At 40.4% G+C, this 72,089-nt stretch overlaps 1 protein-coding gene and 1 pseudogene across 2 annotated transcripts; one reads left to right on the forward strand and one right to left on the reverse strand.

The window, feature by feature from the left end:
- Positions 1-23,835: 23,835 nt before the first annotated feature.
- SHCBP1 (SHC binding and spindle associated 1) lies at positions 23,836-51,386 on the forward strand (the record flags this gene model as incomplete). The annotated part of the gene is made up of 13 exons (XM_080703541.1): positions 23,836-24,007; positions 25,492-25,659; positions 25,830-25,945; positions 28,156-28,364; positions 34,249-34,341; positions 38,529-38,762; positions 38,849-39,017; positions 39,301-39,421; positions 44,359-44,490; positions 45,901-46,019; positions 47,454-47,540; positions 47,876-48,017; positions 51,061-51,386. 13 exons carry the CDS (start codon positions 23,836-23,838, stop codon positions 51,384-51,386), a joined length of 2,088 nt encoding a protein of 695 aa, XP_080559667.1.
- A 5,655-nt stretch (positions 51,387-57,041) lies between these two features.
- On the reverse strand, positions 57,042-57,669 carry LOC308267390 (DNA-directed RNA polymerase III subunit RPC7-like; annotated as a pseudogene). Its single transcript has one exon. The product of its transcript is annotated as a DNA-directed RNA polymerase III subunit RPC7-like (transcript).
- Positions 57,670-72,089: the final 14,420 nt, after the last annotated feature.

A 72,089-nucleotide genomic window follows, 5' to 3' on the forward strand; every position in this document is an offset into this window, starting at 1 on the left:
GTGAATGGTCAGATTCCCCCAAGACTCCAGGCTGAACTCCAGTCTCCTCCAGAATTCACACCCCAATTCCCCCAGTGAAAGTAGGAACTGATCTTAATCCTTCACTGAGCCGCTCTGCCCTTCCCTGCATTTGTTAGTTTTCTTTGATGATTGTACCTTAGTGATTTATGGTACCTTCCCTATCTCTAATATTCCTCATGATATTGTGGTGTCTGTTTTTTCCCATGAGAATGTGATACTTAACTTATTTGGAAAAAGGGTATAGAAAACCTAGTTTCAGCCAGGTGTGGTGGCGCACGCTTGTAATCCCCGCGCTTGGGAGGCAGAGACAGGAGGATCGCGCAGGTTCGAAGCTAGCCATGCGCGCTGGCTTAGGAGACCCTGTTTCCAAATAAAAATGTAAAAATAGGTCTGGGAGTGTAGCCCGGAGATAGAAGGGCTTCCAGGAACCCCAGTACCACCAAAAAAAAAAAAAAAAGAAAGAAAGAAAGAAAACCTAGTTTCAGAGAATAAAATTGTCAGTTGCACAAAAGGCAATTGTCCGGGTCCTTCATTTCAGGTGTCTCCCTTCCAAATCCAGGAGAGGAATCTTCACAATCACTGAGACATTTACATTTGAAAAAATTTTAAGGAAAATCCCTCTAATAATACCAGTGAAATGTAGGGACACTCACTTAGGGCGTGCACTTTACACTCATCCTTTTATTTTAATTTTATTTTTGTGGTACTGGAGATTGAACTGAAGAACATTCTGCCTTTGAGCTACACCCCAGCTTTATTTTACTTTTTTAGTTTGAAATAAGGCCTTTCTAAGTTGTTGAGACTGGCCATGAATATTTGATCCTCCTGTCTCAACATCCCAAGTACTAGGATTACAGGTAAGTGACACCATACCCAGGTTGCATCCTTGTTTTTAATTCCCCTAACAACCTAAGGGGGAGGTATAAATTCTATCCTCCATATTGCCATTGGGGAAACAGAACCTTAAAATATAAACAATGTGTGTAGGGTCGATAGTTAAATGGTAGACCCAGGATTTGAACCCAAGTCCTTCTGAGTAGTGAATATAAGCTCTTAACTATTGGTATTAAATGACTTATATTATGATAGTAAAATGGGATATTACTTTAATGTCTATGTACATATATTAAAATTATGTTAAAAATATATATGTAGTTCTGGGGTTCCTGGAAGCCCTTCTACCTCCGGGCTACACTCCCAGACCTATTTATTTTATTTTATTTTTTATTTGGAAACAGTGTCTCTTAAGCCAGCAAGGCTGGCTCCGAACCAGCGTTATCCTCCTGTTTCCACCTCCCAAGCACGGGGGTTACAAGCGTAAGCCACCATGCCCGGCTTGTTTTAAAATATTTTAATTGGTGCATTGTAGTCATACATCTTAATGGAGTACAAAATGGTAGAGGCATATGTGCACACATCATTCATTTAACCCTTCCCCAATTCCCACCCCATTCTCTTTATCCTCCCTCCTTCTCATGTTTGGCATAGTGGTTTGAATTTGATATGTTTGTAAATGTACATCATGCACATTTAGGAATTTTCCTCTTCCCACCTTTCATCTCTCTCAATTAGGTAGACTTATTTGCTCGTCTATGATTTCTCCTTCTTCATCTAAAGTTCCTCTTATCACTCTTTTTCTCCCTAGCTTCTGCATATTAGGAATATTATCTTATATTTTACTTTTTGTGACTGACTAATGTCCACTTAACATAATGTTCTCTAGTTCCATCCACTTCCCTGAAAATGATGTAGTTTTGTTCTTTATGGCTGAGTAAAATTTCTTTGTCTACATACCCCATAATTTTATAATCCATTCATCTGTTGCTGGACATCTTGGCTGGTTCCATAGCTTGACAATTGCGAGTTGTGCAGCTATGAACATAGATACCCATGCATTGATTTGGTAAGTTTGGTTTTCATTCTTTTGGGTAGATACACAGAAGTGGTATTGCTGGATTATATGGTAGGTTCTTTCCCATTCTTCTGAGGGTTGTACTAATTTACAATCCCACCAACAATGTATTAGAGTTACCACTTTTCCACATACTCACCAGCACTTATTGTTTGTGATTTTAGTGATTGCCATTCTAGTTGGAGTTAGATGAAATCTCAGAGTTGTTTTGATTTGCATCTCTCTGATTGCTAATAATGTTGAACATATTGTTTTTGGTTTTTGTTTTCTTTTTTCAGATCTGTGGATGGAACCCAGGGGCATTTGACCTCCGAGTTATACCCCTTGCTCTATTTTATTTTTTTCCCTTTATTTTGAAACAGGGTCTCACTAAGTAGCTGAGGCTGTCGGCGATCCTCTGGTCTCAGCCTCCCGAATGCTGGGATTACAAGTGTGTGCTGCCACTCCTGGCTGAACATATTTTCATATATTTATTGGCCACTTGAATTTTTTCTTTTATGAAGTGTTTATTTAGTTTACTTGCCCATTTTTTGATTCAGTTATTTGTCTTCTTAGTGGTGAGTTTCTTAAATTCTTTGTATATTCTAGATATTAGTCATCCATCAGAGGAATGTTCAGCAAAAATGTTCTCCCATTCTTTCAGCTCTCTTTTGAGGTTCTCTGGAGGCACAGTGCTAGCAATTTCAGCAGAGTGAGGCAAGATGGCTCTACCATGGCTCCCATGGCCACAGCTGTTGGAAGCAGATGGGGTACTTTTCTTCTCTCTCTTCTGCCTTCTAGTTTTGTTTCTGCTGCCTTTCAATGTCTCTGTGCTCTGTTCAAATTTATGCTGGGTTCTTTCTCTTGTCAATATGCTGTTTTCACAGCAACAGAAGTCCTAAAATTATGTTTTTAAAAAATTTTAGTGACACAGAGCAAATTTTTATAAGAAATGAAAACCAAGGTCACAAAATTTGCATATTGAATAATTTTAATTATATTGTGTTATCTTTATATATTTGAAAAACTTAAAAGAGAGGGAAGCTTGGTGTAGTGGCACATGTCTGTAATCTCAGTGCTTGGGTCACTGAGACAGGAGAATTTAAGGTTTGATTAATTCAGCAACTTAATAAGACTCTGTTTCAAAATAAATTAAAAGGACTAGGGTGTAGCCTGGAGGTAGAACGCCCATAGGTTCTAACACTCTCTCTCTCTCTCTCTCTCTCTCTCTCTCTCTCTCTCTCTCACACACACACACACACACACACACACACACACACACACACACGGAAGAGCATTGTAGATTCTAAAATATTCTGTCTGTTCCCCCCCCCCCACACACACACACAAACTGTTAGGATAATAAGACAGAACATTAAAAGTAAATACTTCCAAGTTGTTGGGCATGGTGGTGCATGCTTGTAATCTCGTACTTGGGAGGCTGAGATGGGAGGGTTGCAGGTTTGTGGCTAGCCTTGGCTACTTAGTGAGGTTATCAGCAACTTAGTGAGACCTTGTTTCAAAATAAAGAATAAAAAATAGGGTTGTGGGTATAGCTCAAAGATAGAATGCCCTTGAGTTCAACCCCAAGTACTAGACAGACAGACAGACAGACACACACACACACACACACACACACACATATAGACACACACACACACACACACACACACACACACACTTCACACACACACTTCCATAAATGTTTTGAACATTTTTTTCACTACTTGAGATTAAACACAGGGACATTTTACCATTGAACCATATCCCCAGCCCTATATTTTAATTCTTTATTTTGAAACAGGGCCTCACTAAGTAGCCAAGGCTGGCTATAAACTTGGGATCCTCCTGTCTCAGTCTCCCAAGTAATAGTATTACTAATTTTTACTACTATGCCGAGCTTTGTTTTGAATGACTTAAAATTTTATTAACTGTTAACACACACTTATGATTTCTTTAGGAACAAATTTTCCTAAAGTGCACTTTCTATTAGTTAATAACTTAATTTTTTCAGGTACTAGATACTTTATTTTTATCAAAGAGAATATAGATACAAGGATTAACAAAACAATGACTTTATTACTTGTTTAGATTATGTTTGTTTAAATATGTCTTCATTTCATATCAATCATTTTCTGTCTTACACTTTTATTGGTGCATTGTAATTATATATCATAGTGAGGTTTAGAAACACACATGCACACAGCATTTGTTGTGTTTCCCTCCAGGTCTCTTTCTGCTCCCCAGAGATAACATTGATACAGATAACTCCATGTCTAAACACAATATTATTGGAATTGCTTCCATCAACAGATCTCCCCTTTCTCATCCTCCCTAAATTCCCTTCCTTTATTTCACTAGTGCTTTCCCTCATTTATCTGAAATTCTCTTTGTTTTCCAGTTTCTCTCTAGCTTCCACATTTAAGTGAAGACATATGACCCTTTACTTTTTGTATTTGGCTAATGTCATTTAGCATAATATCCTCAAGTTCCATTCATTTTCCTGCAAATGACATAATTGTGTTCTTGTTATGGCTGAGTAAAATTTCATTGCATGTAAGGTCGGGCATGGTGGTGCATACTTGTAATCCCAGTATTTGGGAGGCAGAGACAGGAGGATCACAGTTTGTGGACAGCCTCAGCTACCTAGTGAGGCTCTCTGCAACTTAGTGAGACCCTGTTTCAAAATAAAGAATAAAAAATAGGGCAGGGGGTGTAGCTCAGAGGTCTTTTAGGTTGCTGAAAGTCTCACTACTTGCTGAGGCTATCCTTGAACCTGTGATCTTCCTGTCTCAGCTTCTCAAGTACTGGAATTACAAGCATGTGCCACCATGCTGGCTTGGATGAAATTTTGATGCTGAATAATGCATGTATACAGTAGTTACAAGTAATTAATTTTATTGTCTTTTAAAAAATCTTTAATGTGATTCAGTTGTTTTTCTGGCTTGGAGACCCATGGAAGAAGTGAAAACAACTACAGGAAAGTGAGAAATATATTATTAATTTTTTTTAGAGCATTGACAATGAAGTGAATTGGTAATGGTTAAAAAAGAATGAAGACTCAGCCACAAAGAACAAAATTATGTCATTTATAGGAAAATGGATGAAACTAAAGAATATTATGCTAAGTAAGATCAACCAGTCTCAGAAAGTCAAGGGTAATATGGTTTCTCTCAAATGTGAAAGCTAGAGAGAAGATAGAAAACAAAAGGGAGTCCAGATAAATGGAGACCAGTAGACTGGTGTAAGGGGACTTGGAGAGGGAGGTTGTTAGAGGAAAAGGAGATGTGATGAATGAAACAGTTCAAATAATGATATGCTAATATATAAAGTTATCAATACAAATCTCTATAATATGTATAGGGAGAGGGAGGGAGCAAGTGGGATCTGGAGGGAAACATACCAAGTGCTGTGTTCATGTATGTTTCTATACTCTGAAGCTCATTATGATGTATAATTATAATGCACCAATGAAAGTATATTTAAAAAAGTAATGGAGCTGGGCATGGTGGCTCATGCTGTAATTCCAGAATTCTAGAGGCGGAGACAGGAGGATCATGGTTCGTGGAAAGCATCAGCTACTTAGTGAGGCCCTTTTCAACTCAGTGAGACCCTGTTTCTAAATAAAGAATAAAAAATAGGGCTGGGGGCCTAGCTCAGAGGTAGAATGCCCCAAGTTCCATACTCAGTACTGTAAAAAAACAAAAACAAAAACAAAAACGTAATGAACCATTCTTGGTGTCTCACACCTGCCTGTACTTCTAGTACTTGAGAGGCTGAGACAGGAGGATCTCAAGTTTGAGGTCAGCCTCAAAAACTCAGTGAGACCCTTAGCAACTTTGTGAGACCCTGTTTCAAAATAAAAACAAAAAGAAGGTCTGGGGTGTACCTTGGAGGTAGAATGCTCCTGGGTCCAATCTTTAATACATGAAAAAAATTAGATAGAATTTTAGATACTTAGGCAATCTCTAATATGTATCCTACTGACATAACAAGTTAATGAACAAGTTGCCAAAGTTACATGTACTTAAAAAATTAAAAGAACTCAAACACATAAAAATAGTGCCTATTTCCCAGGAGTGTATACACACACACACACACACACACACACACACACACACACACACCATATATATATGTGATTATTCATATATCAATATATGTGAATAATTATTAAAAAGCTGCAAGGTAAAATCCTTCCAAACTAATAAATTTCCTCTGGGGATAAGGAGAGGAGAACTGAAATTAAGAGAGGTGACATATATTGCTGAAACAAACTTGCTCAGTCCTGGGGGGCAAATCTGGCACTGAGTCTATTTGGAACCGAGATCCTCAGAAAGATGGACAAGGGCTTAGGTTGCAGTTCTGTAGCCACTTATCTGCAGCGATTTTTTTCCCTTTTATGAAATAAACTCCTTCAAGTTCCTGTTCACGGTGCTAAAAGTGGAGATTCCTCTCCAGGGAAAAAATCTGAAATAATTATTGACATGGACAACCGCCTTCTGTGAAATTGACAATGTTTTAATTTCCATCACCAGTATTTATACCCTATACCCCATGTAAGCACCAAAGGACAATAGTGAGGCATTAAGTGTAAACAAGATAAACAGGATAAAAGAAGATCCAGGCATCACAGACAGATTCGTCTGGGACTAGGTGATTGAAGTCACTCCCCTTGGCCTTTGTCATTGGAATCAGGTTTCTGGCATTGGGTGAGCCTTAGGGGGCAAGGTCTGGAGTCCAGAAAGGCATCCGGAACAGGCAGACATCTGTAAAGGTGGGGGTTCACACCCAAAGTCCATTTTGGGGAAATTCAGTCTTCTAGGATCTCCTTTGATCCTTCCAGAGTCTTTTTGTCTCTAGGGCTTAGTCCAGACCCTCCTTTATCAAGATCCATGGGCTGCGTTGCAGATTTGTCCGGTCCTGTCTGCTCTGCCATTCCCTATGAGGCAATACTTATATTACAGTTAGTAAAACAGGGCAAAAACAGGTGATTGGATTTCTATAATTGTTCTTTAATGCATGATTTTGGGGCAGACTTTTGAGTTTTTTACTGTCCTGCTGCTGAGTTCTAATGATAGGCTTGTTAAGGCCAGATAAGAGCTTATTAGCATCTCTTAAGAGGAAAAACAAATGGCCCAGGTTCCAGAGACAGTTTTGCATCTCTTTGGGAAATGGGGCGGGTTTGCAGCTTCCCCTGCTGGTAGAGAGGTGCTGGGAGCTAATCTTTAGATCAAAGGACTTGCCTTAGGACTTTTGCAGCCCCTGAATTCTGGCTGCCCTTTACTAGAAAATATATCTTTCATGGACTCAATTTCTTCCACAGTCCTAATTCTTGGGATCCTGTTTTACATCATTGGAGCTTTTTAGTGTAGAAATCTAAGAGCAGGGAGTATTTCTGCCAGAAATGACGCCTCCTTCCTTGGGGCATGGCCTCCTCGTACCTTGCCGATTGATACAAGTGTTTATCACACTTGTATATGCCGAGGTGAGCTGTGGCAATATATTATAACAGGAATGCACTTATATGTTTCTGATGAAATTAAAAATAAAACTTAAAAGGCAAATAAAAGTGGGGATGCTCTGATTGCAAAACAAACAGGAGGGGCTTTGTATATGTGGAACCCTTCCCCTACTCCTGGAATTTCTCTGGAAGTCTCAGAGCTAAGTTTGAAAACACTCATTTAGTAAAAAAAAAAAATCAGTATTTTTTAATATCAGGAAAATTGAAGCAGAGAAAATCACCAGAATAATTTTCTTAAGACTTGCACTGTTCTTTCTTTTGTGTGTGTGGTACTGAAGATTGAATCCAGGGGCATTCTACCTCTTAGCTACACCCCAGCCCTATTTTATTTTGAAATAGGGTCTCACTAAGTTGCAGAGGGCCTGACAAGTTGCTGAAGCTGTCCACAAACCTTCGATCCTCCTGTCTCAGCCTCTCTCCTACAGATGTGCTCCAATAGCTTTTTTTTTCTATTTTCTATTTTCAAGACATGGTCTCCCTAGGTTGCTGAGGCTGGCCTCAAACTTGTGGTATTCTCCTGTCTCAGCCTCCTGAGTAGCTGGGGTTACAAATGTGTATGAATGCACCTGTCTGCACCTGGCTACTACTCTTTTTTTTTTTTTGTACTAGAGATTAAAACCCAGGGCTTAATTATACTTAATTATACTTCTGAGATATACCCCCAGACCTATTTTATTCTTTTATTTTGAAATAGGGTCTCATTAAGTTGTGGAGGTTCTCACAAAGTTTCTGAGGCTGGCTGTGAACATGTAATTTTCTTGTCTCAGCTTCCCAAGTACTAAGATTGTAGGCATGTGCCACCCCTGCTATTTTTTTTTTTTAATTTTGAAACAGGGCCTCTCTAAATTGCTGAGGAACTCAGTAAGTTGCTGAGGCTGGCTCTGAATCATCACTCTGTCCCAGCCTCTCAAGTACTGTAATTACAGGTGTGTACCACTGTGCCTGGCTGTTCTTTTTATTCAACAAATCTATGGAAACCCAGAAATGTCCAGGACCTCTCTCCTTTTTCCTGCACCATCTCTACTCTAGGAGATCTTTCCCAGGAGATGAGGAATTTTGACTGCCTTGGTAACGGACTTGTTTGAATTAAACATGAGCATATTATCCGGTGAAGGTTAGTGACCTAATGATTAACAGAGAATATTGATTAATTATATCCACAAGCTCAAAGTCTCCTATTGAAAACATTAATGTTTCATTTACCAGAAGCTTTTTTCTCAGGCTCATGTAGGTACCTCCAAATGTAGCTAAATCCTATTGGGTCCAATTAATGTCCTTCCTTATAAAGGCCTTTCCTGACCACCCCCATTACCCTGTCATTCTCTGTCACCACACCCAGGTAGTTTCCTTCAGAGCATTTTCATTGTTTAAAGGGGCAGCAGGAATATCAGAGAAGTGTGAGTGGTGGTAAGTGCTACAAATAAAAATAAAGGAGACCATGAGATAAGAAGATAAGAATAATCCAGGTGTGGTGGTGATGCACACTTGTAATCCCAGTACTTGGAAGCTGAGACAGGAGGATTGCAGGTTTGCAGCCAGCTTCAGCTAAGTAATGAGGCCCTCTGCATCTTAGTGAGACTCTGTTTCAAAATAAAGAATAAAATAGGGCTAGGGATATAGCTCAGAGGTAAAATGCCTCTGGGTTCAATTCCAAGTACTGAAAAAAAAAAAAAAAAAAAAAGAACAGCAGACTAGTTTCTTCAGGATGAGAAGCAATGCTAGCTGTGGTTATTGTATATTAAAGTGATAAAAACTGCTCAGGAAGGTTTAGTGGGACGGCATGCCAGGCAGAGGGCACAGTGTGCCCATGAAGATCCTGAGGGACAGAAACTTAGCATGGAGAAAAGCCAGTGTGACTTCTGGCTAAAAGTGAGCAAGGGCTAAGGTGGAGCTTGTGATAATGGGAATCACCTGGCTAAATGGTGGGTCCTAGGACTGCATTTTAAATCCAATGTACTTTTACAAATGGTGATTTTTCTAGAAAGGATGAATTAGTAGGAGAGGGAGAAGTAGAAGAAGAGAGACCAATAAGGAAGTAATTACTATTGCCCAGAAAAGAGATGCTCAAGGCTTGGACTAGGGTGATTAGTTGTGGGGACGTGAGAAGTGTAAGAATTCAGTATGTTAGATTAAGAAAACTTGCCAATGGATTCTGTGCAGAGAGGTACTCCACTCCTCTCTTTCTCTCTGGAGAAAGTGGATAGATGGTGGTATCACTTATTCAAGTGGAGAATCCTGAATAAAGGTTTGACACAGGGCTAGTGCTGAAATTAACAGTCCATACATCATGGAGTTGTAGTGAGACTGGATGAATCACCCAGTGACGAATAGAAACAAAGAAGTAGGCTTAGCCCTGCAGAACTCCAACATTTATAGGTTTGGGAGGTTCTGTTTTTCCTCCTTATACTAGTTGTCTTTGTCATTGTCCTCTCCCCGACCCCTTTTTTTGTTTTTGTTTTTGGTGGTACTGGGGTTCCTGGAAACCCTTCTAATTCCTAGCAGGTGGATACCCTCTTCCTTTCTCTGCTGTTTAGAACATTCACTGTCCCAGGCGTGATGGCGCATGCTTGTAATCCCCGCACTTGGGAGGCTGAGACAGGAGGATCGCACGGGTTCAAAGCCAGCCTCAGCTACTTAGTGAGGCTTTCAGCAACTTAGTGAGACCCTGTTTCCAAATAAATAAAATATCAAAAAGGTCTGGGAGTATAGTCCGGAGGTAGAAAGCCTCTGGGTTCCACCCCCAGTACCACCAAAAAAAAAAAAAAAAAAAAAGAACATTCACTGTCTTGGCCCATAGCTTCTCCCAGATAATCATTTAGATGAATGCTCAGCAAAAACTTCTAGTGGAACTCCCCTCCCTCAGGGTCCAAATTCCCTAACTATGCAAAGACTCATTATCATGTAGGGTATTTCTGTCTTAGAAAAGCTGGTAGGCTAGTTTGGGGGCCCAATACAGGCAAAATTTACTGATTCAGATAATCATGCCAACAAAGAATCTGTGGTTGTAGATAGACTTTGGGAGTAGCAACTTATATAAGGCCCATTACCCTGGCTGCTTGATTTGAAATGGAAGTCTTTTGGCTAATGGCATTTTATTTAAAATAAACAGGCTGTAGTTGTGGTGGCCCACACTTGTAGTCCCAGTACTTAAGAGGCTAAGATAGGAGGATTACAGATTTTAGGATAGCCTCAGCAATTTAGCAATACCCTTTTTCCAAATAAAAAATAAAATAGGACTGTGGGTATATCCCAGAAGTAGAAGGCTAACCCCAGTGAGGCAGGGCAGAAGACCTGGGAACAGGAAGAATTAAAGCAGCCATCTACACCTCCCTTTCTGTGAGGTTGGGGAGGTGAGCAGGAAGATGAGAGTCTGAGGGGCCATAGAGAATCAGAGCCCTGAGCAGCCCACAGAGAATCATTCAAATTATGGATTGAAACTGTACAAAAGCCATTGGTCCCCCAAACTCAATTCTGACCAATCCTAAAAGAACAGATAGAAAACATCAAGAAGATTTAGCCACTCCCCGAGGGCTTCAAGGCTTCTCTCTTTCCAAGACCACCTACCCCTTTGGGGGGTGGCTGCTTTGTCCTCTATCTTTCCCTAACTTAAAATAATATTTCTATATTCCCCAACTTAAAATCATATCTCTATACCCTTTGATAGTCTTTGGACTTCATTTGTCGAGATCCACTGGACAAGGACCCTAATAATAGGTCCCCTGTTTCAATTTTGGTGCATTGGATGGGAAGAATAGAAGGGTAGGTAGAAAAGGGTGGGGGAAACTTCTGTGGCTTCTGCCACATGTTCTTACAGGCTCAAATCAGGCACTTTAATCCCAAGTGGCTCATATTTAAAATTAATCTGTGTTGTGCCTCTTAAAATAAGACCAAGCAAGGCACAGTGGCTGGGGGGGGGGGAAAGGAAGGGGACAAATAATCAGAGAAAGAACCTCAAAAGGCAGGGCTGTGTCTAGCTGCTGCAGCCACAGACACTGGCTGCCCAGGGTGCAGAGGCTGCACGGGTCCAGATGCAGTCTCCTGGCTAGGGAGGGCCAGTGGCAGCTGTTCTGGGCTGGCTACTCTGCTGCCTCAGTGGGCCAGTGTCTGTGGTCTAGAAGAACAAGGCCAGCCTAGCAGGAACAGACAGGGGCCCTGGGGCAAGGACCTGTGCTGGTGTATGCTGGGGAGCCAAGTTTCCCCCAAAATGAGTATTGAAAGCCATCGGCCAGACTGCATGGCCTGCTCACTAGGTCCTCCAGGCCTCCAGCCCTGGCGATGGGGTGCCACCCTGGGCCACACTTCCTGGCTTCTGCACAGGACCACCAGCAGTGCCACCACTGCCACCACTAGTACAGTGGCTGCAACTAATTTCTTGTGTGAGGCGCCTATAGCTGAGACATGCACGCAAACACACACAGGGACGTAAAAATTCACAGTTCAGAGTACCACAAGAAAAGCAAGGAGGTTTCTTCATAGCTGGCTTGCAGATGCAGCTGTAAGGTGGGTAGATCAGGCATGTGTACCCCAGCCCTGAGTCTCAGGCTGCAGTCAGAAAGCTGTTTCTAACAGCTAAATTTATATATAAACAGACACTGCAGCCTAAGCACAGAAAATATAGAGAATTGTCAGAGCTGAGCTGCCTGGTTTACATGGACTCTCTAAATTTGGGGGAGCTCCCATTGGTCAGTTTCTGGCTATGGGGTGGGGTTAGGCCTCTATCCAACATGGTGTGGTCATAAAAAGAACAAAGAGAACAACAAAAACCACCATTCCAAATTTAGTATGTATGAAAAGGGAGGTGTCTGCTGCTGCCTCTGGAAAGGGCAAGTGCCTCCTCCCATGGACAAGCTCACATTTAAGCCTCTGAGGCTGCTGATCAAGCTCACAAAAGACAGGTGGATAGATGCTTAACTTTAAATGTTTCTTACAAAATCCTATAAAATAATTCTGTTTTCTAATGTTATTTGTTCTTTTACACACTAAAAGCTAATATTAAGACTATAGGAAAAAGAAAATAAACAAGTGTCTTTTTATGCGAGCATCTATACAAGTTTACAGCAAAAATAGCTTTTTATTATAGGAAATATGGCTGTATTTTTTTGAGCTCATGGAATTTTACAAAATCCCTCCTGGATTTGCACACATATATTTTCTGTTTTCATTTATTTTTGTTTTGTTCTTATTTTTGTTTTGCCTAGGCTTTATCTTTTTAAAATTTTTTCTCCTGCTTTCTTTACTCAGCAGCTATTCAAGGGTCAATTCTCTGATTATGTCATTTGTTGCATTCTGGGTGTAATGTGTCTGTCTATATGGTGTACCAGTGTTGGGAATGGCCTAGGAAGATTTGAGAAAGCTCTGATTATTAATAGATATATTTCAGAAATAATTGTGTCAAAATGGTGGCAGATCTGGAGAGAGAAAGGCTTGGCTTTGGTCAGGAAGCAAACAGCTATTGAAACTTAGATTGACTTAGCTAAAAGTAATTAGCAAGTCAGTAGGACAGGAGAACTTACTCTTTCTAAAGACAGATCTATATGATAGTCTAAGGAGGTTGGAGCAAGGGGTTGACCTTCACCCTTCATGAAAGGAGATACCTTGCCACATCTTGCAGGGGGAGGTACCTTACATCGTAAGGGGAGGTACCTTACAGGGACGTTCAGTACATCAAAATTACATAAACAAGATGGAGGTCAGGGGTATAAAAAGTCCAGTCCAAGTGCTGTATCTTGGGGTGGTGAATGGGCTTGGACCACGCCCCCCCCATGACATTCTGGCATGGGGCTGTAACTATCTTTTGTATTTCTATCTTTTTAATAAACTTCTTTAAATCTTCAGCAAGTGTCCGAGCTATGTATACTTATCCTTAGCTCAGGACAAGAACCTGCGGTTTTTCTGTTTTTCTGTTTTTGATTGTTTTGGGTTTTGTTGAGGGAAATTGTAACAGGGGTCCTCGGGGACAGTTTCCCCAAAACTATAACATTCTAAAACTGCAACCATATTCTCCCAAACCATAACATTCCCGTAACATATGGTACTACAAATTAACATATTAATAAAGTGAGCACTCATAAAATTAAAAAAAAACATAAAATCAAATGCCTTTGAGTTCACATGACTTAAATAAATCTAATAACTGAGTAAATTTAAGATTTGTTCATAAGAGTAAAATAAAAATGTCCTAAAATTATTAAGAACTGTCTTTTTCACTAGGTGAACAGCCAATCAAGACTATTTTTATCCTCTAAGATGTTTCCAAATACAATGTTCATTGCTTTTAAAGGTTTTTCTTTAGAAGAAATTGTGTGTGTGTGTGTGTGTGTGTGTGTGTGTGTGTGTGTGTGTGTGTTTTACTGGGGATGGAAACCAGAATTACACCCCCAGACCTATTTTATATTTTATTTTATTTTTTTTCACCTTTGAAATGTACAAATGTTGTTGCAGACTAATCTCAGTCGGGTCGTTATTGTCCGCTCCCGGTCAAATCCTCAGAAAGATGGGGCAAAAGGCAGGTGGAGTTCTGCAGAATCTTATCTGCAGCGATTCTTTCCCTTTAGGGACTAAATTTTCTTTAGGTCCCTAAATGACGACGCTTTGGAAAGAACCTGAGGTGGACAAAGGCTTCTTGAGCCAATGACACTTTATTACAAAAACTCCAAGAAATTTATACCCTTTACCAGTAAAGTTAAGAGAACAAGGGGGGTGGGTGTCTTTCAGCTGGCTGTTGGCCCTCGAAGAATTAACTCCTGTTCCTCTCCAAGGTCTTGCAGATAAGCAGTTCCAGGTGGCAGCCTCCCAGAATAGTCAAGGCTTGGGAGCTTCTCGGGGAATCTTGACTTTTCCTGGAACTTTTCATCTTTTGGGCTCAGTTCATATAGCAAGTGTGGGGAAATGTGGTGATTCAGGTGGATGTGATGAAGTTTCTTCAGGTGTTGGTACCTTATCTTCTAAGTCTGAAAGCTTAAGCATACTCACAACACAGTTTGGCAGACAAAATATCACAAACAACACCACAAGGTTCTTAGTTTTAATTGTCAGATGTATTTCCTTAACTGCTGAGCACTCTTCTTTAGACAACAAGCCTATTAAAAGCCTACTCATCTTTAATAATCCACTTCCCTGTCACAAACTCTCTGCAGCCTGCTTCTAACTTTCTAATTCCTTCCTTTCCCAGTTGGGACTTTCTTATGATAAGCTCTTCTTCACGCAAAAATGCTTTTCTTACTCTTACGGTATTTCCTTTCCTTCATACATATATATTTAGAACGTCTGTCCTTTATTTTGTCATATTCATTTCTAACTATGCGGTCAGTCAACAGTCTTTTTCTTTGGGTCTATTGTATTTGGGCAGCTAAGTTGTTTATCAACTAAATTGCTTTAAGGTCACACATAAGGTTTTTCTCTGTCTCTAGGCAGGATTTCAAGGGTAAACAGTTAACTTTGAACTGAGCTACTTTGTCGGAGTTAATGGATAGTGATGAAGGTTGGAGGCCATTTGTGATTGCTGCAGCTGGGGTGCTTATCACAGTACCTGAATTCTGGCCAGTCTTTTCATTATTGTTGAGCAGAGCCAAGGATGTTTAGACAAATTATTAGAGAGTTTATTTCCACGGACTCAGTTTCTTTTTATAGTCCTGATTTCATATCACTGGAGCAATTCGTGTAGAAAGTTAAAAGGAATGATAGTGAAGGGTATCTAAAAGTGGGGGGTACTTTGGCCAGAGACGATACCTCCTTCTCGGGGCTTTTTTGCCGATTAACTATGTGGAGTGGGGTCTCAACACATAGATGCCGAGGCAGCAGGATGTCTTGGCAAAACTTTATTATGCTTAATGCATTCCTCTATCCTTAGTGATATTTTGCTGCCAATACAAAAAATTAGATAGAAGTAAAAACTGCATAATATATTATTATTTAAATAGTATTTATCTGCAATATCTAATATCTATTTATTGTATCAAAGTTTTTTGATCCAGAGAAATAACTTTAAAAAAAATATTCATGAAGTAGATTTTATGATCCACTTCAGAGGAATGCTAAAACAAAATTAACAACTCCATCTTGCACACATACATTATGCTAAATAAAACATTATTTCTTCTTAAAATTCAAAGTAAAAAACAAAATAAACATTAACCTATTCATTTAATTACAATTCATAGGTTTATATTAAGCTACATAATTTATAAGCAATGAATTATAAACTATTTCCCATTTTTCAGTTCTTTCTACTACAATTTTCCTCAGAACACTTGCTAGTTTCTTATTTTCAGTGTTTCTTACATGTATCCAATATGTGATAAAATGTTTATAATTTATTTATTTTATTTTATTTTATTTTTTTATTAATTTATTTTTTAAATTGGTGCATTGTAGTCATATATCAATCACATTGGAGTACAAGACTTGAGAGGATATACAAGCACACATCATCCAATCAGCCCTCCTCCAGCCCCCATCCCATTCCCTCTCCCTTCCTCCATCCCACGCTTCTTTGGTGATTTACTTTGATACATTTGTTTATGTACCTCCTGCGTTTTAAAGAGGCTCCATCCTCCAGTATTACATACCCTCTGATTGGTCACATTAGTTGCTTCACTATAGGGCCCTTTCTATAGCTCAACCTCTTCCTGTTGCCCTTTTCCTCCTAGTTATTGCTGATTAAGAGAAGCATCTGATTTATATTTTCTGCGATATTTCTCTGTGCATGCTGCGTTGCAAGTACCGATCCCACTCTTGATGGTCCCAGTAGTGGCCTGGCTACTCAGTGGACTGATCCAGACCTCGCTGGCTCAAGCAGCGGCCTTGCCTCATGGAAGGCCCCAGTTCTGGTCTCACTGGCCCCTGCACTGGTCTAACCCCTAAGCTGGCTTCGGTCCTGGCCTTGGAGGCCGCAGGAGTGAACTTGCCTCACACCAGGCTCCGATGCTAGCCATTGGCCCCTGCACCAGCCTAACCCCTTGGCAGGATTCAAATCCTGGCCTCGGAGGCCCCAGCACCGGCCTAGGCTCACAGCAGGCTCCAATGCCGGCCTCGTTGGCCCCAGCACCGGCCTAACCCCTCAGCAGGTTCCGTTCCCGGCCTAAGAGGCCCCAGTACTGGCCATGTTTCACGGCAGGCTCCGATGCTGGCCTCACCTCACGGCAGGCTCCGATGCCAGCCTCGCTGGCCCCAGCACCAGTCTAGCCCTTCGGCAGGTTGTTATCCTGGCCTCGGAGGTCCCAGTACCGGCCTTGCCTCATGGCAGGCTCCGATGCCGGCCTCGCTGGCCCCAGCACCGGCCTAACCCCCCGGCAGGCTCTTATCCCGGCCTCGGAGGCCCCAGTACCGGCCTTGCCTCATGGCAGGCTCTGGTGCCGGCCTCGCTGGCCCCAGCACCGGCCTAACCCCTCGGCAGGCTCCGATCCTGGCCTCGGAGGCCCCAGCACTGGCCATGCCTCATGGCAGGCTCTGATGCCGGCCTCGCTGGCCCCAGCATCGGCCTAACCCCTCGGCAGGCTCTTATCCTGGCCTCGGAGGCCCCAGTACCGGCCTTGCCTTATGGCAGGCTCTGATGCCAACCTCGCTGGCCCCAGCACTGGCCTAACCCCTTGGCTGGCTCCGACACTGGCCTCGGAGGTCCCAGCACCGGCCATGCCTCACGGCAGGATGCGATGCCGGCCTCGCTGGCCCCAGAACTGGCATAACCCCTCGGCAGGCTCTTATCCTGGCCTCGGAGGGCCCAGTACCGGCCTTGCCTCAAGGCAGGCTCCGATGCCGGCCTCGCTGGCCCCAGCACCGGCCTAACCCCTCGGCAGGCTCTTATCCTGGCCTCGGAGGCCTCAGTACCGGCCTTGCCTCAAGTCAGGCTCTGATGCCGGCCTTGCTGGCCCCAGCACCGGCCTAACCCCTCGGCAGGCTCTTATCCTGGCCTCGGATGCCCCAGTACCGGCCTTGCCTCAAGGCAGGCTCCGATGCCGGCCTCGGAGGCCCCAGCACCGGCCTTGCCTTACGGCAGGCTCTGATGCCGGCCTCGCTGGCCCCAGCACCGGCCTAACCCCTCAGCAGGCTCTTATCCCGGCCTTGGAGGCCCCAGTACCGGCCTTGCCTCATGGCAGGCTCCGATGCCAGCCTCACTGGCCTCAGCACCGGCCTAACCCCTCGGCAGGCTCTTATCCCGGCCTTGGAGGCCCCAGTACCGGCCTTGCCTCACGGCAGGCTCCGATGCCAGCCTCGCTGGCCCCAGAACCGGCCTAACCCTCGGCAGGCTCTGATCCCGGCCTCGGAGGCCCCAGTACCGGCCTTGCCTCACGGCAGGCTCCGATGCCAGCCTCGCTGGCCCCAGAACCGGCCTAACCTTCGGCAGGCTCTGATCCCGGCCTTGGAGGCCCCAGTACCGGCCTTGCCTCATGGCAGGCTCCGATGCCAGCCTCACTGGCCCCAGCACCAGCCTAACCCCTCGGCAGGCTCTTATCCTGACCTCGGAAGCCCCAGTACCAGCCTTGCCTCATGGCAGGCTCTGAATCCGGTTTTGCTGGCCCCAGCACCGGCCTAACCCCTCAGCAGGTTCCAGACCCGACCTCGGAGGCCCCGGCACAAGCCTTGCCTCATGGCAGGCTCTAATGCCGGCCTCGCTGGCCCCAGCATCGGTCTAACCCCTCTGCAGGTTCCAATCCTGGCCACGGAGGCCTCAGTAGTGGCCTTGCCTCACAGCAAGCTCTGATGTCGGCCACTGGCCCCGGCGCCCGCCTAACCCCTCAGCAGGTTCCGATCACTGTCTCTGTGGTTATTATTTCAAAGGTTCCAGGTGTAATGTATCTGATCTCTGCCTCCCCTGAGTATTGGCCACTGGCATTGCCACTGCCTCCACCATTTCAAATCCTTCCCAGGCTCTTTTTCCACTCTGAATGTTGCCCAGTGTTCCTAAGCATGCGTGATGGTAGCATTTGACATTTGGTGTAATTTCTCCAAAAAAATAAAGTTGGTAGGATCCGGTTTCTGCTTCTCCTGAATACAAGTCTCCACCACCATCGCGGAGAACTCTTTCAACACCGCATTTCTCCTTGGTCTCCGCTAAACTCTCTCCTTACAGGTGATGTCTGAGATTCTTAACAATATAGAGAAATAGCAGTCCTCTTTCACGGCAAATTTTTCCATAAGTTCCAGTGCATTTAGATAAGTTTTGTTTGCATCTCCAGTGTCCTGGGATCCATAACGGCTTTCTTACCTCCTCTCCGATATTTTTCTCTATCTTTTTGTTGCAGGGGATAGGTTGGGGGGGAAAGGTGTGTGGTGTGAAATAATCCCCCCCCCCACCACCACCAGACACACAGAGACAAACAGAAAAACCGTGGATTCTTGTCCTAAGCTAAGAATAAGTATTCATCACTTGGACAGCTGCTGCAGATTTAAAGAAGTTTATTAAAAAGATAGAAATATAGAGATAGTTACAGCCCTGTGCCGGAGCAAGGCACAGGGGGGCAATTCGAACGAAAATGCCAACAAACTCCAGTTTCCTGAATTTTTATCCTGTCTAAGTCCAGCAGGTCCCTTTGATTTTTGGAGATCATGTTACACCTTATCGCCAGCCCCGGCTCTGCTTCTGTTATCTCTCCAGCTGGGTTTATGGCCTGAAAGGGGGGAAACATCTCTGTCTTCAAACACAGGCCCAGATTTATTGCCTGAGAGGGAGGCATCTCTGTCTTAAAACACAGGCTTTTACATTTCGTCTTTTCCCCCACAATGTGTTAAATTGTTCTTAGGAATGCAAGGACATGTTGGCTAACCCTGGCTTTCTTAGTAAAGACGATATGTTTCAAGGTTGGACATCTTTCCCAGGACTGATACATTAATATTTTTAAACTCTTCCCAATACCAGTACATTTTCCTGTTCTGGGCCCGGTTTCTCCAGGGGTGTGGCGTGCTACTCGCAGTTCGGCCCGGGGTCTAGAGTTCCGCGACCCGGGCCCTGGCTGGCGTGCCCCACGCGTGACCCCTGCCCAGAACCCAGCATCTTACTGGGCCTGGTTTCTCCAGGGGTCTGGCGTGCTACGCACAGTTCGGCCTGGGGCCCAGAGTCCCGCGACCCGGGCCCCATCTGGCGTGCCCCTTGCGTGACCCCCGCCCAGAACCCAGCGTCTTACTGGGCCCGGTTTCTCCAGGGGTCTCTTTTATATTTTATTTGGAAACAGGGTCTCACTAAGTTGCTGAGAGCCTCACTAAGTAGCTGAGGTTGGCTTCAAACCTGTGAAATCCTCCTGTCTCAGCCTCCCAAATACTGGGATTACAAGCATGCGCCACCACTCCTGGCCTAAGAAAAAAAATGTTTTAAGACACTAATGATGTTTATCTGACATCTTAATTTTCAGGGGCAATTTACAATTTAATTATTAAACTAAAATGAATAAATAAAAAATTAATTAATGCTTTAAAATGCTCTTGTATTTTTAGGAACTAAAATAACGTTTGAGTCTAATTGAACAGGCTTATAAATTGTTGCTATATAAATATTGTTTAATTGCTTTGCTTTTGGGTCTTTACTAAAATACAATAAAGGTTGCTAAAAATCAGGGTTCAGCCGGGCGTGATGGTGCATGCTCGTAATCCCAGCATTTGGGAGGCTGAGACCGGAAGAATTGCGGTTCGCGGACAGCCTCAGCTACTTAGTGAGGCCCTTCGCAACTCAGTGAGACCCTGTTTCAAAATAAAGAAAAAACAATGGACAGGGAGTGTAGCTCGGAGGTCAAATGCCTCTGGGTTCCATCCCCAGACTTGGAAAAAAAATCAGGGTTCAGGTCAATGTCTAATTTTGTGTAAATTGCTTTGAGAAAAACAACTATGTATTCTTTTATCTGAGCAAATCTGCTTTTCTGCATGGACACCATTGCCACAGCCTGAACATATGCTCTTCAGGATATGCTCTTAGGGCTCACCCAGGGCTTAGGGCATCAGAGGGGAGGAAGAGAAAGGAGTAGTCAGAGAATGAGGAAGAGGACTTGGAGAGTGAGGACCCATAGGCTGATAAGGAAAGAGTCCAGTGGTGGGTGGACATTGTGGGGCAGGGTGAGTAGGAGCTTAGGGGAGGCCTCAGAAGGAACTAATGGCTTCTAGAAAGCAGGAGAGCAGAGGTACTACTGAACAGTTTGGGGGTCACAGGGAAAGAAAACATAAGGACAGTATCTTAAGGTTGTTGTTTGGTTTTGAGAAGATATTTTTGTGTGTGAGAGGGTGCCATATGTGGATACAGTATAAGGACCTGGTGGTAAAGAAACAGTGAAGATATAAAAAGACAAGGAAGAGTGAGTGCAGCTCATTTCAGAGCAGGTAGAGGATGGGCCACAGTGGAGGGATTGTAAAGGAGGAAGGAGAAAACCCATTTTTAGGATAGTGGGAAGGGAACAGAGATTGCAAACTCTCAAGAAATATATGTTCCTCAATAAGAACCATGCAAGTGAAATGATTTCCTGATTACAAATTATACCACAGAGCTGCTGTAACAAAAATTGCATGGTATTTGCACAAAAGCAGACACTTAGACCAATGGAATAGAAGAGAAGATACAGACACAAATCTTGACTTTTGTAAAAGGTGCTCAAAACATATGCTGAAGAAAAGATAGTATTTTCAACAAACGGTTTTGGGAAAGCTAAATAGCTATATGTAGAAAAATGAAATTAGATTTCCATCTCTTACCCTGCATAAATGTCAATTCAAGATAGACCAAAGACCTAGAAATTAAACCCGAAACTTTGCAATTACTAGAAAAGGGCATAGGTTCCACTTTTCAACATACAGGCACTAATAGTGACTTCCTCATCAAGATCCCTAAAACTAAGAAAATAAAATTAAGAATCAATAGGATGCCATCAAATTAAAAAGTTTCTGTGCAGTGAAAGATACAATCAAGAGTCTGAAGAGATAGCCTACAGACTGGGAGAAAATCTTTGCCAGCTACTCCTGTGATAGAGGACTAAATATTTAGAACATGTAAATAGCTCAAAAAAGCATCATAACCCAAACCCAAATAACCCAGTTTAAAAATGGGCTACTGGCTGGGTGTAGTGGCACACACCTGTAATCCCAGTCCATGGAAGGCTGAGAAAGGAGGATTTCAGGTGTCAAGAAAACCTCAGCAAGTAGTAAAGACTCTCATCAACCTAGTGAGACCCTAATTCAAAGTAAAAATCAAATAGATCTGGGAGTGTAGCTCAGAGGTGGAATGCTCCTAGGTTCAATCCCTAGTATCACACACATAAAAAAAGGGCTACTGAAATGAATAGATACTTCTCAAAGAAAAATACTAATGTACTAGTATTGGGAAGAGGTTTTAAAATATATTAATGTATCAGTATTGGGAAAGATTTCCAATTTTAAAAATATATTGTTTGTACTAGCAAAACCAGGATTGGTAGGAAGGAGGGACTTGTAATTTACATTTCTAAAGAGAAGGAAAGAAAGCCTGAGTCAGGGATGGGAGGAAATCCCAGATCCTGGAGAAACAATTTAACACATCTAGGGGATAGAACAAAGATCTGTGTCAGAAAGACAGGAGCCCCAAATCTGGCTGGAGATAGGGCTAGAGATAGGGCAGCATATCTACAGATCAAAGGACCTGCCGCAGAATTGGTCTGGATAAAACAATCAGTATACTGGAGTTCTTTGGTATATTCATTAGAATTGCCCCCTCTTTGGCACAGGGCTGTGACTATCTCCTGTATTTCTATCTTTTTAATAAACTACTTTAAATCTTTAGCAGCTGTCCAAGCTATGCATATTTATTCTTAGCTTAGGGCAAGAATCCATGGTTTTTCTGTTTTTCTGTTTGTGTGGTTGTGGTGGGGGAATTACTCACACTAAACACATTTCTCCGCAACAACTAATGGGTAATTAACATATAAAATGTTTAATGTCATTAGTAATCAGGGAAATGCAAATCAATATCACCCTGAGATTCCATCTAGTTCCAATTAGAATGGCAACTCTCAATAATACCAACAATAATAAATGCTGGCAAGGGTGTGGGGAAATAGTAATTCTTATACATGTTTGGTGGGACTGTAAGTTAGCACATCCACCATGGAGAGCAGTATGAGAGCTCCTCCGACTCTGTTGATTCCTGTTCTTTTCCAAGACTTTTTCAGAAGCACTGTTTTGGGCAATATCTTCATGGTTGATGAAATATCTGGCACTGAGAAGAGATCTATCTTGTCTACAGCACTTAGAGAAATGGGAATGCTGCCACTGGTGGTATTTGTGGATAGGAGGGGTAAAGAGAATTATGAAAAAGCCAACTTAGTCCTCAAGGCCTACTGATAGTCTTTATTTTGTTGTTTTCTGTATCTTCACCTTGTGGTGTTCAATAGATATATGTTCAATGAATGGATAAATGTAAGGTAAGACAATATACAGAAGTCAAAGAAATATTGTTTCCTGGAAAAGCTAGCTGAATTAAGTATAGTTGCCTCTACTGGTCTGTTTTGTTTCAGCTCTAAGCTTTTCCTTTGAAGCAATTAGTGGACGTGTTTCCCTGTTATAGGATTGTCAGATTCATCCTACCTGCTGTCTTGTACTTGCTCAGGTGGGCCTCAGTCTGGTAATGATGGCCTGATAAAGGCATCAAAGGGTGGCTTCTCCAGAAGCTCTTGGGCAGGTTTCAAATCCTGGTTCTGCTGAGTCAGACTGAAAAGTTTCTTGTCTTCTTGGTGATTTCATTTCCTCATCTATAAAATGGGTTTCTGTCTCATTAAATGGATTAAATAAAATAATATTGGTAAAGCATGCAGGAGAGTATATAGAACTTAGTAAATGTTAGTTATTATTATTCCAATAATTCCTCCAGGTTACAGTTTCTTTTAATTAATAAAAGTTAATACATGTTTTTATTAAATATGAGCTAACATTTTTGAAAATACCCAGTGTTTGTGTATGCGTGTGGGGTTTTGATAAAGAGAGAGAAAGAGAAAGAGAGGAAAAAAGGGGGGACTGATTCTTGGTAGTGAAAGTTTCAGGGCCACCTAGGCCAACACCTATTACAGTAGTTCATGCTACAATCACCTAAGAGGTGAAGTGACTTGCCCAAGGTCATACCAGTAGTAATGGTTCAAACAAGTTTATATAGTATATCTTTGACTCTAAATACAGTGTATTTTCCACAATACCCCACTCATTTCCAGTTATAGCTTGTTCATTTTTCAGAAATCATGCCAAATTATGCCCTAAATTGTCCAAATTGGTCCCAGTAAACCAGGCTGGAGGCTTAGAGGAGGGCCGCGGTCCTCCGGGCCTATAGGTGGCGCCGCAGCTCTCCAAGAGGCTGCGAGGCCGGAAAAGGCGGGGCTCCGGAGGAACCGCCTCGCCCGGCTGCCCAATCGGAGGTGCGCTCGTCCTCCTCTTCCGACCGAGAGGCGGCCCGCCGAGATTTGAAATGGCTGACGGGCTGCTGACGGGTGGCGGTCAGGGGCCCGCCATGGGGCCCGAGGGGGGCGCGGCGTCGCTGGAGACAGGTGAGCATCCTCGGCGCTCCCGGGGCACTTGGCAGCTCCGCTTCCCGAGGCCGGAGGGAGCTGCAGGCGCTGAAATTCCCGTGTGCCTGGACTGTAGGAGATTCGCCTTGTGATTGTTGTTCTTTTTCATTCGCATCTCCAAAGAGATCTGAAACCACACCGCCTTTTTTCGAAAAAGGAGAAAGCTTGGGCCTTTGGCCTAGATAGTTTTTCTGGGCAGCGAGGGCTGGTCACCCGCCCAAAGTAGGGGAGCTAGTGCGGGACAGGGCCCAGAAATGGAACCCAGGTTTGGAAGTTCTCAAGCCCTTCCGATCTCTACGTGGAGATTCCATTAATTTTTTGATGGGGAGGGGTCGCTGGGAATTGATCCCAAGGCCTTGCAAGTGCTTTACACTGAAGCGCGTTCAGGACCGCTGGTTTTCTTTTCTGACATTTTAAGGAGTTTGCGTTCTCTAACATTTTCAGCTCTCTTACATAGTGGAAAGAGTTCTGGGAAGTGAGAAAATGTAGGTGTGACTTAATTCCATTACCAGCCTACATTGTGAATTGGCAAAAGTTGCCTTGCTTCAGTTTTCCCCCTTGGAAAACAGAGCTAATGGTTCTATTTGTGAGGAAAACCAAATGCAACAATATGTAAAAGATTTGCATTTTTGAAGTGGTTTTAAAGAAAAAGGGTGCATGCAATCACTTAAATGTGTGGAATCTAAAACAGCTGAGCAGTGGCAAAGCGCCTGCTTTGCAGGTATGGTGCTCTGGGTTCGATCCCCGGTTCCAAAAAAGACAAAAAGAGCCCCGTTTAAAAAAAAAAAACAAGCTAAGAACAAGTAAAACAGCTGAGTTCGGGGAAACTGATCATAGGTAGTAGTTGCCAAGGGGTGAGGGAAAATGGGGAGATTTTTTTAAGTACAAAGTTTTAGTTATAAGGTGAATACATTTTGGTTGAGGGTGGTGTCATATATGTGTAATCCCAATACTTGGGAAGTAAAGATTGGGGGATCACAGGTTTCAGGCCAGCCTCAGCCTCAGCAACTCAAGACCCTATTTCAAATATAAAGGGCTTGGGGTGTAGGGAGGTAGCTTGGGGGTATAGTCAACCCCCAGTACCCTCCTCTCCCCCCTCAAAATGGTGGACAAGTTCTAAAAACCTAATGAACAACATGGTTGTTTCCTTCTGCAACTTGTGAGAGACTGTTTTAAAATAAAATATAAAATAGGGCTGGGGATGAAGCTCAGAGGTAGAATGCTCCTGGGTTTAAGCCCCAGTACCCTTCCCTTCGAATAATCCACTTCCCCCTGCTTCTTTCCAAAACCTCACAGAAGAGCAAGAAAAACTAATCTGTGTAAAATCTTAAGCTCTTGTTGTTTAAAGTAGACTTTGGATTTTGAGGTTTTTTTTTTTTTTTTTTTTTTTTTTAGCTCTGGAAGCTAGTTTTTTTCTGACAATGGTAGAAGTAAGTAGAATATTCATGCCCAAATCCTTATGTGTATTTTGTTTGGTATTTCTGAGCAAGGATGTGAAAATAGAAGCACTCTGGAGGTGTCTGAGGTAGTTGAGCCTGCTTGTTTTTGTTCTTTAGGTCTGTTCCAAGATCAAGATTCATACAGTGATTGTAGTTATCATAATAAGCCAGGTACTACTTTACAAAGTTTTGTGCTAGAAGGAAAAACTGTTTTCCCAGAAATTTTTCAAACAAGTCATCTTTTGTTCTATGAACGATTCAGAGCCTATCAAGATTACATTTTAGGTGAGTAGGTTCTCTTTTTTGCTTCTTTTATCTTTTTAAGTTTACAGATATGTTTATTGAGTCCCTCAGATTGCCAGTTGTTGCTTTTGAGAAAGTGGATTTAAATGAAGTTATTATTTTCTCTCTGCTTTATACATACTCAATTCTTACTGTATTTAATTTGTTTGTAGCCGACTGCAAGGCCTCTGAGGTAAGAGAATTCACAGCTGAGTTCTTGGAGAAGGTCCTTGAACCATCTGGATGGCGGGCAGTCTGGCACACTAATGTGTTTGAGGTGCTGGTCGAGGTAAATTTAATTCTGTTGTTACAATACTTTAGACTGTTAGAGTCAAAGTGCTTATTCTTAATTAAAGTTTATGAGCTGATTGAAAATACCATGTTTTCCACATTTAATTGCCACAGTCTATGAAGTGTTCTGCAAATTCTAAAGAGGACTGAGGAGGAGCAAGGAGGAAATTAAGGTGGTTTAAATTTCAGTGTCCTTTGACAAAGGAAAATGGATTATAAACCTATGAAGTAGAGGAGATATTTTAGATCATTGAGAAACAAGGTCTAATTATGAAAACACAGTTTCAGTTAATTTTTTATCTTAGTTGTAGCCCATTAAGTACCTCAAACCAAATATGTTTTAAACCAATTTAAAAACGAGTCCATTGTTTTTGCCTAACAAATTTGTAGATGTGTAGCCGGGCGTGGTGGCGCACGCTTGTAATCCCTGCACGTGGGAGGCAGAGACAGGAGGATCACGCAGGTTCGAAGCCAGCCGTGCTGGCTTAGGAGACCCTGTTTCCAAAAATAAAATAGGTCTGGGAGTGTAGCCCGGAGATAGACGGGCTTCCAGGAACCCCAGTACCACCAAAAAAAAAAAAAAAAAAAAAAAAAAAATTGTAGATGTGTGATTATCTCTTGATAATATGTCTACTGCAGAAGGTAAAAATTTCATTTTTCTACTGACTTGGCCTTTTACATTAAATTTGCACTCCAGTTACAGCTGTGAACTTTTTTCTGATAACTGGACCATAAAAAAAACCCCTGTTAACTAAAATGTTAAGCCAGGGAGTGTGAATACAAATTCTTGCTATTGCTTCTATAGAAAATGACATCATATACTCCAGTAATTATGTATGAAGTAGTGGGTTGCAGCTATTTCTTGTGAGTTTTAAAATTTGGGTCATGCTGATATCTTTGGTCTATTAATTTAGTTGTGGTAGTACCCCTCTTCCCTACAATCACTTTTTTTAAATTTTTACTTTTCCATATTGATTCCTTTTATTAAAAGCACACTGGGTGATACATTCATGTATGTTTATATCACTTTGAATCTCACTATGATGTAAATTACAATAAACTAGTAAAAACATCAATTTATTATTTTGGTGATATATTAAATCAAATATACTTTTTTGGTACTGGGGATTGAACCCAGGAGATAAAACCCCAGCCCTATTTTTTTTCCTTTAAACAGGGTCTCACTATGTTGCTGAGGCTGGGTGTGAACCTGCGATCCTATTGTCTCAGCCTGCTAAGTACTGAGATCACAAACTTGCACCACCACACTCGGAAGCGGAAGCTTTTAATAAGGGCCTTCGGTGCATATAGAATCCATAGAAGAGTTGGGGATGGGGTTGGGGGAAGCATCAAAATCTACTAGCAGGTCACTTAACTATGGCTGCCTCTGTTCTCTTCACACATCTATTGCATTACAGAGAGCAATGTAAGGCTGTCTGTTAGCTGTTGCCTCTACAGAAATATGGCGTCCACCATACAAATTCTGCATGAATGAATCTCACTGGTAAAACCAAATCTAGAGTCCTAGCTGTAAAGGAAGCACAATCACTTTTTAAAAAAGCAGTCAAAAGCATTGTTATAAAAGACAAATGTGCCATTTCTCTGCTTAAAACCCTTTATGCATTGGATTTACCAAAGGCCTAGTGTTGCCTTTCGGGCTTCTCCTTATGGTAGAGAACAGGTAAATCCGAGCTCCTTCTGATGCCCTTCATGTCCTGGTCTTCTTGCCTCTCTCTCACCCCATCTCTTGCTGACCCCACGCACTCACAGCCTTCTCCCTGTGGTTCCAGCAAGTGCGACCTTTTTGCTTCTCCAGCTGCCAAGCTTGTCTCTGCTTCAAGAACTTCTGTACCTTTCCTGATACTAGATGGCAGCTTCCTTTTCATTCTTCTCAGCTCAGAGGCGACTTCCCTTGGCCATCTCAGCAAAACCAGATCACTATCCATTATAGTTATTTTCTGTCACACACTCATCATCATCTTGTTCATTTTTTTCTCCTGATTATGATGAAAGCAACATGAAGGTAAGAGCCAGACCTGTTTTGTTTATCCTTTGTATTATGAAAGAAGGGTCCCTGTCCCCACTTTATGCTTAAACAAAATTAGGCTATTAGTAGTGTTTTGTGCTAAACAAAGTTAGGCTGTCAGTAGTGTTTATTAGTAATGTATCTGTTAATTTCCATGTCTTAAGTAACATTTTAAATTTCAGGTTATAGATGTGGACTTTTCAGCTTTGAAGGCAGTAGTGAAGCTTGCGGAACCATATATCTATGAGTCTGAAATGAGCACTTTTACCTTGGAGTGCATGAAAGAGCTCCTTGATCTGAAGGAATATCGGCTGCCCCTACAGGACCTGTGGGTGGTGTTTGATGATTCTGGAGTGTTTGACCAGACAGCACTTGCAATTGAGCATGTCAGGTAGGAGAAGTTGATATAAATAAACTCATGGACAGAAACTTTGGATGAAATAAAGTAATTCTGGTTTTTGTTAGATTCAGATTTAAAACTCAAATTTTAAAACTCCAATATTTAAAAATATTCAAAAATTAGGAACTTCATTTTTTTTGGTAGTGCTGGAGAGGGAACCCTGGGCCTTTGCACATGCTAGGGAAGTGTTCTTCATCGAGTCACACCTCCAGTACCTAGGAAAATATTTTTAAATTTAAAAATAATTAAAAATATTTCAAATATTTATTTTGTGATTATTTCAGAATAGTACAAGGAATTCTTATTTACTCTTCACTTGATTTCCCCAGTGCTATCAAGATAGATTCTTATTTGTTTTGTACAGATTTAAAAACTGCTTTAGAAGTTGTAGATGCTAAGGCTTATGGTTGCTATATTTAAATATAAGAGGATAAAAAGAGGGAAGGAAGTAAAATAGTATCTCTCTCTCTCTCCATACACACACACACACACATATATATATATATATTTTTTTTTTTTTTTAATTTTTTTTTTTTTTTTTTTTTTTGGTGGTACTGGGGTTCCTGGAAGTCCTTCTACCTCCGGGCTACACTCCCAGACCTATTTTTACATTTTTTCATTTGGAAACAGGGTCTCCTAAGCCAGCGCGCGTGGCTGACTTCGAAACTGCGCGATCCTCCTGTCTCTGCCTCCCAAGCGCGGGGATTACAAGCATGCGCCACCACGCCCGGCTCAGTATCTATATATTTAGAAGACTAATTCACATTTTTTTCAAGAATGTATCAGGCTACTTCCTAAATACTTATTTCTACTTGTATAAGTATACTCCTTGTCCTTTAAATGAGAAAGAAAGCCCATAATATCTGGATTAATAGGTATTTTAAAAAATTTCAGATAAATCTTTTGTCTAATGGTTCCTTATACACACACACACACACACACACACACACACACACATGTGCGCACACATTTTTGGAGCTTCTGTATATTTACTAGAGACCTTACTTTTTGTGTGTGTATGTGTGTGTGGTACTGAGGATTGAACCCAGGGGCATTCTACCTCTTCATTTTGAGGGCTCAGATTCTGGTCAGCACTCAGAGAAGGTCAGGTTATGAGGTATTCATTTGTTCATTGATTCGATAAAAACTTGAGAGCTTAGTCCTCAGTATGACTGGTCCATAAAACAGATCCAGTCATCATCAGTTAAAGCTCAGTTAAGGGTGGGCGATCAGCTTCGATGACAAATCATATGAAGGTATGTATATCTGTGCTGGCTGTGGTGGCACATGCTTGTAATCCCAGTACTTGGGAGATAGAGACAGGAGGATTGCCAGCCTCAGCAGTGTAGAGAGATCTTGTTTAAAAAATAAAAAAGGGATGGGGGTGTAGCTTGGAGGCGGAACACCCCTGGATTCAATCCCTAATACCAAAAAAATTAAAAAAAGAACAAAAGATATATCTGTGACTGGAAATGGCAATGAGTGGCATGAAGAATTAAAGAGACTTGGATAGGTTGCTGTTCTATTGTTATTTCTTGAGGAAATGACATTTGAGTGGGGGTCTAAAGATTTAGCTAGATAAAGTGGGTACAGGTGCGGGGACTCAGTGAGTTTAAGGAGATGAAAGATAGCGTGGTCCGTACATAGGAAAAGCTGGGAGAGACCTAGGAAGCCGTGCTGGAGAGGTTGGCAGGGATAAGAAAGTGTAGGGCTTTGTCAGCTAATTAGTCATTTTTGTCTTTAAGAGCAGTGGGAAATCATTGAAGAGTTTTCATTCTTGGGAGAATATAACCAATTTTGTGTCTTAAAAGGTTCATTCTGGCATCTGTGTGGAAAATGAATGGACGGAGATGGGATAGGGAAGTCAATTAAGAGGCAAGAGAGAGCTAGAGTAGGGTTGAGGAAGGACAGATGAGGGCTTTTTGAAAAAGAGAAGCTGGGCATGGTGGCCCAGACCTATAATCTTAGTACTTGGGGGGCAGAGACAGGAGAATCTGCATGGGTAATGAGGTAACTTAGTAAGATAGTTTCAAAATAAAGTTAAAAGGGCTGGATATGTAGGTCAGAGGTATAGTAGTATATTTAGGTTCTATCTGTAGTACCTAGTACCACTTCCTCCACCTCCCCCCACCCCCACAAAAAAAGAAAAAAGTAAAGTGGTTGGAACTTGGTGGTGAAGATGTGAAGAATGAGAAGATATGATTACATATGGAGGAAGTCAAGGCCAACTCCCAGGTTTTTGGCTTGAAAGAATAAACAATGGAGGAAGTGAGGATGTGAATGATATGTAAATGCCTGGTACCATACAGGTGAGGATGATATTTGAGTAGAGTTATGAAATGTCAATATAAGTTTACTAGAAGGTGGCAGATTTCTTATTGACATTTTTTATGTAGGTATGAAAGAGCTTATGAAACTGGGAGTTTACATGCTAAGTCTCTTAAGCAGGGAAAGTACTTTAGAGTCAGAATAGTTAATCCGTGTACTATCACCAACCTCAGGACTTTATTCTGAGGGCAAGAGAGGTGGTTTATTTTTTATTTTTTTTATGAATAGGGGCATGATTGGGTTCAATTAAAAACAAAACTAAGTTGGGCATGGTGGAGCATGCTTGTAATCCCAGCATTTGGGAGGCTGAGACAGGAGGATCACAGTTTGCAGACAGCCTCAGCTACTACTTAGTGAGGCACTTTGCAACTCAGTGAGACCCTATTTCAAAATAAAGAATAATAAAGAAACATATGGCTGGGGGTGTAGCTCAGAGGTAGAATTCCCCTGGGATTCATCCTCATTACTGAAAAAAAAAAACAAAAAAAAAACCCAAACAAAAAAACTGAAAATCACTCCAAAGGATGAATACACTACCTATAAGAATTCAGAGTCAGTTTCATTTTCAGTGCTCCTTCCCTTACAGCAGAACTTGAAAGAGATGTACTGACAGTCTGTACTTGGTATCACTGCAACACTTCTACTTCCACTCACTACTGAATTGTGCCCAAGGTCACTAAAGTTTTACATGTTCTCATATCCAGTTGACACTTTTCTGATCTCATCCTGCTTTGACCTCTTGGCTTTTGATCATTCCCATCTTCATACATCTTCCTTTAGCTTTTGGCATGTTACTGGTCAGATGGTATCTTACTGGCTTCCTTTCCTAAGTCATCTTGGCCAGTTCGTCCTCTCATGCTCAAATTTTAGAAGGTCAGTTACCTGGGAATCAATCCTATGTCATGTCTTCATCTTGTCTTCTGGTGCTATAGTAATACCACTAACTGGTTAATTTATAAATAATAGGAGGGTTTTAGCTCACTGTTCTAGAGGCTGTGAAGTCCAAGAGCATGGTAGAGTCATCATGAATTATTTCTTAAAAGTTGTACCTCTTAGCTGGGCATGGTGGCACATGCTTGTAATCCCAGCATTTGGGAGGCTGAGACAGGAGGATTGTGCAGGTTCAAAGCCAACCTTGGTTACGTAGTGAGGCTCTTTGCAACTCAGTGAGACTTTCAAAATGAATTAAAAAAATATATGTATGTGTGTGTATGTATATATATATGTGGCTGGGGGTGTTGCTTGGAGGCAGAATGCTACTGGGTTCCATCTCCAGTACTGCAAAAAAAAAAAGTTCTACCTCTTAATACTGTATTACAATATTAATTACTTAATTACAGTGGTAATTCAGTTTTAATTTGAGCTTTGGAGAGGACATTCAAACCATAACAGGCATTTACTCTTTTACCTCTAATTAACCTTGGTAGCACACTAGAAGAGTCACTTGGGGATTTTCTTTGTGGAAGTATTCCAATTGATAGCTGGGTGTGGTGGCACATAACAGTAATCCCAGTACTTGAGAAGGTGAGGCAGGAAGATCTCAGGTTTGAGGCTAGCTTCACCAACTCAGCAAGTCCCTCAGTAACTTAATGAGACCCTGTTTCAAAATGAAAAAGAAATAAAATAGTGGTTTGGGTGTAGCTTGGAGGTAGAATGCCCTTGGGTTTAATCTTTAGTACCACAAAAATAAATAAATGAATAGAAAAATTCCCACTAACAAATGAAGAAAGAAGGATAGAATATCAGTATTTTTTAATCACTCATGAAATAAAGGTTATAGGCAGTGATTATCAATTACGGTTTCAACCATTAGGTGAAAAACTAATATAGGGGATTTTGTAGTGTATGGATAAGGATGGTAACACCTGAAGCCATTGGTTAATCTTATGAAAAGAGATGGGACGTTCTCTGCTGCCTCATAGAGGTACATTATATCTCGAAGTATTCATGTGAAAAAAATATTTCTTGAAGCCAGTTGAGTTTCTAGATCTTACTATTTACTAGAAATAAAGGAAACAGAAAAATATGTTAAGTGACCCCACAAGAATGTAATCAGATTCAGAATGTGGGAAAATACTAAGTAAATTGAAAGGGTTTCTATAAAATAAAGTGATTTAAGAGGTGTCAATTAAATGCAACAGCTGACCTTTGTTTGAATTCTGATAAAATTTTATGAAACAACAGCAAGAGACAGGGAAATATAAACATTGACTTGATATTTCATATTAGAGAATCAAAACTTTTTAGGTATAATGACTTATTCTAGAGATATATACCAAAAACTTATGAATGATGTGGTATGTTTGAGATTTGCTTTAAAATAATGCAGTGTTAGGATGGTGGAGGAAGAGGAGCAGGAGTAAGTGGGTGGGGTAGAGATGAGTAAGATTACCTGTGACTTGATAATTGCTGAAGCTGGGTGATGGATTCATGGTATCATGAATGTTCTTTGTTGTTGTATATGTTTGAAATTTTCCATAATAAAAATTTTTTAAAATCACTTGGGAAGCTTTAAAAAATGTGAATGCCACAATGGAATTAGGATTGGTCAGTCTAGGATAGGGAATACTTTTTTTTTTTTTTTTTTGTGGTACTGGGGTTCCTGGAAGCCCTTCTACCTCTGGGATACACTCCCACGGGCTACACTCCCAGACCTATTTTTTTAACTTTTTTTAATGTGGAAACAGGGTCTCTTAAGCCAGCGAGGCTGGCTCCGAACCAGTGCGATCCTCCTGTCTCCGCCTCCCAACCATGGGGATTACAAGCATGCACCACCACGTCCACAGGAATATATTTTTAAAAGGATCCCAGGGGACTCTAATGTTTAGCCAGGGTTGATAACTAGTGCTTTATGTTATGATCTCATCTAGTGCATTAATACCATCAGTATGTTCACACCTGCCAGATTTCTGTCTCTAGCTTTTACCTTTCCGTTGAGCTCTGGGGTTCTGTATTCATCTGCAGACAGGGCTTTATCTACTGGTGTATCAAATACGCATCACAACAAGGACATGATAAAAACAACTTCATTTTGAACCCAAAATCTGTTTCTCTGCTAATCTTTTCTGTCTCAACAATGGCAATATTGTCTGCCCCATTACTGGTGGTTAATAACTAAATCTGATAAAAGTCCTAATTAAACCAGTGTTTTAGAAAAACTTTAGCTAGCCAGGTATGGTGGTGCACACTTGTAATCTCTTGGCCGGTCTCAGCTACTTAGTGAGGCCTTCTGAAACTTAGACCCTGTTTCAAAATAACGAATATAAAAAAGGTTGGAGGGTGTAGCTTGGAAGCAGACTTCCCCTGAGTCAACTCAGTACGGCCAAAATAAAGAAAAACTTTTGATCTGAAAAAGATTTATATTTTGTATGATTCAGGACTGTCAATTATAGAAAATATGCAGTAATGTATTTTGTTATGGCAAATATAATGTATATTTGCTATAGTTGGTAGAATTGTTGTGATTTATTCTTCAGCTCTCACCCCTCCAAAAATCCAACATTTTGCCCCAATGATTGAATTTAAATGATAGTAACCTCTTTTTCAGGTTTTTCTACCAAAACATTTGGAGGAGTTGGGATGAAGAAGAGGAGGATGAATATGATTATTTTGTCAGATGTGTTGAACCTCGATTGAGATTGTAAGCATTTATTTTAATTTTATTTTTTATAAGTACCCAGGGCAAGTCTTGAAGTGCCTGTTCCTCCAAATAATGCTGCTTATTCATGAAACATTCTCTTTTGGAAATCAGAGCATTTATCAAGTTTATTAAAGCCTGTAAGTCTTAAGTATACAACACTGGTTGTGCAACTTGAAATAGCAATGTCATTTTAACTTAGGCACGTGTGTAGTTGAAGTGTAAGGATAAATCAGCTTTTTAAAAGTAGCTTTAAGAAGTTTGGGGGATTACCTCTAATGTAATGAGGGATAAGATACAGAGTTAGACCAGCAAGCCTTAACAAGGGAGAGCTCTCTAACCTTTCCCTCAAGAGAAGACAGTGTGAGGGCACCCAGCTTCTCTGCTTCTGCCCTTGTGCCCACTTATATGCACAAAAGAGGTGCTATCTACCTTGACCCTCCCCACCCCCACACACCAGGGGTCCACAGATAGAAACAGGCCAATTTACAAGCAGTACAATATCATGACAAGTTAAAATGCAGATTGTGTGAAGTGCAGAGGTGCCTGCATTTTGTGTTTATAAACTGAGTTTAGAAGCAGAGAAGTTAATTAATAACACACTATTTGTGAATCTGAATAAAAATCAGTTGAGTTAGTATGTTAAATGTCTTTTGTTAAATCCAAAGATAATTGTTTAAAAAACAGTGAAATTGTTTGGACTATAGAAGACTCCTTTGCTTTCAACTTTTTTTTCCTTTTTTTCTTCAGTACTGGTGATTAAACCCAGGGGCATTCTACCTCTGATATACACCCCCAGTCCTATTTTTTATTTATTTGGAAACAGGGTCTCACTAAGTAGCTGAGGCTGACCACAAACCTGTGATCCTCCTGTTTCAGCCTCCCAAGTACTGGAATTACAAGTGTGCGCCATCACACCTGACTCTGCTTTTAGTTTTTCAAGAATACTTTTAAAGATAAGTGGTTTTACTCTAATGTTTTGTCAAGCTCTTATTTGACAAATAGATGAAAAATATTAAATAGTTTGTATTCATGGAAATAAAAATTACTAAAGTACATTTTTTTCTAATTTATCATTTTGGTAGGGAAAAACTCTTCCATACAAAAATATAAAAATGAACCATGCAACCCAAATAGTTGTTCTACACTGAGCTTATTAAGTGTGGCACCTATTTATCTTTCCACTAGATGGTGCTGTAAGTCCAGTAAGTTTTTCCTTTTATTCACGAACCAAAATTTAATAGTAATACAATAACAATAAAATTAGAACTTATATTCCAAAAAAAGAATTGTAGATCACCTTTTTTCTTGTGTTAAAGATGATTTTTACTGTATGATACAATAAGCCTTTTCATTTTTGTGGAACCCAGTTTAATTTAGGAAGTTTCTTTTGGTTTAAGTAATGGTTTTATTTGGTAGAATTATGTATGTCTTATTTCAATTCTTTGTAAGTTGGCTGTGATTTCTGTTTAGCTTTTTCAATGTGCTTATTTTTTTTCCCATAGTGTATTCAATAAAATACTGGAATTTGAAAACACCTGAATATTTTCTAGATTTGAGATGCTTGCAATGATGGTTTTGATTGCAAGTGAAATGTAATGGTAAATGGCTATCATGTGTATCTGGCAAATTTGATCTTGGAGAAAAATTGAATTCTGATTTGACAGCCTCTTATATGCTAACAAGAAGTGATTTACCTACTTTGTACATCACTGGCAGATGGGAAAACATAAGGGAGAAATTGTTTTCAGTTATAGGGAAGATACCATGGTACTTGATGGAGAAATTAGAATGTTATCAAATATACGTAGATCTAAAAAATGTCTCTTCAGCCAGGCATTGTGGTGCACGTGTGTAATCCCAGTACTTGGGAGGCTGAGGCAGGAGGATTGAAGGTTTGCGGCCAGCCTTAGCAACTTATTGAGGCCCTCCCCACTTAGTGAGACCCAGTTTCAAAATAAAAAAATAAAATAGGGCTGAGGATGTACCTCTGAGGTAGAATGCTCCTGGGTTCTATTCTCAGTACTACCTTAAAAAAACAAAACAAAACAAAAAACTCTTGGTTAACATAGGAGTAGAGATACCCAACACGCAAGATTTAAAAGGAATCCAACTATACTGTCTTGATTGTGCACTGTGTGGTAAATATTTTTCCTTTTTAGTTCAAAACACACCATTTAGAACTTAGGGATCTGAGACACAGATATTGGTTTATTGCTTCCAGATGATGAAGTATCAATATAATAAGAAATAAGCTGATTGAGCTGAATGGCATAAGTTAATGCTAAGACACATTTTAAAATTTGAGTCTGAGTCATCATGACTTAATAGACCTGATCAAATAGTCAAGTGGCTCAGTCTCTAATTTCTTGTTTGTAAAGTGGATTTCTAGAGTATCTTTAAATGAGTTTGGATTAACCAAAGCAGATTAACTCCTCACTTTTTAAGTATTAGTCACTAATTAATTTTCTTGAAAATTGGGGAAAGATTACTTTTTACTTATTTTAATATTATTTCTATGTTTACCACAATTTGATGTAAATATGTTTAGAATGTGGTTCTGTTCACCCCTCCCTCATCTTATTCAGAGCATAACTAAGTAAAACAAAACAAAATAAAACAAATGAACAAATAGAAGAAAAGCTCTAAACCACTACTTAGGCAATAGTTCTCAATCTTGGCTACACATTAGTATCCCTAAGGAACTTTAATATGTCTGTATTTCTAGAGATCAGTTTGATTTGGAGCCTGAGCACATATACATACATACATATATATATATATATATATATATATATATATATATATATTTTTTTTTTTTTTTTTTTTTTTTTTTTTTTTTTTGGTGGTACTGGGGTTCCTGGAAACCCTTATACCTCTGGGCTACACTCCCAGACCTATTTTTATATTTTTATTTGGAAACAGGGTCTCTTAAGCCAGCGAGACTGGCTTCAAACCTGCATGATCCTCCTGTCTCCACCTCCCGAGCTTGGGGATTACAAGTGTGCGCCATCACACCTGGCAGTATTTGTATTTTTAAAAGCTCCTCAGATTTTTAAAAGCTCCTTAATATTAAGCCAAGGTTGAGAAGGTCTTGTCCATGGCATAGCTAGTCAGTGTACTTTTAGCTGAGAAAAAACTATATGCAGCTGGGCATGGTGGTGCACGCTTGTAATCCCCGCACTTGAGAGGCTGAGAGAGGAGGATCACACAGGTTTGAAGCCAGTCAGCTACTAAGTGAGGCTCTCAGCAACTTAGGAGACCCTGTTTCCAAATAAAATATAAAATAGGTCTGGGAGTATAGCCTGGAGGTAGAAATCCTCTGAGTTCCACCTCTAGTACCACACACACACACACACACACACACACACACACACAGTATGTAATGATATTTTATTTTCAAATACATCAATTTTATATCCATAAATTTGATTATACGTACATAAAGTATTTTGTTGCATCCATTAATATTTTGATATGTACTTATATTTGAGAAGATATGTAATTTAATAAATTTATTTGCCAATAAGGTCATCCATTATAAGGTTATTTTGTTTCTATCACTCTCATTTAGTAATGACAGTTTTACTTTTTTTTCTCAGAATCTCAAAGGCTATCTCTAATAACTGCCCTGAGGGAATATCCAGCATACTTTCTGGTGTTTTTTTTTTTTTTTTGTGGCACAGTGGATAGAACCCAGGGGGACATTCTACCTCTAAGCTACACTACCAGCCCTGTTTTTATTCTTCATTTTGAAACAGGCTCTATGTTTTGGAGGGCCTCATTAAGTAGCGGAGGCTCTCTGCGAACCTGTGATCCTCCTGTTTCAGCCTTCCAAGTACTGGGAATACAATTGTATACCACCACTCCCAGGTGCCATGGTGCTTTAGCTAGTTGATTTGAATAATTTCTAATTTTGAAATATGGTAATTTTACACATTGTTGCAAAGTGATTGAGATTTTTTTGCTCCTTACTCCCACTTTTCAAATTGTTTCCTGCTACCTACTGATTTTCAAGATTTTGAACTAATCAGAACAACTTAACTAATCAGAACAACTTAACATGCTAATCAGAACAACTTAACATGTGCCTGAATTGTTATATACTATAAAATACTTTTCTTGCTGGTTCTTTGGGACTGTCTTAATGATAAGAAAATGTGGATTTGAATTTGCTTTTAAACTTTCAGGCATTATGACATTCTTGAAGACCGAGTTCCTTCAGGACTTATTGTTGACTACCACAGTCTGTTGTCTCAATGTGAGGAGAGTTACAGGAAATTTTTAAATCTGAGAAGCAGTTTATCAAATTCTAATTCTGATTCTGAGCAGGAAAATATCTCCATGGTAGAAGGGTTAAAACTGTATTCGGAGATTGAACAATTGAAACAAAAGCTAAAACTTATTGAGAATCCTTTATTGAGGTATGTGTGTCTTTGCTATTCCTATGTAGTTAACTTCTTATTAGCTATCTTACTGAGAACTGATAGGTTTGTTTGGTTTCTTTAAGGTATGTGTTTGGTTATCAGAAGAACTCTAATATTCAAGCAAAAGGTGTCCGTCCAAATGGCCAGAAGATCACCCATGTGGTTTCCTCAACCATAATGACTGGACTACTACGGTCTCTCCTCAGGGACAGGCTTTGTGGGGACTCTTATAAGGAAGAAATAGAAATTCAGGTAAGAGGTTTTTTTTTTTTTTTTTTTTTTTTTCCTTCAGGTGGCTGCTGCTTTTGATTCACTCAGGTTTTCACAAGTTCTACAAAGTGTTTATAGGAGCTTTCCAGAGTGAATTTTCTGTGAAATGGGAAGTAGTAAGAGCACTGCCTTTTGTCAGAAACTAACTCACCAAGCATGCATTGGCTTCCTCAGGGGCTATACTTTCAGAGAGACATGAAGGCACTTGGAGTGACACTCAGGTTGCTTTTGGGGAATATATATGCAATATGTTGTTGTTCTCTAGTTCCATAGTGATCCATTGTCTGCTATCAACGCCTGCTATGAAGGTGACACGGTTATTGTTTGTCCTGGTCGTTACGTGGTACATGGTACATTCTCCATTGCTGACTCCATTGAATTAGAAGGTAAGTATGGAAGATCGCACTGACACCAAAAGAAGTTTTACTAGCCAGATGTGGTGGCACACGCTTGTAATCCCAGCTTTTGGGAGGTAGAGACAGGAGGATTGTGGTTCTTGGACAGCCTCACCTACTTAGCGAGGCCATTTGTGACTCAGACCCTGTTTTCAAAACTAAAAAAGACTAAAAAATAGGGCCAGGTGTGTAGCTCAGAGGTACAATGCCCCTGTGTTCCATCCCTGGTACTGCAAAAAAAAAAAAAAAAGAAGAAGTTTTACTGGTTTGCTAGCAAATGAGATGAAAAAGTATAGTGTCAGTTTTAAAATAAAAATAAGCCACTTGCTGGTTGAGCAGCAATGAAATGATGGATTCCCATTATAATACAACCAAACTCTCATGTATCTTTTTTTTTTTTTTTTTTTTTTTGGCAGTATTGGGGATAGAACCCAGGGGCATTCTACCTCTGAGCGACATCCCCCAACCCTAGTTTTTATTCTTTATTTTGAAACAGAGTCTCACTGAGTTGCAAAGGGCCTCTCTAAGTAGTTGAAGCTGTGTGCGAACCATGATCCTCCTGTCTCAGTCTCCCAAATGCTAGGATTACAAGTGTGCACCACCATGTCCAGCACATGCATTTTTTTTTTTTTTTTTTTTTTTTTGGTATTGGGGCTGGAACTCAGGGGCATTTTATCTCCGAGCTACATTCCCAGCTTTATTTTGGGACTCACTGCGTTGCGAGGGGCCCACTAAGTAGTAGCTGAGGCTGTCTGAGGACTCTGATCCTCCTGTCTCAGCCTCCCAAATGCTTGGGATAACAAGCGTGTGCTACCACGCCGGGCCTCACGTGCATCTTTTTAGTAAACAGTAAATCAATGATGCACTTGAAGCTCTAAGAATGAGGTTTCAACCCATTTTATTTTTTTTAATTTTATTTAATTTTTTTGGTGGTACTGGGGTTCCTGGAAGCCCTTCTACCTCTGGGCTACACTCGCAGACCTATTTTTATACTTTTTTAAAATTTGGAAACAGGGTCTCTTAAGCCAGCGCGGCTGGCTTCGAACTTGCACGATCCTTCTGTCTCCGCCTCCCAAGCGCGGGGATTGCCAGCTTGCGCCACCACGCCTGGCCAACCCATTTTATTTTGGATAAGTTGCCTTCAAACATTAAGGGGATTGACCAGATTGACTCAGTGTTTGAGCAACCTGATTTGTATGTTTTTGTGGCAGTATATATTTTGAAAAGATATTTACAGGCGCATGTTTAAAAAAGACCACTAGGAAGAAGTATACCTTCCATACTATAGGCATTTTATGAAAAAGAAGCTTAACTTCCAGGACAGAAAAAAATTCCCACCAATATGTGGATATATATATTTTAAACAGTATTTTTTTAATCCATTGCTTGCTCTTATATATTATGGAGATATTGGTACCTAGTCTTTTGTTTGTTTTTAAATTTTGCTTTTTTTTTTTTTTGGTGGTACTGGGGTTTCTGGAAGACCTTCTACCTCCGGGGTACACTCCCAGACCTATTTTTAAACTTTTTAAAATTTGGAAACAGGGTCTCTTAAGCCAGCCCTGTTGGCTTTGAACCTGCGCAATCTTCCTGTCTCCGCCTCCCATGTGCGGAGATTACAAGCTTGCGCCACCATGCCCGGCAAAATTTGCTTATTTTTGTGAATGTGTTTAACTTGAATTGGTATTAAAAATTACCTTTTTAAAAAAATTCTGAAATGGTCTTGCTAAGTTGCTGAGGCCCTAAGTTGCTAAGGTTGGCGATCTTCTTGTCTCAATCTTCCAAGGATTAGGATTACGAGCATGTGGTACCATGTCTAGCTAAAGAAAATTTTAATTCTTTGAAATTTTTCTGAGTGTCACAAATGCTACATTTTTTTTATTCTTTTTATTTTGAAGCAGGGTCTCACTAAGTTGTAGAGGGCCTCACTAAGTAGCTGAGGCAGTTTGTGAAGGGTGATCCTCCAGTCTCAGTGCCACTACGCCCATCTACAAATGCTATGCTTTGTATCCTGGCCAAAGTATACTTTTATTTATTTTTAATTAATTAATTTATTTTTTGGTGGTACTGGGGGGTGGAACCCAGGGGCTTTTCTACCTCCAAGCCACATCCCCTGCCCTATTTTTTATTTTTATTTTGAAGCAGGGTCTGACTAAGTTGTGGAGGGCCTCAGTAAGTAGCTGAGGCTGTCCGTGAATGGTTATCCTCCAGTCTCAGTGTCACCACGCCTGTCTACAAATGCTACGCTTTGTATCCTGGCCAAAGTATACTTGTATTTATTTTTCATTTATTTATTTTTTTTGGTGGTACTAGGGGGTGGAACCCAGGGGCTTTTCTACCTCCGGGATATACTCCCAGACCTATTTTATACTTTATTTGGAAACAGGGTCTCTCTAAGTTGCTGAGAGCCTCACTAAGTAGTTGAGGCTGGCTTTGAACCTGTGTGATCCTCCTGTCTCAGTCTCCCAAGTGCTGGGTTTACAAGTGTGTGCCACCATGCCTGGCCAAAGTATACTTTTGAGGTCATTAATGTGGGAGGATTCTATTAAAATTAGGTTTTTAATAGTTATAATTTTGGTATATAATTAGAATGATTTCTAAATTTATGTTACTCTACAATTGTTCACTTTGGTCCTGCATAATTCTCTAAAGTATCAAATTAAAATGCACCTGTTCAACTATTTGCCAGAACAGACTCAAATTAGCAATAAAGCTTGTAAGGCAACATATATCATTTTAAGACTTGCACAGCTGTTCACAAATGTCTTAAGCTATGTTCTAAATCTTGTCAAAACTTCTTAATGGAAGCAAAGCAGGTAGTTTAATTTCCTGATGTTCACTGCTACATCATCTTATCCCCTTTTTTGTTTTATGTGTGTAATTTTTGTTTTTTTTCTCCTAATATTTGACTTATAATAGATGTATGTGTATAAATAACACATCTGCAGGATAAATCATTGCAATAAACACACTTTGTTTTCTTGCATAGTGAAAATAGCATTGATATTATAGATTGTATGGTGGATAAAAGATTCTTCCAAGATTGGTGAAGAAATTATGTTATTGCCAGAGTATCATAAATAACTATATAGAATGCTGGTAGCTAGATGTAAAAATGACTATACATTTACTAACATAGGGCATTTTTGAGAATTGGGCAATCAGATGGTATCTTTACTGTGACTATATGGAGTGCCAGTTCCTGCATAAGGTAGATTATCTAATAGTGATCTATGCCTATGACATGTAACAATAAGTATTGAGTACGTACCATGTGCAGGGTATTAAGAGTGCTTAGAGTAGGGCTTTTACCTCTTGTTTAGAAAATCCATTCAGTTGAGGTGATGCTTCTATGTTTTTAGCTGCAGGGAATACATAATTTGCATAATCAGTGTTTTTCTCAATATGCAATTCTTTTTATATTTTTTATTCTGAAGATAAATAGTGGCTATTATAGAAAACATGCATAATACAGAATCAGAAGCAAATTTAACTCACATTCCATTCATCCTCTTTAGTAGCATTCTTGCATATGGAGCCTTAGTCCATTCTCTAGTACCCCTGAAGGCTGTTCTGTTTTCTTTAAGTGGCTTTTCCTCTTTAATGCAGTTTTCATCTACTAAAGACAAAAACCTCTTCCTTAGATAATGACCCTCTTCCTCCTCCTCCTCCTCCTCCTCCTCTTCCTCCTCCTCCTCCTCCTCCTCCTCCTCCTCCTCCTCCTCTTCCTCCTCCTCCTCCTCCGGTGCTGAGGATGAAACCCAGGGGCATTCTAACTCTGAGCTATACCCCAGCCCTATTTTTTATCCGTTATTTTGAAACAAGGTCTCACTAAGTTGCGGAGGGCCTCAATAAGTAGCTTAGGCAGGTCAAGAACCATGATTCTCCTATCTCAGCCTCTCAAGTACAGGATTACAAGTGTACGCCACCATGCCCAGCTTGAGTTAGTTCTTATAACTTTGTGTACTTCTGTTATATGATGAAAGTCAGGCAAGTTCTCTATTTTTTTGATGTTCTAATTTTTTGTAAGCTCAACCAGAGGCTTATCCTGCATTATTAGTCAAAGATGGTATAAGATGGTTTAAGATTTAGCTAGGTGTAGTGGTTTACATATATAGCCCCAGCCACTGGGTAGGCTGAGGAAGGAGGGGAGGATTGCTTCGTAGTGACACCATGTCTTTAAAAAATAAGTAGATATATACATACATATACATATATAGTATACACACACGCACACACACACAATTTCTTTTTTTACTGGTGAATGAAGTAGATTTTTTTTCCCCCTAGTTGCTAAAACTGAAGTCAGTTTGTCAGGTTTTAAGTTAAACAGAATAATAAAGTTAGACAATTTTGAGAAATGATGCTAGGCTTACTCAAATGTGATTTATGTTAGAGTCATAAAATCTTAAGAAAGAAAAAAAAACAGAATGGGCTATATGCTTTAAAGCACTTTGACAGAACTGTGGGTCCTCAAGATTATTTTTCATAACAGTTTTGTAAGTGAATTTAGTGCTGAGCTAGCATAAGATGGTTGACAGAATAATCTTTCTGAAACAGGGACAGAATGGGGGATTGTTATTGTTAAAAATTGAATATTTTGGCCGGGTGTGGTGGCACACGCTTGTAATCCCTGCGCTTGGGAGGCGGAGACAGGAGGATCGTACAGGTTTGAAGCCAGCCTTGTTGCCTTAAGAGACCCTGTTTAAAAAAAAAAAAAAAAACTGTAAAAATAGGTCTGGGAGTGTAGCCCGGAGGTAGAAGGGTTTCTAGGAACCCCAGTACCACTTAAAAAAAAAAAAAAGAATATTTTGGCCTAAACAAACTAGGTTGACTGGTCTTAAATTATTATTTGAACTAGAGAAATCTGTTCTAGCATTTTTGTGTTTAGAAATTTCACCTCTTATTGTTTTTGCTCTCTTTCTTAGGGTATGGTCTACCAGATGATATTGTGATTGAAAAGATAGGCAAAGGAGATACTTTTCTGGATTGCACAGGTGCAGATATTAAAATCTCAAGCATAAAATTTGTACAGCATGATGCTGTAGAAGGAATCTTAAGTAAGTATCTGAATGTTTGGTGTATTTGTTCTAGGCTTTGAAAGGAAATCTTACTTTTTCTGGGAGATAGAAGTTAATGAAATACTGTTCAAGTATATGGAAGACTGATTATTAATTAGCATGATGAGTTCGGAAGCTCACTCTAAAGTGAAAAATAGTACAACTTATTCTTGAAAACTTGTTAGTTTATTATTGATTTCTTTTCTGTCATAATTTTTTTTAAACTTTTCAATATTGTGGTCTGTTTAATTGTGTTCAGTTTAACACTAGACTGAGTCGAGCTACCTTTACATTGTATTATAGTTTGTCCCTCAAAGGCTTATAAGATAGAAGCTTGTTTCTCTGTGTGGTGGTGGTGGGATGGTAGAACTTTTATGGGGCTCAGTGGGAGGTAATTAGGTCATAAGGGCTCCATCCCCATGAATGGATTAATGTAGGCAGGTCTCTCAAGAGTGGATGAGGCTCTCCTTCCCAAGAGTCCTTATGCATGAGCAAGCACAGCTCCTCTCACGCTCTTGTTTTCTCACTAATACATGTGCCTATTCTGCGTGCAGTTGTTTTCCATTCTGCTTTTCCTCCATGTCCTGATGTAGCCAAGGGGTATTTTGCCATACAACATGCTGTTTGGACTTTACAGCCTCAAGAATCAGGAATTAAATAACTTGCTTCTTTATACATTATAGCAACACAAAACATTACTTTAATATTTGTTTCCTAAGATCTGTACCCCCTATCTTTTGGGAGTCTTTTTCTTCTCCCAAGGTACCAGCAAAATTACACACACACACACACACACACACACACACCCTATCCATATATTAAAGGAGCATTCTACCTCTGAGCTACACCCCTAGCTCGCGCTCGCGCTCTCTCTCTCTCTCTCTCTCTCTCTCTCTCTCTCTCTCTATATATATATATATATATATATATATATATATATATATATATATATACACACACACACATATATATATATTTATATTTATATTATATATATATTTATTTATTTATTTATTTATTTTTTGCGGGTCTGGGGATGGAACCCAGGGGCATTCGACTTCTAAGCTACACCCCCTGCCCTATTTTTTTATCTTTTTATTTTGAAACCGGGTCTCACTGAGTTGCAGAGGGCCTAAGTAGCTGAGGCTGTCTGCAAACCGCAATCCTCTGGGTCTCAGCCTCCTGAATGCTGGGATTATAAGCGTGTGCCACCAAGCCTGGCTTTGTTCTTTATTTTGAAACAAGGTCTCACTAAGTTGCAGAGGGACTCACTAAATAGCTGAGGCTGGCCTTGAACCTGTGATCCTCCTGTCTCAGCCTCCCAAGTACTGGGATTATAAGCATGCACCTCCACACCCAGCGTATCACATTACTTCTTAAAGCAGCCAGCTATATATATTTTCATCATAGTCATTCACCGGGGCAAGACTACCTTGGAGAACTGTGTATTGCAGTGTGAAACTACAGGAGTTACAGTACGGACATCTGCTGAATTTTTAATGAAGAACTCGGATTTGTATGGTGCCAAGGTATGATAATCTCATGTTTTGGGAGGAGTAGTTATTTGGTTTAGCTTTTAAATAAATAAAATATGGGACCAGGATGTAAATGGATATTTCAACTTTATTTCTTCAAAGAAGTTCAGACACTTTAAGTCAGAATCTTATGTAGCAAGCTGGATATGGTGGCGCACGCTTTTAATCCCAGTACTTGGGAGGCCGAGACAGGAGGATCTGCGTTCAAGGCCAGCCACATCTACTTAGTGAGGCCCTCTGCAAATTAGTGAGAACCTGTTTCAAAACAGAATAAAGACTCATGCTGAGGGTGTAGCTCAGAGGTAGAATTCCCCTGGCTTCAATCCCCAGCACCAATAAATAAATAAATAAATAAACAAACAAACGTATGTAGCAGCCAGACATGGTGGCTCATGCTTGTAATCCCAGTACTTAGGAGGTTAAGGCAGGAGGATTGGAGGTTCCTGGCCAGCATTAGCTACTTAGGCCCTCTGCAATTAAGTGAGACCTTATTTCAAAGTAAAGAATAAAAATAGGGCTGGGGTTTAGCCCAGAATGCCTCTGAGTTCTATCCCCAGTGTGTGTGTGTGGCAGAATCTTATGTAGCCAGTAAGCACTGTAACTTTTTTTTTGGTATTGGGCTTGAACCCAGGGGTGTTCTACCTCCAAGCTACTCTCCCATCCCTATTTTATTTATTTGGAAACAGCATCTTACTAGGTTGCTGAGAGTCTTGCTAAGTTGATGAGGCTGGCCTTGAACCTGCAGTTCTCCTGTTTCAGCCTCTCAAGTACTGCCATAACATTTTTCTAAACAGAGATTAGGAAGAAAAATAATCTTACAATTTCTTTATGGAAATTTAAAGAGATTTAGATTCTTAAAGTTTCAACTTTTTAATTTTATTTTTTATAAAATAAACTGTTGAAGCTCAGTTGCTTGTGTGTGTGTGTGTGTGTGTGTGTGTGTGTGTGTGTGTGCGCGCACACGTGTATGTGTATGTGTGGTATGGTTTTTTTTTTTTTTTTTTTTTTTGGTGGTACTGGGGGTGGAACCTAGAGGTTTTCTACCTCTGGGCTTTACTCCCAGACCTTTTTTTTAAAAAAAATATTTTATTTGGAAACAGGGTCTCACTAAGTTGCTGAAAGCCTCACTATGCTGAGGCTGGCTTCAAACCTGTGCGATCCTCCTGTCTGAGCCTCCCAAGCACGGGGATTACAAGTGTGAGCCACCACGTCCGGCTGTGTGGTTATGTTTTGAAAGTGATAAATGATCAACAGTGTGTTGGAAATGGAGCAAATGGAAATGTTGATTAGAAATATCTAATAAGAAATGTCTAATAAAATTATTTATTTTTGTACTTTACATTTGTACTCTTTGTAACGTGTTAAAGGCTAAAAAGTAATTACAATAAACTTTTTGAAATCTGGTTGTTTTTAAATTGTAACTTACAGGGTGCTGGTATAGAAATATATCCTGGGAGTAAGTGTATCCTGAGTGACAATGGGATCCATCATTGTAAGGAGGGGATTCTTATTAAGGTGAGCATTGGCCGAAACACATTCTTTCCAAGGATTCAGTGGTTTCACCTAAGAAACCATGTTTTGTTAAGTTCCCATGTTGGGCTCTGTTGTTTTCCAGTTTAGGGAAGCATGAACTGTAAACATTGTAATAATGTCAGTGGCTGGTGATTCTTTTGTGAGAATGCTTGCTGCCTTCAGATCTGCAGAAACTGTCACCCAGCTTGAGCCACAGTGGATTAATAAGCACAGCTTTTCTATTCTTCTTTATTTTTAGTTTAATGTGGAAAAAGGTTTTTAAGGCAGGTAGTGTTGAATATGACAATCCCTTAAGAATTTTGTTTTCAATGTTACAGGACTTCTTAGATGAACATTATGACATTCCCAAAATATCCATGGTAAATAATGTCATTCATAATAATGAAGGTTATGGTGTTGTTTTGGTGAAACCTACAATTTTCTCTGACCTGCAAGACAATGCTCAAAATGGAACTGAAGGTATATATATATATATATATATTTTTTTTTTTTTTTACTTTTTTAATATAAAAAACAGATGTAATTTATTTTTAGCACCAAACTGATTAGGACCTGAGTCTCCCTTCCCTTTTTTAAAAAAAATATTCTGGAACATGCTTTGGCATGGAGCTAGGGAAGCTCGGTAAAATTAAAACATTATAGAATCTCAAGGTGAGAGAACCTTTCAAGGTCAACTAGTTTAACTGCTCATTCAGAATCTTGATATTGTAGTTTCTGTAGTCTCCAAGTTCCCTTGTTTTCATGCTTGCCTTTCTGTAAATGTATGGCATAAGGATGGGTATATGATAGCAATGGTGGGATTTGTTAAGGATGGAGGCAGTAAAATGAATGTGCCCAGTTGTAATTCTACAGGGAATACTGGAGTTTCCCTCTTTTTTTTTTTTTAATACTTTTATTAGTGCATTGCAGTCATCCATCATAGGTTCAGTGTAATACAAAGATACATGCACATAGCTTTTGGTGTATTCCTTCTGCATTCCACCTTGTTCCCCCTCCTTCCTTGTACATGCTAGTAAAATTTATAGTAATACCTTCATATATTGCCATAGTACTATTTGAACTCCTCCAATCCCCTTCCACCATTCTACATGTCTCTCCACATTATTTTAAATTCCTTATTTTTCTATGTCCTTTTTAGCTTCCACATATGAGAGAAAATATATGCTCTTGACTTTCTTAGACTGGCCTTTCTCATTTAGCATAATACTCTGTAGTTCCATCCGTTTTCCTACAAATAATAGTTTATTTTTTCTTCTTTATCATTCATCTGTTGATGGATACATGGATTGGTTGGTTTCATAATTTGGCTATTGGGAATTGTACTGCTATAAACATGGGTATAGTTATGTCTCTATTGTGTTCTTACCTTAGTTTTTTTGGAAAAATACTGAGGGCTGGGTGGTTCTAGTCCTAGTTTTTGAGGAACCTCCATACTGATCTCTGTAGTGGTTATATTAGTGTACAGTTCCAAAAACAGTATATGCATTTTGTCTTTCTCCACAGCCTCACCAGCATCTTAGGTTTTGGGTGCTAGGGATTGAACACATGGTCCAATCTACATCTTTATTTTGAAAAAGGGTCTTGTTATCTTGAAACAGGGTCTTATTAGGCTGCTGAGAGTCTTGCTAAGTTGCCAAGGCTGGTCTTGAACCTGCAATCTTCATGTCTTAGCCTCCTAAGTACAGGGTTTATAGGCATGTGCCACCATGCCTAGCTTGCCAGCAGCTTTTATTGTTTATATTCTTGATGATTCCCATTCTAACTGGAGTTAGGTGGAATTTTAGTGTAGTTTTGATTTACATTTCTCTAATTGTTAATGCTGTTGAACATTATAGGCTGACTATAGCTCTTCTGTTGAAAAATGTCTATTCAGTTCAATTGCCCATATTTTGATTGGGTTTTTTTTGGTGTTAAGTTTTTTGAGTTCTTTATATATTTGAAATATTTGATTCTGTATTGGGAGTAGATGGCAAAGATTTTCTTCCATTGTGTAAGTTCTTAAAAACTTTTATTTCCTTTGTGGTGCATAAGCTTTTTAATTTGATGTTATGCCATTTATTGATTCTTGGTTTTATTTCCTAGGCTTTGGGGGTATTACTGAGAAAATGTCTACCAGTTTGTATATGTTGGAGAGTTAGTCCTGTGTCTTCTTCTAGTAATTGTAATTATTAGTAGTTTCTTCTAGTAATTCTGCAAATTACAAAGTTTTTGGTGTAATTTCTAGATTTTTAATCTATCTTTGTGTGTGTGTGGTAGGGTATTCCCATGACCATCTACCTTTGAGTTATAACCCCAGTCCTATTTTACTTTTCATTTTGAAACAAACAGTATCTCACTAAGTTGTTGAGGGCCTTGCTATATTGCTGAGGCTGATCTTAAACCTGCCATCTTCCTTTCTCAGTCTCCCAAGTCCTGGGATAACAGGCTTGTCCCGCCATTCCTGGCCTTTGATCCATCTTGAGTTGACTTTTGTGCAAGGTGAGAGATAGAGATTGAATTTCATTCTTTTACAAATGTATATCCAATTTTCTTATCACCATTTATTGAAAAGGCTGCCTTTCTTGGCAGCAAAGGTGAGCCAGCTCAGTGGAAACTGATGAATTTCCAGCTATGATCCATATCACTGTTAAATCTCAGTCCTAGAGAAGGAGTAAGCATTGATGTTTAAAGATTAGGAAGTTTAAAGCACTTTAAAGAATGGTCCTTGTTACCTTCAGGTTCTTGTATCACTTGTATCTCTAGAAGTTTTCATCTCACAGGTCTCACAGAGTGAAGTTGAAGTGTTAGCTGGGCAGGCCTTTGATCTGAAAGCTCTGGTGGAAGAATCCACTTGCAAGGTCACTCATGTCATTCGCTGATGGAACCTGTTGCTTTAGGTTGTAGGACTGAGATTTCTGTTTTCTTGCTGGCTGTTTTTTAGGGATCATGTTCAGCTCTTTGTCTCTGATCCCATTCATCTTAGCAATTTTTCTCATTCAAGAAAAATCTCTCATGCTTCAAATCTTTCTCTTCTGCAGCCAGCTGGAGAAAAATGATTAGTAACATTAAATACATTGTGCAGTTACAATGCAAAATTCATTTGCCTATAACAATCATGAAAGTAACACCATGGAGAGAGGATCATGGGGCCTATCTAGAATTGGCTGTTAATTAGAAATTCACTTAAAGAAAACCAGCACTGTCTGACTAATCTTTGTATCCTAGCTCCTAGTGCTGCAGTGCTTAGCAGATAGGAAATGTCTGTTGAGTGAATGAGATTCTAGGGTGAAGAGGGTAAATGATTCAAAGTTGGGGGTTTCTGTGAAGGTCAGGAGACCCTGGTATGAAGAGTAAGATAGCTGCTTGTTGAGATTCATATGGTAAAGAATTTGTAAAATTCAGACACAATCAAGAATCTTTGGCAGAAAAAACTTGAAAGTGCTAACAGACTGTGTAGAAATATATATATTAGTTGGGTTTGCTTGTATTCTTTTACTTTATTTGTTATAATTTGTTTCTCCAGAAAATAAAGCACTTAAAATTCAAACAAGTGGAGAGGCAGATACAGCTGAAAGAGTGAATCTAGAAGAGTTGATTCAATGTGCAGCTGGCAAAATGGAGCTTTGTGCACGAGCTGACCTTCCAGAACAAGTTGAAGGAAATTGTGAAATTATAAACGAACTAGTTGCAGCTTCTACACAGAAAGGCCAGATGAAGAAGAAAAGGTTGAGTGAACTAGGAATCACACAAGCTGATGACAATTTAATGTCACAGGAGATGTTTGTTGTAATTGTAGGGAACCAGTTTAAGTGGAATGGGAAAGGAAGTTTTGGAACATTTCTTTTCTGATCACAATGATGTAATTAGATAATACAATATCAGATTTTGCACATGCTGCCCTCAGAATCACTGCTGCTTGAGTAGTTTGCTGCATCTTGTATTTTATATTTGACATATTTGATTGGACTTAAGTGAAATGCAAATTTATTTATATCTGCAGGTATTGCACATAAAATATTCCTTTATAAGAAAGGTAATAAAAATAGAAAATATTTAGGATTCCTTATCTAAAATATCTTAATTTTCTTTAAACACACAGTTCTCTCACATTAAGCCAGGAAGTAACTTTCTAGTATAACCATACATTAACACTTCAAAAAGGAAGAAGAAAGGCAGGGAATGCAAGACAAACACACAAAAATGCCATGGTGTCATCTGTACAGGCTCTTCTAGAGCTGTCTTTTATCCTAATTACACTAGAGCTGCCTTTTATCCTAATTACAGAGTGATTTCCATACTATATTTGCATAATAGTTGTCTTAAAAGCTTTTATGATTGTGAAGTTCTCTACCTAGTCAGACTTATTGAAAATTTGAATGGGATGCATTTTCATGTTAAACTATGCAATCATCAGACCAGCAATAGTTAACATAGCAGGTTTGAGACAGAAATTTGTTGTTTGGCACCAATATGTGTGTAGAGCATTTCCACTATTAAATGTGATTGATTAAAAAGAAAGCATTTTTCTTTCACTGCAACTGTATTCTGGTTACATTTCTTACACAGTCAAATAATTACCTATACAACTTATATCTGCTATGTATTCTTGGTATCTCATATTGTAAAACACAGCTTTTAAACATTTATATTTTAAAAAATTGTATGTGACATTATTATGTTTACTGATTAAAATTATAGTGATGAGATAATACAATTGAATCTTGTTATATTTTTCCAGACACCTTATGGGCCATAGTGTCAGTAAAGCATGGGTAGCACATGCTATTTTGGTATCTTCTTAGTGTTTTACAAAGAATATTACACTTTTTTTCAAGTGGTGTTATGTTTGTTCTTAATTTGAGTAGATAATAACTCTTCTTTTGAGATGCTACTAAATATGGAAGGATTTATGTTAGGTTTGCTGTTTATCATTTAAAAAAATTTTTTTTCTTTTATTTTTGCAGTACTGTGTATGGAACCCAGGGGCATTCTACCTCTGAGCTACACCCCAGCCCTATTTTTTATTCTTTATTTTGAAACAGGGTCTCACTAAATTGCAAAGGGCCTCACTAAGTAGCTGAGGCTGGCTATGAACCACGGTCCTCCTGTCTTAGCCCCCCAAATGCTGGGATTACAAGTGTGCACCACCATGCCCGGTTTGCTGTTTATCATTGAAAGGTATTTTACTTTTTAAAAATTATTTTACAAAGAGGTTTAAAAAATAATGTGCAAGCTGGGTGTGGTGGTGCATGCTTGTGATCCCAGCATTCGGGAGGCTGATACTGGAGGATCGCAGTTTGCAGGCAGCCTCAGCTACTTAGTGAGGCCCTCTGTAACTTAGTGAGACCCTTTTTCAAAATAAAGAATAAAAAAATAGGGCAGGGGTTGTAGCTCGGAGGTCGAATGCCCCTGGCTTCCATTCCCAGACCTGCAAAATAAAAAGTAATGTACAGAACCAGACATGGTGGTGCATGCTTCTAATCCCAACATTAGAGGCCCTTTGCAACTCAGTGAGACCCTGTTTCAAAATAAAGAGTAAAAAATAGGGCTGGGTGTGTAGCTTGGAGGTAGAATGTCCCTGGATTCCATCCTCTTCCACCCCTCTTTTTTTTTTTTTTTTTACCGCAAAAGAAGTAATGTACATTAATTCTGTATTAGTTTCAACTAAATACTGATTTGAAAACCATATATTCAACTTTTCTTAATCAAATTGGTTTTTCAATTGAATTTTTATTTCATCTTGGAATTTAGATGTGTGTGTGTGTGTGTGTGTGTGTGTGTGTGTGTGTTACCAAGGATGTGTGTGTGTGTGTGTGTGTGTGTGTGTTACCAAGGATGGAACCCAGGGGCATTCTACCTCTGAACTACACCCCCAGCCCTATTTTTTATTCTTTATTTGGAAACAGGGTCTCACTGAGTTGCAAAGGGCCTCACTAAGTAGTTGAGGCTGGCCGTGAACCAATATTTTCCTATCTCAGCTTCTCAAATGCTGGGATTACAAGTGTATGCTACCACTCCCGGCTTGTATATTTTTTCATAACTTGAGGCAGTGTCAAGAGACTATGTAGCGCTGGGTGTGGTGGCGCATGCTTGTAATCCCAGCATTTGGAAGGCTGAGACAGGAGGATCGCTGTTTGTGGACAGCCTCAGCTACTTAGGCCATTTGCAACTCAGTGAGACCCTGTTTCAAAATAAAGAATAAAAAAATAGGATTGGGGGTGTAGCTTGGAGATAAAACGCTCCTGGGTTTCATTCCCAGTACAGAAAAATTAAAAGACTATAGTTAGATCAGTAAAGTTAATACCTTCCTTGTTTCTTTTTTTTTAAAATAAGAATTTAATGTTAAACAAATACAGAAAAATAAGCATCATAGCAACCAGTTTATTTTTAAAACACTTGACTAGTAAGTACATATCTTTGTAAAATGTTTGCCTTCCTATGGAATAACTTCACAGTCTCAGATCTTAAGCCAGAAAAAACAAGATTTTTGCTGGTAAAGCAATCTTCAAATTCTGTCTCTTCTCCAATTAGTATACTTTAAAATTGTACAAAGATCTTCCAAAGGGGTTAAAGAATGTGCTTAAAGGATATGGTAAGGGCCTTTCAGAGTGAATCATTGCCCAAAAGGGCTTGCCTTACTATATGCAGGACTATATCAATGAAGAAAATTTGGAATGTAGGAAATGTCTTTACCTTCCATGTATTTGCCTGATTCAAGCTGTTATCTGTAGGTTTTAAATAAAGCAAATAAAACTGTGGAGATAAGATTTCTATAAACAAAACGGTATTTGGCTCTGATACCATAGGAAATGAGAAAATAAAACACATGTAAATTATCATTCCCAAATAACTTTATTTGCCAATGTTACTGAAAACTTCATGTGAGGTTTCTATGTATAATAGATTGCAACTTTATAAAAGAAGACTTAATTCATGTTTCCACATAGGATCTATTTTGTGTGCGTACTAGGGACTGAATCAAGGGGTGCTTTACCAGTAAGTTACATCCCCAGTCCTGATCTTTTAAATTTAGAGACAGGGTCTAGCTAAGTTGTTCAGTCTGGCTTTGAATGTGCAATCCTCCTGCCGTAGCCTAAGTAGCTGGGATAACAGGCATGCATCACTGTGCCCAGTGTCCATTTAGAATCTTAAAGCTTTAAACAAGAAGTCACATATGATCACATATAGATAGGCACTCATAGCAATCTTGATTTACAGGTGTATTGCCATTGAAAGTTATATTTTCCTGAGAGTGATGTAGAATTGCCCAAGATGATAAAAAATTTCTCCAGTTTTTCCACAATTACAAGATAAGAAAATCAATACATTTTGTGAAGAAATCATGTTTCTCAAAATTGTGTTTTTAGTTACTTACCCAAGCAACAAATGTCTAAAGGGTAAGACAAATTTAAGATAAAATCATTTCAATAAGGTAAGAGAATGTATACATATGGTAAATTCTGGTTAATTAAACAATTTTATAGGAAATAGTTTATAGAGAATCTAAGGCACAGAAACTAAGTTCAGTGTCAAGGCTGAACTTAATATTACAGGTATAAATAAAATCTAGGGCTCTGATTCTCAGAATAGATGATATCTTCTCAAAGGAGAAAAATGCATGTCCTTATTTTTTATTTCGGGGGTAGATAATGTTTTTGGGAAGTACATGAATTTCCTTGAAAACCTTTAGCGTTTTTAAGTCTTTGGAGGCTTAGGTTTTTGGGAGAATATAAAATGGCAGGAGAGCTAGCTTTTAAATTGAACAAAAATTAATCTTAAAATTAATGACCTGAGTTCATTTTATATTATTATACAATCAGCGTACTACTATGAGTCCTGTGAAACAACAAAGGCCACTACAATTATTTTGGTAACAAAAAACATTTGTTCAACAAAACAAACAAAAATATATACTCATTCCTTGTCAGAAATAAAAATCAAGTTTGTTCAGATGATCAAAGCCTTATTGAGACAGACTGGCTCAATCAGGATGGCCGCTGAGTCCGTTCGCGACCGAATTATCTCAAAAAGGTGGACAAAGGTTTAGGTGGTAGTTCTGCAGCCACTTATCTGCAGCGATTTTTTCCCTTTTTATGAAATAAGCTCCTTTAAGTTCCTGTTCACGGTGCGGAAAAAATCTGACATAGATCAATGCCTCTTGTGCAATCGACCACTTTATTCTAGACACAAGTTTTTTTTTTTTTTTTTGGTGGTACTGGGGGTGGAACCCAGAGGCTTTCTACCTCCGGGCTATACTCCCAGACCTTTTTTATATTTTATTTGGAAACAGGGTCTCACTAGGTTGCTGAGAGCCTCACTAAGTAGCTGAGGCTGACTTCGAACCCGTGTGATCCTCCTGTCTCAGCCTCCTAAGCGCGGGGATTACAAGTGTGTGCCACCATACCCGGCTAGATACAAGATTTTTTATATTTCCCTATTTCCACGTGATTCCCTAGTAGAAAAGTGCAAACACCCAAAATACAATAGTGAGATACACATGTAAATCACCAACCCTGAACAAGACAAGGCCTGTGACATCACAGGTCCTTGTGATTGAAATCAGTCCCATGACCCTGCAGGTGGGTCTTGTGCTTGGAGTCAGCCCCTTTGGCCTTGCAGCTGCAGAGGCTTTTAGTGGGCAAATTCCAGAAGAACAAAAGTTACACCCAAAATCACTTGAAGAATCCAGTTTTTAAGAGTTTTCTTTAACCCTTTTGGAACTTTTATTCCTAGGGCTTAGTCCAATGTCCTTCTCTATCTAGCAACCTCCTTTGAGCTGAATGGGGAACGAAGTCCGAGATTCCAGCTTTCATACATGTAGGGAAAATCCGTGTACATTTATGATTATTTAGAGGATTTCGATGAATGTCTGCTGGATTTTGTCTGCAATACCATCTGCTGTCTGAACGCCTCACCCTATTAAACACTTAAACTATATTTTAGTAGACAGGGCCCAAAAAACAACATGAAGTTTTTATTATACGTCTTTTGTTCTGTCATAGCTATTTTAACCAGGTGGTTTCGCCCTGTCTCCAGGCAGCGCTATCACTAGGTGCAAAGGTCAAGAGTCCTTCTAGCCCTTGGCTCTATTGTAATGATTAGAATGAAGGTCAAAGATAGGGAGGAATTCTGCATTTGTAATTGCAGTAGTAGGAATGCTTCCACAGTATCTGAATTCTGACTAGATTTTATTACCATTTGAGCAAAGCCAAGGGCGTTTAGAGGCTTAGAAAAATTACTAGAAAATTTTCCACGGACTCAGTTTCTCTCACAGTCCTGATCTTACATCACTGGAGCAATTCGTGTGGAAAGTTAAAAGAATCATTACCAAAAGAATAATAGTTATGAAAAAATATCTAAGAGTGGGGGAATACTTTGGCCAGAGGCAATGCTCCCTCGGCTTCTCCTTGAGATGCTACTCAGTCATGCGTGGAAGCACACGCAGACATCAAGGAAAGCGGGCTGTGGCACCTTATCACAATAAATTTTTGAGAAATTTCATGGCTAATAGGTTGCTTCATCCATGTTGTAACTGCACCAAAATCACCTCCATCTTCAAAGTATAAATTAATGTAATTTTCCTCTTCTTGCTCTTCATCATACTCATCCTGTTCTGCAGCGTCGTCATCATCATTGTTATCATTGCCTTTACTTTTCTCTTTGCTTCCGTCTACCTCTGCATTTTCCTCATCTGATTTTTCACCATCACCTCTTTTTTCCAATTCCTCAATTGTTTTCTACACATCTGCAGTATTAGCAAGTGAAGTACCTTTTTGGATTTGGGGTCTGCCTTTTTGCATTTTTTTCCTTGGCATCATCTCTCTTGGAAGTCTCCAATCTGGTATCCATTCTTTGTATACCTTCATGTATCTTTTACTATACCTCTCAATATCTTGCTTTTCTTTTCTTCAGGTGTTTCAATAAAATAAGGCATTCTTTTCATTGTTTCTCTCAAATCCTGTTTCAAGGCCAACCTATATTCTTCACCTCCTGTTTTTAATGGAACTGGCTTGTAATCAGGAAATATTGGGGGTGGTTTCAACACATCGGGTAATTTTTCACCTCTGCTAAATCTAATAGCCTCAATATTAAAGGTATAGGCTGCAAATCCTCTTCCTCTATTCCCAGCCATTAGTACTAGTTATACCATAAGAGTGGGTAAATGCTGCTCTCTGGGTATGGAGGCTTGAGCAGGACCATGCACCCAATGCCAGCTGGCAAGAAAGGGGTGTGAGCGGCTGGCGCTGGTTCCTGCAGGAGCAGCTCCAGCCTGGCTCTCTTGTTTTCCTTTTGTAGTTATTGAACCTAGGAACATTCTACCTTCCTATACCCCCCCAGCTCTTTTTAATTTTTGTTTTGAAACACGGTTTTACTAATTTGCTGGAGCTGGTCTTGAAACTATAGTCCTCTTATCTCAGCTTCTTAAATACTATGATCACAGGTGTGTACTGCCATGACTAGCTCTTGTTTCTTTTCTTCCTTCCTTCCTTCCTTCCTTCCTTCCTTCCTTCCTTTCCTTTCTTTCCTTTCTTTCTTCTTTCTTTCTTTTTGCGGTACTGGGGATGGAACCCAGGGACATTCTACCTCTAAGCTACAACCCCAGACCCATTTTTTTGTTTTTGTTTTTTTAAAATCTTTGAAACAGGGTCTCACTGAGTTGGAGGGGCCTAAGTAGCTAAGGCTGTCCTCGAACCCCGATTCTCCGGAATGCTGGGATTACAAGTGGGTACCGCCATGCCTGGCTTCTTGTTTCTTTTTAGCATGATCGTTTTTCAGATTTTATTTCACTTTTCTTTTTACTTTTTAGGAAAAATATTTTGTAGGCCTTTATGGAAACAAATTGGGATAAATTTGATAGTTGGATCTTGACTTAAATTTATAACAATTTATTTTGTGATTTAAAATATGTATATATATAAATTTAAAAGTTTTAAATATGTTGAAGTGAACATTTTCCTCTTTCCCCCAATTCTCCCTCGTAATAGAAAAATGCTGGGATTATAAATGTGCATCACCACGTCCGGCTTTTGTTTTAATTTTCTAATCTCTTCTGAGTTTTGTGACTTGTTTATATAAATATTGTCTAATACTTTTGTAATCTTACTTAAATTTATATTTTTAATCTATTTGCAGTTTGGTTTTGTGTATTATTTGATGCAGAACTATTTTTCTCTTAAGTGGCTAGGAAGTTCTCTCCATACTGTCTGGGTAGTTCATTGTTTCCCCATTTACTTGGAAGCATCTAAAAGTCCATGTGTGTCTAATATTGACCCTCTGGCTTAAGTACTCCTGTCCAGTAGTTTCCAGTTAAATGTATACTCTGCTACAAAGATCCAAATCACTAGGACCCAGTTGAATTTAATAAGGACTATTTACTACCCATCTAAATTGTAGCAAGCTGTTTACCTTAGTAGTGACTTTGGGAAAATGTTGCCGTATTCCAACTCCATTATCAGTTTTTCAAAAGAAGTTATGGAGCTCTTTTATTTAGAATCAGTTTTTAACCACTTTCTCAACACAACTTTAAAAAACCACCAATTTTTTTTTTTTTTTTGGTGGTACTGGGGCTCCTGGAAACCCTTCTACTTCCGGGCCACACCCCCAGACCTATTTTTATACATTTTTAATTTGGAAACAGGGTCTCTTAAGCCAGTGCGGCTGGCTTCGAACCTGTGCAATCCCCCTGTCTCTGCCTCCCAAGCGCAGGGATTATAAGCGTGCGCCACCATGCTGGCCAAAACCACCAATTTTAAGTATATAATTCTGAATCTTGACAAATATATCCAGTTGTGTAACCATTATCACCATATAATATTGAGTATTTCTATCACCTCCAAAACAATTTTCTCATTTGCCTTTTCAGTTAGTCTTGACCTGCCTACCCTTGGACATGGCAGGCATTGATCTGCTTTTTGCAACTATATTTTTATTTTTTCCAAAATTACATATAAAAGGAATAGTACATATGGTCTGTCAGTTTTCTCAAATTGTGCATAATGCTATTAAAATTTGTCTATGCTGTTTCATGTGTCAGCAGTTCATTTCTTTTATTGCCATTGTATGAATAGTGAGTATTTGTCGTTTCATTCACCAGTTGATGGGGGCCACTTGGATTGTCTAGTTTCTGGTTATTGTAAATAAAGTTGCTAAGAATATCTGGGTAAAAGTCTTTGCTTGAACAAATGTTTTCAGTTCTCTGGGAGCAAATACCTGTAAGTGGGACTGATATTATGTACACATTTTACTTTATTAAAAAGTTCCAATTTCTGGCTATCTGATTTTCATATTTTTTACATTTACTTATTTAATTTTAAAATTTGAGATGGGTTCTAGCCAACTTTCCCAGGCTGCCCTGATGATCCTCCTGCTTCAGCCTCCCTCTAAAGTAGCTGGGATCCTTAGGTAGCTAGATTAGAGATGAGCTAGGCAGGGAAATAAATGGGACAGACCTCAGAAAAGATAAAGAAAAGATAAAGAGCTACAAATGATGCTCAGGGTTGTTGTTGTTTTTTTTTTTTTTTTTTTTTTAGAATGATGTTTCTACAAAACACCTCAAATTTTATTCATGGTATAAAAGTAGTAAGCGACACATTAATACAGAAAAACATATACTTACAGCTCATTCATTAGAACCAGAACAGTCAAGAAAAGTCAGTACATATTCTTGTTTTTACTACAAAAAGTAAAATCAAAAGTATACATTGGGAACTGAACTGTTTTTTAAATCTTTGTACAGATGTGATATACATGCTTTCTGGTTGGTAATACTCTACCAGACACTGCACTAAACCAAAGCTGACAGGAGTCCATGACCTCCTGCTTATGCTGAGCTAGACCAGTGGAACACCATCTTGGCAGGTGAGGTCCCAACAGAAAGAAACTGCAGAATCCCTGCCTGCCCTGACAGAAACCCCACCAAGCTGGCTTACCAGAAAGTGTTTTAAGCAGACATGCACACACTTACCATGCTACAACAGCAAGATAGCTCTAGTCTATTTCCAGTACACAGCAGACATTCACTGGTGTCCATGAGACAGGCACAACCATGTGGAAAGCATTGTGCCTTCTTAGCATTGACGACTAAAAAGCACACAGCATATAATACTTGGATCTTTAAGTGGGTAATCATGGACATTACAAGATTATACCCGCTATGTTAGCTTGAGTATTCATCTATAAAACTATATATTTTTAAAAAAAATGCTTAAAAGAGACTTCTAGAAGCAATGGGGCTACATTAGGACAGACAAGAGTATTACAAGCACTGCAAATATGACTGGGAGTTACTTGCACACAAAGCTGTTAAGTATGGACATCACTCTCAGTGCATCATACAGTCAACACAAGCTGTGATCAAGTAGATTCTGGAGTCTTAGGAGAGGCAGTTGGCTTGAGCAACTCCCTAGATAAATATCCACCCCCCCCCCAAAAAAAACCCATGGAGGGTGAAGAACTGAAACCCATGTAAAAAGTTATAATTTCACAGGGCTCATGCAAATACTGTGGGGTAAAGGGTTCATGATGTGTTGTTGTGCCGAGACCACCTGATTTTTCTTGGCATCTGTGTGGTCTCCCACGCAGCTAATAGGCAGGTTCTCAACGCAAGAAATAAGCCCCGAGAGAAGGTGTGGTCTTTGGCATAAGTACTCCCCACTTTTAGATATTCTTTCATAACTATTATTCTTTTGGTAATGATTCTTTTAACTCTCCACATGAATTGCTCCGGTGGTGTAAGATCAGGACTGTGAGAGAAACTGAGTCTGTGGAAAACAAACTTTCTGGTAATTCATCTAAGCCTCTAAACGTCCTCGGCCTTGTTCAAATGGTAATAAAATCTAGTTAGAATTTAGATGCAGTGGCAGCATTCCAGTCAGTAATTACAAACGCAGATTTTCCTCTATCTCTGACCTTCGTCCTAATCACTAACTTACAACAAAAGCCCTAGAAGGGAGGCAACCCAGTGCCTCTATTTACCCCTCTCTTTGTGATCCTGCCCAGATACAGGAAGACAAACGTTGGGTGTGACATCAAAGCAACCTAGTTTATGAATAGCTAACACCACCCAATACAATGGAGCTGAAGGCTAGGAAGATTCTTGACCTTTACACCCAGTATGAGCCCTGCCCGAGATGGGGGAGGCACCACGTGGCTAAGAAAAAGATATTACAAAGGGTCTGGGACAGGAATATGGATTATTTATAAGATGAATAGGTTTCTAATAAGCCTGTCATTTGAGGAAAAGTGTTCAGCAGTTAAGGAAGTACATCTGACAACTAAATCTAAAAACTTCATGGTATTTTTTGGTGTTCATCTGCCAAACTGTGTTGTGAGTTTGCTTAAGCTTTCAGAATTTAGAAAGCAAGGCGGGCGACACCTGGGAGAACTCCGTCACATCCACCTGGATCGCCGCATCTCCCCATGCCTGCCATATGGACTAAGCCCTAAAGATAGAAAGTTCCAAAAAAGTTAAAGAAGATTCCATGAGAGGCCTCCAAGCCCTGGGTGTGCCCGTTTCTCCTGGAAGTTGCCCTTTGGAACTGCCTGTCTGCAAGATCCGGAGAAGATCTAAGCTAATCTCTTGAAGGCCGGACTAGTTTTTTTTTTTTTTTACCTTTGTTTACATGTCATTCACTATTGTTTTGCAGTGATTGCACTCCCCTCTTTTCTCTTGTTATTAACCTCACTGGTGAAGGGTATAAATTTTTCTGGGTTCTTGTAATAAAGTGTCAATAGCTCAAGAAGCTTTTGTCCATGTCAGATTCTTTCCAGAAGCGCCGCAAATAGGAACTTAAAGAAATTTATTTCCTAGAAGGGAAAGAATCGCTGCAGATAAGCAGCTGCAGAACAGCACCTGAACCTTCGCCCATTGTTTTCTGAGATTATTCAATCGTGAGTGGACTCACGGCAATTTTGATTGAGCCAGTCTGTGGCAGGTGGCGTTCAATGTGGATATTCAGGTTGAATCCAGAAAGGTAAGCTATCTCTTCTCTTTATTTCTTTAAAAATTTCAGGTGAAGGATAGGTCCTCGTCAGAGCGCTACAGGCTCGCTGATCATTTTATCAGTTAAGGATGAGAAGAATATAGTAAATTAGAATATGAGTCAGGAAATGACATATGCTGTAGTCATGAAGGGGCAAACATTTAATTTATGTATAAAAGCTAATAAGAATAGTGCTAAGAAAGCACCAGAAAGGAGGACTTCCGGGAAGATGGCGATGGAGGAAAGCGGCACTTACAAGTCCCGCTAACAATCCAAATCTACTACCACAAAACCAGTGCCTTTCAGAGTCAGAAAACACCACCAGCAAAGAAATAAAAACGGTAAATACAAGGAACAGAGAAAAAGAGCTGGAAAAACAAGACACTGAAAAAAAACCAGCCCGAAGTGCCGCACCTGCGTGGCGCGGAGCGGCTGGAGCAGCCGGAGCGGCCAGAGCCACAGCACGGATTGGGGGGAGCCGCGGAGCGGAGTGGCCTGAGCAGCCGGAGCAGCCAGAGCCGTGTCGCGGAACAACCGGAGCGACCAGACCCACAGTGCAGAGCAGCCGGAGCCGCGGTTCAGAGCAGCCGAGCAGAGCGGCCAGAGCAGCTGAGCGGAGCGGCCAGAACAGCCGGAGCAGCCAGAACCGCAGCGCGGATTGGCTGGAGCGGCAGCGTGGAGTGGCCGGAACCGCGGAGCGGAGCGGCTGGAGCAGCCAGAGCGGAGCGGCCAGAACAGCCGGAGCAGCCAGAGCCGTGTGGCGGAACGGCCGGAGCGGCCAGAATGGCCAGACCTGCAGTGCAGAGCAGCCAGAGCCGCGGTGCAGAGCGGCCGGAGCAGCTGGAGTGGCCAGAGCCGTGGTGCTGAGCAGCCAGAGCTGCGGCGCAGAGCGGCTGGAGCGGCGCGGCCTACATCTCCCCGAGCAGCACCAGGCTCCAGAGAGGAGGGAGACTCAAAACAGAGCTCAAATCCAGAGAGGAGGTACTCTGGCCTCATGGCCTAGGATGCAGAAGCAGTGTCTTACTGCTGGCGGCAGTGGCGAGTTCACTGGACGGCCCTAGACCAACCCACTCAACCAGCCACCAGACGCCTGAGAGGAGGGGTGGACAGTGAGCCGAGGTGAGCAGGTGCTGAACAGCCGGGCGGCAGTCAGCAGTTTTGTTGGTGCAGGGAACATCTAAAGCTCCCAAGGGCCGGGCACAGCACAACTGGCAAGGACTCAGAGCGGAGTTCAAAACCAGAGAAGAAATACGCTGCATCACGGCTGAGGCCGTGGCAGTGGTGCCATATTGCCAGTGGCGGCAGCAGCGAATCCACCGAGTTCACTACAGCTCCATCAGCGCACTCAACAAACGTGAGTCAAATTGCGGCCCCTAGGGGAGAAATCCCAGTACTGCACTCCCAGGGACTTGCGCAGATAGTCTCCCTGGGTCGGAGATTTTAGCAGTGCAGCCCAGTGGGGGAGTGGCAGTGGCAGAGATATCATACCATAGTCACAACTCCCCACTGGAGAACGCCCAACTTGGCACCCTCCACGGTCTAAGCAGCCTTGATTGACTCCCTGGGTCTGAGACTTTGTGATACAACCCAGTAAAGGAGTAGTGGTGACTGAGATACCACAGACTCGAGATCCAGAGCATCTTAAGTGAACTCGTAGTGACTCAGGGAAGAACCCAGAGAAGGCACAAACTTCCAAAATCATGGGAAAGAGAAATAACAATGGAGCAGTGAATGCCAACAACCCTACAACATCAGAATCTGATAACACAGAAATCCAAAGATCTCTAGAAGATCAAATTAGGAAAATAACTTTAGAAATAATAGAGGACTTTCGAAAAGAATTTAGAGAGAGTCAAAAAGAGATAAAGGATGCAATTAATGAAGTAAAGGCCCCAATTCAAAGTATAAACAACAGATTAGACCACATGGAGAATAGAATCTCGCTTCTTGAGATGATCATTCTAAAAATGAACGCATAGTTTCTAATTTAGAAAAAAAAAAAACCCGACAGCAGGAATCTGACATTGAAGAAATATGGGCCCATTTCAAGAGAGCTAACCTAAGAATAATTGGAATAGAGGAGGGAAAAGAAGGTGAAACCAAAGGGATCAACAATCTCTTCAAGGAAGTAATAGCAGAAAATTTTCCAAACATAGATCAAGAGGTCGATACACAGGTCCAGGAAACTTATAGAACTCCCTTTAGACAGGATCAGAGAAGAGGATCCCCACGCCACATAATTGTCAAAATGACTAATGTGGAAGCCAAGGAGAGAATCTTAAAGGCAACAAAAACAAAAGGCCGTGTGACATACAGAGGCAAACCAATTAGAATCACTCCAGACTTCCCAAACCAAGTTATGAAAGCCAGAAGGGCTTGGAGTAACATATTCCAAACTCTGAAAGAAAACAACTTCCAGCCAAAAATTTCCTACCCAGCAAAACTATCCATCAAATTAGATGGGGAAATAAGAAGCTTCCATGACAAACAGCAACTGAAGGAATTTATGTCTTCAAAACCAGCGCTAGAGAAAATACTCAAGGAGATTAACTGCAAAGAGGAAATGGGTAATACACGCCAGAACCAAAGAAACAAGAATTCCCATCCAGCAGACAACTAAGCAAAGAAGAATAAACAGTATCTCAAACAGAAATAAGATCTTAACATGTTGGGAATTAAAAATTATCTCTCTATAATCACACTGAATGTAAACGGCCTCAACTCCCCAATAAAAAGACATAAAGTGGCAAAATGGATTAAAAGCCAGAATCCATCCATCTGCTGCTTACAAGAAACACACCTTACAAGTAAAGATAGGAACAAACTCAAGGTAAAGGGCTGGAGCAAGGTAATCCATGCTAATTGTACTCGACGACAAGCAGGAGTAGCAACTATGATATCAGACAAGTTAGTCTTCAAACCCAAACTTATTAGAAGAGACAAAGAAGGTCACATTTTATGGTAAAAGGAATAGTCCAGCAAGAGGAAATAACAATAATCAACATCTATGCCCCAAACATAGGGGCAGCTACTTTCATAAATCAAACTCTTTGTGACATGAAGTCACACATAAATTCCAACACAATAATACTGGGAGACTTCAACACACCTCTCACAATACTAGACCGATCTTCTAGACAAAGGGTCAGTAAAGATGTCTCAGAACTAAAGAACACCATTAACCAAATGGACCTGTTGGACACATATAGAATATTTCACCCAACTACAGCAGAGTTTACATTTTTCTCAGTTGCTCATGGAACCTTCTCCAAAATAGATCACATCCTGGGACACAAAATGAGCACTAGCAAATTTAAAAAATGTTACATACTTCCCTGTGTCATTTCAGACCATAATGGAACGAAACTAGAAATCAACTATAAGAAGACCCAGAGAAACAACATAAACATGTGGAGACTGAACACCACACTTCTGAATGAAGAATGGGTCATAGAAGATGTAAAAGGTGAAATCAAGAAATTTCTAGAAACAAATGAAAATAAAGAAACAACATATCAAAACCTCTGGGACACTTTGAAGGCAGTATTAAGAGGAAAATTTATAGCACTGAGTCCTCACATAAGAAAAACAGAAAATCTTCAAATAAATAGCCTTATGACACACCTCAAAGCCCTTGAAAAGCAGGAACAATTGAACCCCAAAGCCAGCAGAAGACGGGAAATTATTAAAATAAGAGCAAAAATTAACGAAATAGAGAATAAAAAAATACAGAAAATCAACAAAACCAAAAGCTGGTTTCTTGAAAAAATTAACAAGATTGATAAACCCCTAGCCAACCTAACTAAAAAAAAGAGAGAATCAACCCAAATTATGAAGATAAGGGATGAAAAAGGACACATTACTACTGACAGTGTAGAAATCCAGAGGATTATCAGAAACTATTTTGAAAAACTATACTCCAACAAAATGGAAAATCTGGAGGAAATCGACAACTTCCTAGATAAATACAACCTTCCTAAACTGAGTCAAGAAGATATAGAACACTTAAACCAACCAATAACAATCAAAGAGATTGAAATAGCAATAAAGAGCTTACCATCAAAGAAAAGCCCAGGACCAGATGGTTTCCCAAGTGAATTCTATAAAACCTTTATAGGAGAACTAATCCCAATACTACCCAAACTATTTCAGGAAATAGAAAAAACCGGGACTCTCCCAAATACATTCTATGAAGCCAACATCACACTAATACCCAAACCGAATAAAGACAGTTCAAGGAAGGAAAACTACAGGCCTATATCTCTGATGAACTTGGATGCAAAACTATTAAACAAAATACTACCAACACGCATTCAAAACCACATCAAGAAAATCATTCACCATGACCAGGTAGGGTTCATCCCAGGGATGCAAGGCTGGTTCAATATACGGAAATCAATCCATGTAATTCATCATATAAACAGAATCAAAGACAAAAACCACATGATCATCTCAATAGATGCTGAAAAAGCATTTGATAAAATTCAACATCCATTTATGATAAAAACACTGCAGAAAATTGGAATAGAAGGAACATATCTCAACATTATTAAGGCAATCTACAATAAGCCCACTGCCAACATCATATTAAATGGGGAAAATCTTCAAGAATTCCCCCTAAAAACTGGAACGAGACAAGGATGTCCACTATCACCACTTCTCTTCAATATAGTACTAGAGACTCTAGCCAGAGCAATAAGGTGAGAAAAGGAAATCAAAGGAGTACAAATAGGAAAAGAAGAACTTAAGCTTTCACTATTTGCTGATGACATGATACTATATTTAGAAAACCCAACAAACTCAACCAAAAGGCTTATAGAACTGATCAACAAATTCAGCAAGGTATCTGGATACAAAATCAATCTTAAAAAATCAGAAGCTTTCCTGTACACCAACCATAAATCCACTGAAAAAGAAATTCAGAAAACACTTCCACTCAGGATCTCCCACAAAAAAATAAAATACCTAGGAATAAACTTGACCAAGGAGGTAAAAGATCTCTATAAAGAAAATTATAAAACACTGAAAAAAGAAATCGAAGAAGATCTTAGAAGATGGAAAGATCTTCCCTGTTCATGGATTGGCAGAATAAATATCATTAAAATGGCCATCCTCCCAAAAGTGATCTACAGATTTAATGCAATGCCCATTAAACTACCAAGATCATTCCTCACAGACATAGAAAAATCAGTCCTTAAATTTATCTGGAATAACAAAAAGCCCAGAATAGCCAAGGTAGTTCTCAGCAACAAAAACCACGCAGGAGGAATCACAACACCTGACTTTAAACTATACTACAAAGCCATTGTAATAAAAACAGCATGGTACTGGCAAAAGAACAGATATATAGACCAATGGAGCAGAATAGAAGACCCAGAAACAAGTCCACACACTTTCAGCCAACTGATTTTTGACAAAGAGGCCAAAAACATACACTGGAAAAAAGATAGCCTCTTCAACAAATGGTGTTGGCAAAACTGGTTAACCATATGCAGAAAATTGGATGTTAATCCCACTTTTTCACCCTGTACAAAAGTCAACTCACGATGGATCAAAGACTTGGAATTTAAACCAGAGACTTTGAAGCTCCTTGAAGAGGGCATAGGTCCAACACTACAACACATAGGCACAGACAAACATTTCCTCAACAAGACCCCAAAGGCACAACAAATTAAAAGGAGAATCAATACACGGGATTGCATGAAACTGAAGAGCTTCTGTTAAGCAAAGGAAACTATCAAGCATCTCAATCTAGAGCCAACAGAATGGGAGAAGATTTTTGCCACCTACACCACTGATAGAGGACTAATATCTAGAATATACAGAGAACTCAAGAAACTCAACACTAAGTAAACAAAGCATCCAATAACAAAATGGGCAAATGAACTAAATAGACACTTCACAAAAGAAGAAATTCAAATGGCCAATAAATGCATGAAAAAAATGCTCAATATCACTGGCAATCAGAGAGACGCAAATCAAAACTACCCTGAGATTTCACGTAACTCCAACTAGAATGGCCATCATTCAAAACACAAACAACAACAGATGCTGGCGAGGATGTGGAGAAGTGGGAACTCTAAGACATTGTTGGTGGGATTGCAAATTAGTGCAATCACTTTGGAAAACAGTATGGAGACTCCTCAGAAGAATGGGAACAAATCTACCATTTGATCCAGCAATACCACTGTTGGGTATCTACCCAAAAGAAAAGAAACCAAACTACCAAACTAATGCATGTGTATCTATGTTCATAGCTGCACAATTCACCATAGCCAAACTATGGAACCAGCCAAGATGTCCATCAACAGATGAATGGATTACAAAACTGTGGGATATGTACACAATGGAATTTTACTCAGCCATCAAAAAAACCTCAATTACATAATTTTCAGGGAAATGGATGGAACTGGAGGACATTATGCTAAGTGAGATTAGTCAGTCACAAAAAATAAGAAATCAGATGCTTTCCCTAATATGTGAGAGTTAGGGAGAAAAGAGGAGCAAACCAGACAACCTAAAGGAGGAGAAATGAGGGGGGAAGAGGAAAATCTCTAAAGGTCACAATGTACTTAAACATATCGAAGTCAGTCACTAAGCCAAGCAAGGGAGGGAGGGACAGGGAGGGAATGGGGTGGGATTTGGGTAGGGGTTAAATCAGCGATGAGTACATGTTTGTACACACAAGTTTTTTACCCCAATAAGTTGTATGAATATAATGCACCAATAAAAAAAAATAAAAAAAAGAAAGCACCAGAAAGCAGTATGGGAAATCAGGTGAGTAAGAATCCTTTTACAAAATTAGTATACCATCTTTTAAAGCAATATAAGATAAAGATAAAGATATCACCAAAAGAACCACAAAAGTGCTATAATGTATCAATAGAATACATTCCTTGGCTTCCAGAGGAAGGAACTCTAAAGAAAGAAACATGGAACATTCATATTTATTATAAAAGCCTGTTGGCAAGAGGAGAAACACCTCCCCCTAGTGGTGGGTCATTTAGTCTTTAATTAGAATTATCATTCAACAAATTGACGGCACGATTTTGATATAGGAAAGTGAAACTGAAAAATTGCTTCATGTATATAAATTGTCAGAGGAAAATCTAGATCATGCTAAAAATCAGAAAGATATATTTGCATCAGAAAGCCCAGGAAATGAAATTGGGATGAGTGCCCTGGCGCCAGCGCTCACTTCCAATTTTTGCCCCTGTGGCAGAAAGAAAAAATATAAAATAACCATACAACCTTTTGAACAAAGAGTGGATCCAGTCCTGCCAAAACTTAGGTCTTTTAAATCTTGGGACTAGCTTTCACCTTTCCTGTCACTTTTAATCCTGACCTGCTGCAGCAAACTAATTGGAGAGGGTCTAACTTTGATACTATCTCTTCTTTCTAAAAAGACATGCATGCTTTATGAGCTTATTTCTAATTACTGCATTGAATTCTTATACTCTTGAGCAGAGAACTGGATCCTTTGTGATTTCTGTACAGTAACAGGTCATACAGGACAACAATATTTGAAATGGCAAATGTGACTCAGTGAGAAAGCAAAATAAATTATTTTACTGAAATTGGAGTTAGGGTGCCAGAATGCCTGGATGCCTAGGGTTTTGGTGCCTGTGTGTTTGGATGCCTAGGGTTTTGGTGCCTGTGTGTCTGGGTGCCTAGGGTTAGGGTGCCTGGGTGCCTGGGTGCTTAGAGTTAGGGTGCATGGGTCAAAACGGTTAGGGTTCCTGGTTGTCTGGGTGCCTAGGGTTAGGGTACCTGTGTACTTGAGTGCCTAGGGTTAGAGTGCCTGGGTACCTGGGCGCCTAGTGTTAAGGTGCCTGGGTGCCTGTGCTCCTAGGGTTAGGATGCCTGGGTGTCCTGGTGACTAGGATTAGGGTGCTTGGATGCCTGGGGGCCTAGGTTTAGAGAGCATGGGTGTCTGGTTGCCTAGGGTTAGAGTGCCGGGGGCCTAGGTGCATTGGGTTAGGGTCCCTGGGTGTCTGGGTGCATAGTGTTAGTGTGCCTGGGAGCCTGGTTGCCTAGAGTTAGGGTGACAGTGTGCCTGGGTGCCTAGGGTTAGGGTGCCTGGAAGCCTAGGAGCCTATGGTTAGGATGCCTGTGTGCCTGAGTGCCTAGGGTTAGGGTGCCTGTGTGCCTGGGTGCCTAGGTTTAGGGTTCCTATGTACATAGGGTTATGGTGCCTGGGTGCCTGGGTGCCTAGTTTTAGGGTTCTTGGGTGCCTGGTTGCCTAGGTTTAGGGTGCCTTGGAGCCTAGGTGCATAGAGTTATGGCCCCTGGGTGCCTGGGTTTGTATTGACAGGGTGCCTGGGTGCCTAGGGTTAGGGTGACAGTGTACCTGGGTGCCTAGGGTTAGGGTGCATGGGAGCCTGGAAGCCTAGGCTTAGGGTGCCTGGGTGAATAGGTTTAGAGTGCCTGGATGCCTGGGTGCCTAGGTTTAGTGTGCCTGGGTGCTTAGGGTTAAGGAGCCTGGGTGCCTAGTTTTTGGGTTCCTGGGTGCCTCCTTGCCTTGAGTTAGAGTGCCTGTGTGCCTGGGTTCCTAGGATTAGGGTGCCAGGATGCCTGGATGTTTGGGTGCCTGTGTGTCTGGGTGCCTAGGGTTAGGGTGCCTGGGTGCTTAGGGTTAGGTTGCATGGGTAAAAATGGCTAAGGTCCTGGTTGCCTGTGTGCCTAGGGTTAGGGTTCATGGTTGCCTGGGTGCCTAGGGTTAGGGTACCTGCATACCTGAGTGCCTAGGGTTAGAATGCCTGGGTACCTGGGTGCCTAGTGTTAAGGTGCCTGGATGCCTGGGGGGCCTAGGTTTAGGGAGCATGGGTGTCTGGTTGCCTAGGGTTAGTGTGCCGGGGGCCTAGGTGTGTTGGGTTAGGGTCCCTGTGTGCCTGGGTGCATAGTTAGTGTTCCTGGGTGCCTGGTTGCCTAGAGTTAGGGTGACAGTGTGCCTGAGTGCCTATGGTTAGGGTGCCTGGAAGCCGGGGAGCCTACGGTTAGGATGCCTGTGTGCCTGAGTGCCTAGGGTTAGGGTACCTGGGTGCCTGGTGCCTAGTGTTAGGGATACTGGGTGCTTAGGTGCCTAGGTTTAGGGTGCCTTGGTGCCTGGGTGCCTGGTGCCTAGTGTTAGGGTTCCTGGATGCCTGGATTCCTAGGTTTAGGGTGCCTGGGTGCCTAGGGTTAGGGTGCCTGGGTGCATAGGGTTATGGTGCCTTTGTGCCTGGGTGCCTAGAGATAGGGTGCCTGGCTGCATAGGTTTAGGGTGCCTGGATGCCTGAGTGCCTAGGGTTAGGGTGATGGGTACCTGGGTGCCTAAATTTAGTGTTTCTGGGTGCCTAGGTTTAGGATACCTGGGTGCCTAGGGTTAGGGTGCATGGGTACCAGAGTGCCTAGGTGCCTAGGGATAGGGTGACTGGTGCCTGGATGCATAAGTTTAGGGAGCCAGGGTGCCTGGGTGCCTAGGGTTAGGGTGCCTGGGTGCCTAGGGTTAGGGTGCCTGGTTGCCTCGGTGCTTAGTGTTAGGATGCCTGGGTTTTTGGGTGCCTGGGTGCCTGGTTGTCTAGGGTTAGGG

This window comes from Muscardinus avellanarius (assembly GCF_963383645.1).
Source record: "Muscardinus avellanarius genome assembly, chromosome: 10".
NCBI classification, from domain to species: Eukaryota; Metazoa; Chordata; class Mammalia; order Rodentia; family Gliridae; genus Muscardinus; species Muscardinus avellanarius.